General features: G+C 34.7%; 2 protein-coding genes, 1 long non-coding RNA gene and 1 other non-coding gene across 6 annotated transcripts; 1 reads left to right on the top strand and 3 right to left on the bottom strand.

Moving 5' to 3' along the window:
• The first annotated feature begins 22,149 nt into the window (after positions 1–22,149).
• TRNAQ-UUG (transfer RNA glutamine (anticodon UUG)) lies at positions 22,150–22,221 on the top strand. Its single transcript has one exon. It is a non-coding gene; the product is annotated as a tRNA-Gln (tRNA).
• A 13,961-nt stretch (positions 22,222–36,182) lies between these two features.
• On the bottom strand, positions 36,183–36,740 carry LOC130959447 (uncharacterized). Its single transcript, XR_009078530.1, has 2 exons — positions 36,500–36,740; positions 36,183–36,383 (listed from the first exon to the last, which is right to left on the bottom strand). It is a non-coding gene; the product is annotated as an uncharacterized LOC130959447 (long non-coding RNA).
• Positions 36,741–39,028: 2,288 nt separating this feature from the next.
• On the bottom strand, positions 39,029–46,203 carry LOC130962101 (U-box domain-containing protein 70). Its single transcript, XM_057888195.1, has 8 exons — positions 45,726–46,203; positions 44,611–44,704; positions 44,475–44,525; positions 44,207–44,380; positions 41,528–41,707; positions 41,192–41,311; positions 39,924–40,057; positions 39,029–39,284 (listed from the first exon to the last, which is right to left on the bottom strand). The coding sequence occupies exons 1-8, from the start codon at positions 45,869–45,871 to the stop codon at positions 39,209–39,211; spliced, it is 975 nt and encodes a 324-aa protein (XP_057744178.1). The 5' UTR covers positions 45,872–46,203; the 3' UTR covers positions 39,029–39,208.
• Positions 46,204–62,823: 16,620 nt separating this feature from the next.
• On the bottom strand, positions 62,824–69,654 carry LOC130957426 (calcium-dependent protein kinase 1-like). 3 transcript variants are annotated; one of them, XM_057884285.1, is made up of 8 exons: positions 69,528–69,654; positions 68,291–69,194; positions 67,636–67,779; positions 67,379–67,531; positions 66,787–66,902; positions 64,901–65,068; positions 64,351–64,575; positions 62,824–63,224 (listed from the first exon to the last, which is right to left on the bottom strand). In XM_057884285.1, exons 2-8 carry the CDS (start codon positions 69,114–69,116, stop codon positions 63,102–63,104), a joined length of 1,755 nt encoding a protein of 584 aa, XP_057740268.1. In that variant the 5' UTR covers positions 69,117–69,194; positions 69,528–69,654; the 3' UTR covers positions 62,824–63,101. The 3 variants fall into 3 exon arrangements, with proteins under 3 accessions (XP_057740268.1, XP_057740273.1, XP_057740279.1); XM_057884290.1 differs by having other exon boundaries at positions 68,291–69,179; positions 69,528–69,614; XM_057884296.1 differs by having other exon boundaries at positions 68,291–69,252; positions 69,528–69,547.
• Positions 69,655–72,089: the final 2,435 nt, after the last annotated feature.

The raw sequence follows: 72,089 nt of genomic DNA, 5'->3' as shown, positions 1-72,089 counted from the left end.
TTATTATTAATTTCTTGCAATTGGTAGTTGTAGATTTTACTATTCTTGCACTTTTACTATGCTTTCCCTTTTGCCTTCCAAGTGTTTGACAAAATACTTGGTAGGATGTCAGTGTAGCTTTTTGAGCATTCTTGGCTTGGAAAGAGTAATTAGGCAATCTTGAGTCATGGATACCCAACTCATGTTGGCGATCTAGATTTGTTAGCTAATGTTTTTTCTTTTGACGCTAATCTTTTGCCAATTCAATTAGTAAGTTGATTAGGACTTTTGGATTGAGATTAGCTAGTCTTATCAGACCTTCTTCGAGTGTGAAGATAATATTATACCTTCTTCCATCGTCAGGAATAACGTAATAAGATAAATTCTTGTTAATCATTGTTATGATTGAATGACTAGGATAGAAAGCCTATATTCTCAATCTTTGCCATGAATGTCTCTCTTTATTAATTGTCTACTTTAGTTGCTTGCTTGATTATTTACTTTTCTTGTCCAATTAATTTCTTGTCCCTTTTATAAATCAGATCCCCTTGCATCTTCATAGCCAATAATTGACCACTTCATTGCAATTCCTTGTGAGACAACCTGAGGTTTAAATACTTTGGTTAAATTTTCATTCGGGTTTGTACTCGTGACAAAACCAATTTAAATTTGATGTGAGAGTTGTTCGTTGGTTTGGAGCTATGCTTACAACGAAGTAATTCTTTTCTATAAGAAGAAAATCTAGATCAAACAACAATTCTTTATATTAGGAAGACACTACAGTTTGACTTGGAAAGAGTAAAGGAGATACTTTAGTTGCTTCCATCTAGAGATGACCCTCACTCTTACAATAGGAGAGTCCAAGATGATCCGAGGTTAGATAAAGTCCTCAAGGACATATGGCACCCTGGAGTACAAAGGAAGAAAGATGACAAGGGCCGGCCATTCCAACTGAGGAAGAATGATCTCAAGCCCGTTGCTAGAGAATGGCTGGAGTTTATTCAACGCTCAATCCTCCCCACCAGTAACCAATCTGAGGTCACTGTGAGGCGACCTGTGATGATCCATTACATTATGCTTGGAAATGAGGTGGAAGTTCATCAAGTGATACCTTTGGAGAAATACAATATTGCAGCAAAGACCTCGACCCTCTCTAGGTTAGCTTTCCCTCATCTTATCTCACGCTTATGTGAAGTGGCCAAGGTCCAGATTGACAGATATATACTTATTATAATGGGCAGCCCAATCACTAAGAAGAGCATGGAGTACACTCGGGAACCTGGGCAAGTGCCACCTCAGAAGCTAGTCTCCCATCCTCTGAGGAAGCAGCCTGAATGGCCTCAAGGGCAAGATCTCCCTCTGCGTGAGTACTTCAGGAAGTTGATATCCACTACGAACCAGCTAAAGCAGGAGCACAAGAGCCAGTCCACCATCCTTCATAAGCAGACAGAGGAGCAGAAGAAGTAGGAGCTGAAGCACAAAAGAGGACCCTCCAGAGAGAGCAGCAGCCACCATGACTGAGGTGGTTGAGTTTAACCCTCATCTCCCATATCTTATTCCTATTTTTCAGTATTTCATTTAATTTTCTATTTTCCATTTGGAGTTGCATGATCACTAGTAGGATTTTCTTGCTTTCTATTTAAGTTCTTTACTTTAGTATTTTATGTTTTTTTTTAAAAGATGTCTCATGTATTGCCCACTGAGCTTAAACAAAATTTTTAAAAGAAAAGAAATAATAAAATTTGTAAATCCGGTAAAATTAGCAAATAATTAATCAATAAATTAATTTTTAATAAAAGGAATTAGAAATGTTAATTTTATAGTTTAATAGGATATAGCTAATTAAGGGATAAGTATGATTTTGGTCCCTAACGTAGAGGCCGAAAATTTATTTTGTCCCCGGCCTTTTTTTCACTACAAAATGGTCCCCAAGGTTTCAGTTTATTTTAAAACCATCCTTCGGACCAAAATGCCCATATCCCTTCTTCCCCAAAATCATGTAAAACACCAGCAGAAATACAGGCATAAGCACCACCACCACCACCACCACCACACCCACCACCACCCACCACCACCATCATCATCATCATCATCATCATTATAATTATAAAAACTCAGAACCAGAACCACCACCACCACCCCCACCCACTGCCACTCCATCACCATCTGTATCACACCAACCAAAACTCAGAAAATCAACATCATCATCGTCATCCTCATCAGAACCCAGAACTCAGATCCAGAACTCAAACTCAGACAAACAAGAAATCAACTCAGAAAATCATCATAATCATCAAGAACCTAGAATCAACAACAACAATACTCCAAATTCAAATTTCAGCAACAACAACGTTCCACAACAAATTTCACAAAAAATCCATAAATTTCACAAAAAATCCAATTCACAGAATTCACAGAAGAAGAAGAAGAAGCAACGGGCGGCGGTGCGGCGGTAGGGTCGGCGGTAAGAAGAAGAAGAAGAAGAAGAAGAAGAAGAAGAAGAAGAAGAAGAAAAAAAGAAGAAGCGGCGGGTATGGCGGTGGTGAAGCAGGGGAGGGGAAGCAGGGATGCTCGCTGGCGGTGGTGAAGCAGGGGAGGCTGCGACGGGCAGTGGTGCGGTGGGTATGGCAGAAGAAGAAGAAGAAGAAGAAGAAGAAGAAGAAGAAGAAGAAGAAGAAGAAGAGGCGTCGGCGGGCGGTGGTGCGACGGGTATGGCGGAAGAAGAAGAAGAAGAAGAAGAGGCGGCGGCAGCGGGCGGATAGTGGCGGTGCGGCGGTGAGCTCGTCCCCCTTCTCTCCCCCCTCCTCCCCCCTTCTTGCGCCCCACCTCCCTTTCTTTATCTCCCCACCGCCGCTTCTCTGTACCCTTTCTTTCCTCTTTTTTTATTTATTTTATATTTATTTTATTTTATTTTATAATTTTTTAATGAGGGATAATTTGGTAATAAAAAATAAAATTAGTAAAAAGGACGATTTTCAAATAAATTGAAACCTTGGGGACCATTTTGTAGCGGAAAAAAGGCCAAGGACGAAATAAATTTTTGGTCTCTACGTTAAGGACCAAAATTGTACTTATCCCGCTAATTAAAATAAGAATTTTGACACTAATTTCAAAGAATTTGGTCCAAGATTGGGCCGAACGGGCCAAATACGAGAACCAGACCCATATTGGGCCCACGGCCCAAACCACACCTACCAACCAATGAGCTTCATCTCATTTCATTTCCTCCATTCATCATTCACCTTCCAAAACATAAGGGAGGAAGAAGGAGGAGAACAAAACCCTTCTAGCCGCCATATCTTGCAACTCCGAGCTTTGCTGTAAACTCGACATGCTGTCTTTCTGGCATATGTTGTGCTTGCAACGACTTTTTGATACCTTTGAACCAAGTATCAGTTTCTGTTGCAACAAGCATTCCCCTTAATCTTAGGCGGATTCACCTTCAGAAAAGTTGCTAGAGGCATAGGTTTTCCATGATTTCCAACATCTTCATCACTATTCCGATCTCTGTTACGTTCGTCGCTATGCTCACCATTATGTTTGACGTTTCTTTCTCATAAATGGCCAATTGCTCGAGTAGTAGCGGTTGTCATTTCACGCACAGCATTAGCCATCGTGTTTACCATAACTATAAAAGCATCCACCACTCCCATAGGGATATCCCCCAAACTCTCACTTTGTGTACCACGTCCTCGTCACCCGTGCAACCATCAAGATCCTATTCATACCCAACATTCAATATTAGGGTGATCAGCCTTAACATTTTTTCAGGTAAACTGTGAATAGTATCTAAAATGGATACACAATGACAGTCACGCAATCCATATCACAAAGATATTCCTAAATGCATGAGACATAACGCAGAGTATGCAATGAAGCGTGATTCAGTCCACTCTCCAGGCTCTACAGAGAACGAATTGCTCTGATACCACCAATACGTCATGATCATACTGAAAATCGAGTGTTACCAACTCACTTCTTAAATATAACTACTATTTAATATTAAACCTGTAACCTTGTTAGCATGTGATCGATTTTATTGGAAACATTTTTTAATACAAAAGGATACAAATAACTAAAAACAACACACATGAATATAAAAATAGAAGAATAAATAAAGCATAAGAAAACTAAACTTATAATAAACATTATACACATTATATACATAATAAAAATGTTATCCAAAAGAAGTCAGCACTATATCCTCTCATACACCCTTTACTCATAACTATATATATATATATATATATATATATATATATATATATATATATATATATATATATATATATATATATATATATATACACTCGAGGCTAGCAAGTCTAACAAACTCCTAATCTTTTTGTGGATCTAACCAAAAATCACATTTTTGGACTTTACTATGAGTTTATGTGTTTTTCTATAATTTCAGATATTTTCTGGCTGAAATTGAGGAACCTGAGCAAAAGTCTGATTCAGAGGCTGAGAAAGGACTGCAGATGCTGTTGGATTCTGACCCTCCTACACTTGAAGTGGATTTTCTAGAGCTACTAAAGCCCAATTGGCACGCTCTTAATTGCGTTAGAAAGTAGACATCTTGGACTTTCCAACAATGTATAATAATCCATACTTTGCCCGAGATTTGATGGCCCAAACTGGCGTCCAAACGCCCACCAAAGACCCTTTTCTGGCGTAAAATTCCAGAACTGGCACCAGAACTGGAGTTTAACTCTAGAAAAGGCCTATGCACGTGTAGAGCTCAATGCTCAGCCCAAGCACACACCAAGTAGGCTCCGGAAGTATATTTCTGCACTATCTGTACTTAGTTACTTATTTTCGGTAAGCCTAAGTTACTAGTTTAGTATAAATAGCACTTTTTTTCTATTGTATCTTCATCTTTAGACTGGGATATCTTTTGGATCATCTTTCGATCTTTTGATTAACTTTATGCTTGGCTGGCGTCACGGCCATGCCTAGGCTATTTTCTTTTATGTATTTTTCAACGGTGGAGTTTCTACACCTCATAGATTAAGGTGTGGAGCTCTGCTATTCTTCATGAATTAATGCAAGTACTATTGTTTCTCTTTCAATTCACACTTCTTCTCCAGGATATACTCTCGTACTTAATTCAGTTAAGTCAGAATGAAGGGGTGACCCGTGACAATCACCCACTATCTTCGTTACTCACTTAGCCAAGATCTGCGTGCCTGACAACCACAAGCGGTCTACATAATGTTCAACGTAGTCATTAGATGACAGCCAGAGTATAGTCTCTTGGGTCTCTGATCCACAGACCAAGTCTGTGAGGTTAGAACCTTCGTGGTATAGGCTAGAACCAATTGGCAGCATTCCTAAGATCCAGAAAGTCTAAACCTTGTCTATGGTATTCTGAGTAGGATCTGGGATGGGATGACTATGACGAGTTTCAAACTCGCAAATGTTGGGCGCAGTGACAGTGTGCAAAAGGATAGAGAGATCCTATTCCGACAAAAGTGAGAACCGACAGATGATTAGTCGTGCGGTAGCTGTGCCTGTTATTTTTCATCCGAGACGAGAAATCCGACAGTTGATTAGCCGTACAGAAACTATAGCCTGGACCATTTTCACTGAGAGGATCACACAGCTTGCCATGAAAGGGAGCGCGCGTGATTGGATGAAGACAATAGGAAAGCAGAGGTTCAGAAGCAACAAAGCATCTCCAAACGCTTATCAGAAATTCCCACCAATGAATTATATAAGTATCTTTATTTTAATTTACGTTTTATTTATCTTTCAATTATCAAAACTCATAACCAATTGAATCTGCCTGACTAAGATTTATAGGATGACCATAGCTTGCTTCAAGCTGGCAATCTCCGTGGGATCGACCCTTACTCACGTAAGGTTTTATTACTTGGACGATCCAGTGCACTTGCTGGTTAGTTGTACCGGAGTTGTAAAAAGTGTGATCACAATTTCGTGCACCAGTCACTCACAAATACAGGTTCATCCACTAGTATATAATCCAATTCTACTGCTGGAAGTTTTGACTGATCCCTTGAATGATTTCCCAACGAATATGATACCATCAGCTTGGAAAGAAGGTCCCAATTAGGATAAGGTGCAGGAACAAACTCCTTAACTAGGTCAGGCTCGGGAACTACCTGGTCCACTAGCTATGCTGGAATAGGATGTCCAGGTCTTTCCAAGAAAGAATGGTGGTGTGCATCTGGGAGAAGCCATGACAACAGAAACTCATACTGTGCATCTAGGTTGAAGTATGAAAAATCGATAAGGTGCTGAAAAAGATGGTCGCATAACACATATAGGCATACTCGAGGCTCTGCCACTACTATATAAAAACTATGGATTATCGAATCCTAGTAGATATAAGGATGTGGAAGCTCATAGAATAGAACTCCTGTCTCCATATGAAAGGGGGGAAAAGAAGGGATAAAAACTGGAAAGTTCTTAATAAGGTCGGGGTAGTTAGTTAGGTTCATTTTATGTTATACTTAGCCAATGGTAGCAACCACAGGATGCACATAAACTTTAACAACTAAAGGCAAAAAGAAACAATTAATCAAGAAACACATACACACGAATCACAAAAACATATATCAAAGAAATATGTGCAAACAAGTATGATGCATGTCTATTTCTAGTGCAGGTAATAATCACATCTGTCGGTTTCTACCCGCTCCCGACGCAACCCGACAACCTTTGTCTGGGTAAGGCTTCTAGTGGCATGACCTCTGTCAGCAACCTCTGTCTTATGGGCACTGCTCCTCCAGTTGAAACATGCCAAACATAACCTCTGTAAGTACTTACAGGTGCTGATTCTCTAGCTGAAGTATGTAAGATTTTACTTCTGGAAGCTTCTCTAGGTGCACTTACCACCATATCTCTACTACACCTCTAGCAGCAGAGAGACATTCAAAAAGTTCTTATTGTTTCTCTTTTCTCTTTTTAGCTGTTAAGCACTTTTAGTTATATTAAATATTTTATTATTATGATAATTATTTAAATAAAAAAATAATTGTAATATATTATAATATTTCAGTGTTAAAATTCAGTTAATAATATTTAGTTTCTCAAAAATTTTGAAATTTCATTTTAACCCCAAGCTTTTTAAAAATTTCACTTTAACCACTTAACTTTAAAAAATTTTGTTTTAACCCCAGAATTTTCTTTTAATTAACTTTTAGCCCCAAAACACTTTTTCAATTATAATTTGGGTACGAAATAATTAAAACATGAGGGTTTAGTATTCTTCAAGAAACCGAAGCAAACTCATCAAAAATTCATCAGATTTTACTTGATTTTGTACTAGTTTTTCAACTTTTTCAGTAACTGATTTTTTTAACATTAAAATCCAATTTTCAACCACCAAATCACATCATTTTCATCATGATTCTAGCTTACATTCACCAATAATCATGGTTGTTTAGTTTGATTTTCCAGCAGTGCATGGAACCAAATATTTCATGAACTTTTGACATAGTTCAAATATAATAACACCCAAATTCAAGCACAAATTCACAGCCAGCAATCACACAACATCAATGCATTTATTAAGCACAACTTTTACCAAACTCTATCTTTATATGATAGCCATCAAACCAAAATCCCAAGGAAACTTTTTGAACGAGAAATCGAAGAAGAAAACGTCAAAAATCGGCTACTCCACCAGTTCTGCCATTCGGCAAAGTTGAAACTTATCAAAGAAAAATCAAAACTTCAAAAAGCATTGTTTTATCACAAAAACATAGGGCGTTACATGGTTCACATGCTCTTTGGTCTGGTTGAACCGTTCTTGAACTGGTTTTGTATTTTTTGCTAAAAAAAGCCTTGATCTTTGACTTATTTTAGTCCAAAAATGTCTGAAAATACAATAATACTAAAACAACTCCAAATATTTTATTAGTGATAAAAATTCACTAGAAAACACACAAAATTTGATTAAAATCTAAGAAAACTTACGAAAATAAATAAAAAAGAATCCTAAAAGTAACTTAAGATGGTGTGTCATCACATCTCTGCCACCTACTTGTTTATCGCCTTTCTGTTCTCTTTTCTAACCACATCTCTAATCGTCTCTTTGCCCCATCGTTGCGCACCTTCTCCGACTCCACTATGGTTGTTGGTCTCCCTCGTCCTTGGTTAAGACTTACTGCTCTCTAAATTTTTGCATTGAATTTGCTAGGAAATTTGTAATGAATGGGAAAGATGAGACATTGGGATAATAAAAAAAATTGAGGATGAAGGATATTTTTGTTCAAAAGGATAATTTTAGAATAAAATTCAACGTTAAAAATAATTTTAAATACCGAAAAATTTTAGAGACAATTTTGATTTTTGGCCAAAACCATTAAAACTAAAATCATATTTAACCTAATAAATATAATATCAAGAATTTGCAATTCTTTATTAATTGTTAATAAAACAACAATTTCGCATTGAATTGTAATTGCATCTCTTTTTGGTTAAAGATGAGTGTGTGTTAGAATTTTACAAGCACTTCTCTTTCACTTTTTCTCTTTTATTCTTTTTTGTTGTTTTCTTCATTTATTTTACCTTTCTACTTTTTTTTATTTTATTGTATTGTCTTATATCTATGTTTCTGATGGTGTAAGTTAGCATATTTCGTACAATAAAGATTTTTTATTACAGGATTCTATTTTTATTTTTGTATATTATCTTGTAAATTTTGTTGTTGTTAAAAAATTATGTGATAATTGAATTTGTTATTTTTTATTCTTCGCAATAATTTGAGAACATATATTGTGATGAACAACAATGGTATTAAAATTCATAACTTAGAACAAAGTTATGATAAAATAGTGTTGTAGTTTGATTATATTTTATTTGTGTTTGAACTATGATTAGATTTTAATTTATTATTTTTATTTAATTAATTTTAATTAATTTTTATTATTTAAAAAAATGGTAATAAGTGGCCTATCCCATTAATCTGCCAATTCACTATAACTTTGGCCGAACTAGTATTTTAGATTTATTTATTTTGACAAGCCAAATTGATCTATATATCTAACTTTTTCTAGAATACGAACAAATGGATAAAATTATCAATCTTAAAGCATAACTCAATCTTATTTTTATATTATACTATTATTTACATTTTTTATTAATCTTGCTAACATGAATAACGTGTCAGAAAATTATTTTAATTTTTTAATTTGTTTGTCCGTAATACATATATTAATTATAATCACAAATTATGCTATTTTAAATTAAATGAATTATATAATGGTAATCTCATTTATTGTTATAAATGCTAAATTGAATAAGTTATAATTACTTTTAATTTAGAATTAAATGAGACTAAAATTAGATATTATCTTTGTTCATTAGATAATTATCTTTTGAATTTTAGATATATTATCTTTTAGACTTTAGATATTATTTTATTTAGGTTTTAGGGTTTAATGGGTGCCATGCTCAAATATAAATAGTGCCTTCAGGATTTCGGTTTCCAATATTCTAAAACCGTTTTTGTCGCTCTTTCCTATCAAAAGAGTTACAACTCAGCCTTAGGAATACAGAAAATTTTGGTTGAAAAAGATCGAAAGAACCACAAGACTGAGACAATCTTTCCATTAATTTCTAATTTCTATGAATAAGGTTACATTATCGCATTATGATATATTTTTGATGACTTCATATGAATGATCTGAGTTAATAAAATAATTTATTCCAATAAGTAGTATCAAAGCCATTCATAATTTAATTATCGAAAATATTCGATTTTATTTTATTGGATCAATATATATACATATGTGTTGCTTGCATTACATATAAAATTTTTGTAAGTTATATATATATATATATATATATATATATATATATATATATATATATAAACAAATTGTCATGTTATTATTTGACAATATATATGTGCTGCAAACCTCAAGATATTATTACAGCGAAAGATGAACAAAAATCGAAAGCTCTGATTCAAAATTCTCTGGATTCAGCCCCACGTGAGGAATTGCCAAACCATTTAACCCTTCATCCATTTCAATATAAAGAATTAGTAAATCAAATAATAGATAGTCAATGGGTTGGTTTGAAAATCAACGAATTGCTGATTATAATCAAGCATTTTAATTCTTCAAAATATTATAGAAGATGCATGATCCATGCCTAAAAAGAAAGGGGTAGGTAATACGTCATATAAAATCAATAGATTCATGATAAAACCCCAAAATATGTTTTTTTATTACAATTTTTTTTTGATAACGGAATCGAGGAGTTGGGATCAAATGGTATAGTTTTCTTTTGTTGGTAAATTGGAGGATTAGAAACATGACTATAGCTTTCCAATTGGCTGTTTTTGCATTAATTGCTACTTCATCAATTTTATTGATTAGTGTACCGGTTGTATTTGCTTCTCCTGATGGTTGGTCAAGTAACAAAAATGTTGTATTTTCCGGTACCTCATTATGGATTGTATTAGTTTTTTTAGTGGGTATTCTTAATTCTATCATCTCTTGAAGCTATTTGTTATAGATCGAAAAATGAACTGAAATGACCCCTCCCCACGAATTCTTTCGAATTGTGAGGCACATTAAAAAAATGGAATATATAAGCCCCCAAATAAAAATAAAGAAAACTAAGACATTATAGGGAGGGAGGGGTCAAACTTTTTTTTCTATTGGAAAAATCTTCTATACTTAATATTTATATCATCTTATTTTTGTTAGATCTATAACCCAAAAAAAAATTTATATTTGGCCAAGTTATGTATACACATTAATAATATTTGAGTGATAGAATTATAATGATTGATTTTAATTTTAACGGATCCCGAATTTTTTGGCACATGAATTTATTTTACAGTTATAACCATGTTTTTTTTCAAGGTGTGAAAAGACACCATTAAGATTTAATTCCTTGTACGATTTAAGGAATGTTTTTATTGTTGCAAAAGGAAACTAGTAACAATTTGGATTATTATACCCACCCATTTTTTAAAGATTTAGTTTTGAAATAAATTGATTGAACATTATGCTGCCAAAATAGCCTCTTCTATGAAAATTGATTTATTTAAAACATTAGGAATATGATGATATGTAATTCATGCGAATATTGGTCAGCCTAAAAGAGGGTCTATATTTGGCCGAATTACAAACACATATTGATGGTAAATACATGTTTGGGTAACTATTTAAGAATAAAGTAATACTTATTATTTATGCGGACAATAGTCGGCCCAAAGAAAGTTTATTGTTTGGCCAAATAATAAACATTGCACACTTTTGTTTATTTTCTATTAATTATGCGGTCAATAATCGGCCCAAAGGAAGGTTATTGTTTGGCCAATTAATAGAAAATATATGCGGTAATAAATAAGTTGCGAAGTTTAAGTTTTTATGTGCGCACTCAGTCGGTCCAATGAAAGGCTTATGTGTAACAAGAATTTTGAAAATATTTTATTACTACAATGCGAGTATCACTTATAGTTAATTTTCTATCCAAAGATTGAAAATTAATGTTGTTCTAGATATCTCAATATGAATTTTTCCCATTATTTAACTAATGTTTACTGCATGTTCTTTTTGTTCTAATCTAGAAACTATGGCTTTAGCCACTAAGATTTCTGCACAAATTAGCAGTATTCCTATGCTGAATGGTTCAAATTTTAAAGTTTGGAAAGATACCGTGGAGATTGTCCTCGGTTGTATGAATATGGATATAGCTCTTCGAGAGAAAAAATCCACTTCCACTTCAGAAAATCTCAATGAGGTTAAAATAGAGAAGTGGGAGAGATCTAATCGAATGAGCATTATGATCATGAAGCGCTCAATTCCTAAGGCATTTCGGAGCTCAATTACTGAGGATAAAAGATGCTAAACAATTCCTGAAAGATGTTGAAAAAATTCTTTACAAAGAATTAAAAGGCGAAGGTAAGTAGCCTTTTGGGCAAAATTGTCTCCATAAGGTATAAAGGTAAAGGGAACATAAGAGAATATATTATGGAAATGTTTCATCTTGTTTCAAAATTGAAAGTACTAAAGTTAGAGTTGTCTAAAGATTTACTCGTGCATTTCTTTTTAATCTCCCTTCCTGCACACTTTGGGCAAATTAAAGTGAGTTATAACACTCTGAAGGACACTTAGTCCTTAAATGAGCTTATATTTCACTGTGTGCAAGAAGAAGAGAGACTACAGCAAAATAAGACTGAAAGTGCTCACATGGTTTCATCTTCTCAATATAAAAGAAAGCGTCATACTACTACAGATGTGCCTTCTCAGCAGAAAAAGGCTAAAAAAACAAGATTAAGTTTCAACCTATTTTTTCTGTAAGAAGGTGGGACACATGAAGAAGGATTGTACCAAATATGCCACTTGGTATGTAAAGAAGGGTATAATTCTTACTTTCGTTTGTTTTGAGACTAGTTTAAGTTATGCGCCTGTTGATACTTGGTGGGTAGATTCTGCTGCTACTACTCATGTAAGTGTTACTATGCAGGGTTTCTTGTGGAGCCAACCGCCAAGTGATGTTGAAAGATACATCTATGTGGCAGACGGCAATATAGTTGCAGTCGAAGTAATAGGAACCTTTAGATTATGTTCCACGAGTGGATTTTACTTAGATTTATTAGGGACATTTTTATGTACCGTCATTTAGATGAAAGTTGGTTTCTGTTTCTCATTTGGACAAATCGGGTTATTTTTGCTCGTTCGGAAAAAATAAAGTCAATCTCTTTTATAATTCGAATAATATTTGCTCTGGTCGTTTGGTGGATAATCTATATAGGCTTGATTTGAATTTCTATAATAATAAAATACTGCAAACTGTAAGACCCAGAACTTTTGAAAAAGGGCTATCATTAGCTAACTTCAAATTCAGTGTTTCCATAGCTTTAATTTCAGAATTTTTTTATTAAAGAAAATTAGAGCAAGTTTTGATTAGTTAAATTTGAAATAAATTCGGATTTGTTATCCAATTTTACAATTATTGGATTATTTTCTGTATTTAAATTATAAAGTTGGTAGTTGTGAAATAATAAATATTTTATATGATTTGGACTAAATAATTAATATTTTTAATATATTAATACTGCTGTTTTGAAAAATAGAGAAATTAATTACATTATTTTTAATTTTTAGATTTGGGCATTTTATTGAAAATAATTTGTAAAATTGATAAGCAAATAGTATTTTTCTATATACAATTAGTGTTGCATTTAATTTGGGTTTCAATTACTATATTTTTTCTAATTTTATATGAAATTACTAAAATGCCCTTAACCCTAATTTTCAAAAAGAAAATAAAACCCTGAAACCCTAACCCAGTACCCGTTTTCCCCATGACCCAGTAGCCGCACCCTACCTATCTCCCTTTCCTCCTCTCATTGATGCAACAGATGCAGAAAATATGAAAGAAAGGAAGCTCCAGAAGGGAGATCTGAGAGATGAAAGGTTCAGAGAGGAGGGAGATGCAGTCACCCTTGATGCCGGAGCCGCGACAAGCGTCGCCGCTGAACCCGTGCCGTTCGTCCCTGCCCAGTCGCGGTTCTGCCACCAATCATCCCGTTCTGTCGCCAGAGGAGTATCACGAAAGCAAGAGAGAGCTCGTGCGTAAAAGGAGCGCACAAGAGAGAGGAAAGAGGCGTTGGTTGGCCGTCGCACCTTGCTGCCGTCGCTGGAGCACTGGGAGTCACCGTCGATTGCCATTGAGCCGCACCGGACCCAGAATTGCGAACGTGATGAATGCAATGCAGGAGCCCAATGCGAGAAAAAGGGAGCACGCGTGCGTGCATAGGGGAAGGGCGGCGCCGCTGTTACCGCCGTTGCTGAGCTGCCACCGCCGCTGTGAAGGCTCCGCCACTGCCTTGGTTGCTGTTGGGGAGAAGGAGACTGGAATGGGTAAATAGGAGGGGTTTCTACCACGGTTGGAACTCCATTGTTGTTGTTGTCATGGCCAACGCGCCTTTGGCTGCCTGGAGCGGTATTGTGGCCGCCAGAACCTGTCTTTCTTGGTAAGCATTTTGCTTCCGAAACCCCTTAAATTGAGTACTTTATTATAATTTGTTAGAAATTCTGAGATGTTGGTTACATAGGATTGAGTCTCGGTATTTGCGTGTCAAATTAAAGCTGCTGTTGGGCCACCAGAGCTTCTGGCTGCTAACGGATCTTTTGCCAGGTCGATTCGAAATCGCAGCTGCTTCGCTTGTTAGTGCAGTAAGTATTTTACGTTTCGAACAACCCTGCTTTAGCATTCGGTTATGCTTGGTTAAAGATCTTGAGGCTTGGTAATGTAGGTTTGAGTTCTGATGATTGCATGTCGCATAAGTGTTGCGGTGGTTGTTGTGCCATTCCTTTTATTTCAATAAGTGTTTTTATCTCGGAATCCTCGCCATTTGTTTTCAATGATGAGTTTTAAGATGTCCGCGATATTGATGTGTTAGAAAGTAGTAACTGAGCTTATACATGACGTTGAGGCTGTTTCTACTATTGAGAAAAACAAGCGGAGCCAGGATTTTGGTTGTTGATTTTGGGTTGAGACGAAAGGATTTCTGTGAGGCGCTCGGGTTATGGTTTTGCGTTTTGAGGTAGGGGCTCTTTCAGAAAACCATATTTTATGAATTAGAATTATTATATATGGATATTGACATGAGAAAATGTATCTGAGAGTGATTGAATAAGTCTTATGTGATTGTGGATTGTCTTGAACGAATATGAATGTTTGATTGGCTGGGTTATGGTTCGGTTTTGTGAAACGGACCGTTCTTGAAATGCTTCTTTAAAGTTAATTTTTAAAAGCTTGAAATTGGGTTTATTCTGTCAAGAATTGATTTGAAATTGATTTGGTGTTCTTGAAAGCTGAACACGATGTATCTTTGGAAACAACCTGATTTTGAATTGATTTGGTTTTGGACTCTTGAAGAGGGTTACGGAATGGTTTGGTTGGGATCCAAAAAGGGTGGCAAAGACCAAGTTTTAGGGGAGATGCTGCTGAAATTTCTATAAAGTTCGAGTCTTTATTTGAAATGTTATTTGGGAAAATTATGAGTTTAATGCCTTTCTTATTTTACTTGGAGGATTTTGAATTTAGGGCTTCTTTTATTATATTTACTTAGATCGATTATGAAAGCGATGAAGCTACGCTTTGAAATAATTATTGAAAAGAGAATTATAATATCCCCTTATTTCCCAAGAAAAATAGTATGTTTTTGGGTGCAAGACATTCGAAAGAGAATCTTGCTTTGAGGTTGTTTTAAAAGGTAAAAAAGGTTTATGTTTTTCTCTATTTAACATAAAGATTGTCACTTTAAGGAGTTTTCGTGACTTTAAAAGAATTTGGGTTTCGGTCGTTAAATCTCATTTTCTGACGTTTTAGATAAGCTTCAAAATATCCTTTGGATTCTGGTTTAGCAAAACAAAAATTATTTTTGAGTAGTCTAACACGCTTTAGATTTAATCGTGGAGTTGAAGCTGGTTTTGTTTAAGTAAAGAAAATGGCTTTGGAAGGAGTAACTGATCACATGACTCAGTTTGGCTTAGATCCTATTTTATTACTCAAATCAGGAAGCCAAGGTTTTAATGACTTTAAGTTAATTTGACGAAATGAGTTATGTTATTCTCCCCTAAAGACTTGAGACTCTGCCAAGAAACTTTTGATATAAAATCCCATCGTTGGATGAATGATTTTGAATATTTCAAAATAAATCTTTAATTTCCATGGTTTTGGAAGTTTTGGAAAGAGGATGCCGAGAGTGGCTTTGTTTTAAAAAAGGAACATACCTTGAGAAAAAAGGGCTTATGAGCCTGAGATGATTTGAGAAATGGAAACCTTAAAGCCAAGGCTGAAAAGAGTTGAAATTTGATTTCAAAGTAAAATAAATTGAGAAAAAGTGATTTGTGCCTTAAATGCCGATTTTATGAATTTGATGATGTTGAATGGTGGAAGTGCTATTTTGTTATGAGCCGGAATGGCTATATATAATAATGAATCATGGCTGATTGTGAAATATGTTATGAGCCGAATGGCTGACTATGAATTATGAATTTAAGCCGGATGGCTGAGATGAATGTAGATTCATGGCTGAGAATGAATGCATATATGCTAAAATATTGATAATTGTGATTTTTCACTTCCACTATCGGAGACACGAGTTTCCCTGGAAGAAAGCAGTGGCTAGCCACCACGTGCTCCAGGTGGAGACTCGAGACTCTACTGACCCTATGTTGTGAGTGTGGTCGGACATTATGAAAGTTTCGGATGAGCTCGCCCTTGTGAATATACCCCAATGAGGGTGTTGGATATGGATTATGATTATGATCACGATGATGATCGAGAATAACTCGAGTTGGGGATGCACGACAGAAGGACAGTCCAATGGTTAGCTACCAGGACTTGTCGAGTTGGCTATATAACCGATAGATGATATCATCAGCCACTAGGACAGGCATGCTTCATATGCATCTATGTGATATTATTTGGGTATGCATATTGTACTTGGTTTGCCTTTGTGATTACTTGTGATTATCTTCTAATTGTTCTACTTGCAGTAACTGTTTATTTGTGCTTGAACTTTCCTTCTTGTGTTTGTGCCTGGGATCCTATTGGACCGTGGTGATTAGTTGTTGGTTAGACTATTTGGGCCTGGGGCTATGGTTGATCATGATTTGGGCGGAAGGCCATGTTGGTTGGTGTTTCTGGTTTGAAAAAGTATGAAAGACTAATTTGGTTCAGCTTGGATAAATCTTTTGAAAGGCTTTTGAGTTTTTAATAATTGAGCAGTTCCTCTTTCAGAAAAGATTTTAGATTCTCTTTTATAATAAACCGTTGTTTTTGAAAAGATACATAAGGTGGTTATCAATTACTGTAACGATTTTATCTCTCGTATCCTATTATAGTAATTCTGCAACTCTACGGTGAGAACCCTTTCGAGGATGATATTTTCACCCTTCTACAAATTTCCTATTTCAGGATATGGACGCAGAAGTCACGAAGAGCTTATCTAGTTGTAGTCGTGATGTTTTGTATTGCTTTAGTTATTGTTTATTGTTCCCTCGCCTTTATCTTTATACATTCTGTAAGAGGGATAGGAATTGTATTAGTTAATGCTTGTAAAGTTATTATATATATATATATATATATATATATATATGTGTGTGTGTGTGTGTGTGTGTGTGTGTGTGTGTGTGTGTGTGTGTGTGTGTGTGTGTGTGTGTGTGTGTGTGTGTGTGTGTGTGTGTGTGTGTGTGTGTGTGTGTGTGTGTGTGTGTGTGTGTGTGTGTGTGTGTGTGTGTGTGTGTATGTACTCTTTGAGAATTTTTGTAAGCTGTATTGTATGTATGGAGGTACGTTTCATAACAAAGGTATTTTTGGAGCGGTATTGCGGTTTAAAGCTTTAAACAGGCTCATATTTTTAATATTAAATAGTATAAGAGTCGTCGTAATGTCCGATCTATCAGAGTAGCGCAGCCAGAAGCGTGAGCTTTGATAGTTAAGGTGTTACACAAACAGGTTCAAAACAAAAACTAAATGAGAATTTGACATCGTTATGGCACAAAAGCCTAGGTCACATCTCCAAACAGAGAATTCAGAGGCTCGTATCGGATGAAATTCATGGACCCCTAAATTTGACGGACTTTGAAATCTGCATTGAGTGCATAAAGGGGAAAAGGACAAACGAAAGAAAATTAGGTGTCGAGAGAGTTAAAAATATCTTAGAACTGATACATACCGATATATGTGGCACATTTCCTACTGTCTCTTGGAATGGACAACATTACTTTATTATGTTCATAAATGATTACTCTCGTTACGAGTATCTATATTTAATTCATGAAAAGTCCCCAACCTTGGATGTTTTCAAGTCTTTCAAAGCTGAAGTTAAACTTCAACTTGGAAAGAAAATTAAAGCTGTCAAATCTGATCGTGGTGGTGAATACTACAAAAGATATGACGGTTCACGTGAGCAACGTCCTGGGCCTTTTGCTCTTTTCCTAGAAGAGTGTGGAATTATTCTGCAATACACCAAGCCAGGCAAACCTAGCATGAATGGTGTTGCAGAGCGAATGAACTGAACTCTTAAAGACATGGTGAGAAGTATGATTAGTCATTCTTCCTTACCTGAATTACTCTGGGAAGAATCTTTAAAGACTACAGTGAACATCCTTGATAGGGTGCCAAGCAAAGTAGTTAACAAAATTCCTTATGAAATTTGGACTGGAGAAAGGCCCAGTATAAAGCATTTGCATATTTGGGGATGTCCGGCTGAGGCGCGCCCTTATAGACCTCATGAAAGAAAATTGGACTCAAGAAGAATTAGTTGCTACTTTGTTGGTTACGATGAGCATTCATGAGGGTACATGTTTTACAATCCTACATCAAGGTCTATTTTTTAAACGGGAAATGCGAGATTTCTTGAGGATGTTGAGTTTGGGGGGAAGGAAATATTAGGAATGTAGCTTTTGATGAGGATTCTATAACTGACAATGATCAGGTCTTTGTGCCTATTATTGTTCAAGATATAGTTATAGTACAAGAGTACAATGAGAATCCTACAGTAAATCCAGTTGCAGTACAAGAGAACAATGAGAATATTGTTGTTGCTCAAGATGTTACTACAGTATAGGAAAATAATGAGAATCCTCCTCAATCCCAACCCATACAACAAGCTCAACAACCTCAAGAAGTGTCATTAAGGAGATTCAATAGAGAAAGGAGAAAATTCATCTATGGTTTCAAACAAGCTTCCCGTCAATGGTATCACAGGTTTAATCAAGTCATTACCTCATATAATTTTGAGGTAAATATTATAGATGAATGTGTATACCGCAAGTTCAGTGGGAGTAAATACATACTTTTGGCCTTATATGTTGATGACATTCTACTTGCCAGGAACGACATAGGCTTCTTGCATGAAATTAAGAAATTTCTATCGAACAAATTCGACATGAAAGATCTTGCTAATGCCCTTTTTGTATTAGGAATCAAGATACTAAGAGATCGCTCTCAAGGTATTCTTGGATTATCACAAAAGAACTATATCGAAAAGATTTTAAGTAGACATGGCATGAAAACTTGTGGACCAATGGACACATCCGTAACTAAATGAAACCAGTTCAGTCTCAAGAAATGTCCTAAGAATGATCTTGAGAGGACAACAATGCATGATAAATCTTATGCATCAGCACTAGGGAGTTTAATGTATGCTCAAATCTGCACATGTCCCGATATACCATTTATAGTGGGAATGTTGGGTAGATACTTGAGTATTACGGGCATGGATCATTGGATAACTGTTAAATGCGTAATGCGTTATCTAAAGAGAACGGAAGATTTCATGATTACTTATCGGAGATTAGAAAAATTTAGAGATCATTAGGTATTCTGATTCCGATTTCATGGCAAAAGGTTGCGAAACTTTCTCACTAAGCTCATATAGTAGATGATATTGAAATGCCATTGAAGATATTTTGAGACAATAAGTCAGAAGTACTATACTCTAAAAAATAATAAGAGTTTGACAAAATTGAAGCATACAGATCTCAAGTTCTTAGTTGCAAGGAGAAAGGTTAAGAAAAAGGATTCCGATAGAACATATAGGAACAAAATATTTGCTAGCAGACCCATTAACCAAGGGATTGATCTCTAAAGTCTTTCATGAGCACACTGCTCGGATGGGTGTCAATATTTATGATACCTCGATTTAGTGGGAGTTTATTTTATAATATATGTCCTATGACAGATATTGAGTTATTTTTTCTACAGAATTAAGTTGATGGTTTATTTCATTTTATGTGAAATGTTCATTTTACAATATTTGTTTTGTGTTTTATCTCAATAAAATTTTAAAGTTGGACCAGTTGGAAATAGACATGCATGAGATCACTTGGCATGTAATTTTTATATTACTCATCCAAATTTGATCTATATCGTTAAGTATGTTAGGATGGTGATTGTCGTGGTTTAGTCACGATATTAATGTGATAAAAGTTGCGGTGATTCCATATCCAATATATGAGACGAACCAGATTGTTAAAGTAATGAGAGAAATAGCATTCAGATGCGCACATAAAGTTTATAAGATGTGATTATATCAAGAAAGAATATATGTATACAGGGGCGGATTTACGGGGGCCCTAAGGTGGCCATGGTCCCCCCGATTTTTTTTTTAAATATTATTATTAGTTTATTAATTTCTTATTATATAATTAATATATATATATATATTATAGATTAAACATATTTTTGTATATTACACACTAAAAAAATTTACATGTTAGTAATTTAATATGTATAAATTATAATGTGTATTATAATATATCAATAGCAATTAATAAATAGGTTTTAAAAATAATAAAAGCGTATAAATATATAAATAATTAAAAAATTATTGAAAAATATAGGTTTGAATTAATATAAAAAGTGATAATTATAAAAAAATTTTTTTTGACTCTTTCTATGACAACAGTAACAACTGAGTAGATTTTTTAAACAATAAAAATGATAAAAATAATATTTTAAAATAAGATGAAAGACGAACTTTTAACAGATTATATGATTGTATATGTTGAAAAAAAGAATACTTCAAAATTTATTTCATATGGTAAATTGATAACTTTAATTATATAAAATATCGCAGAATAAATTCAAAAATACCAAAATTTTTAAAGTATGTAGTTGAATATTAATTGTTATATAATATAATTATTAATTTTGACCTATATACTATAAATTATATTTTGTTGATTTTTTTACGTTATATTTAATTTATTTTATATTTTGGCCCCCTCTTATAAAACTTTTGGATCCGCCACTGTATGTATAGTTCAAGCGGGAGATTGTTAGGAAATCATTTTAGTTTTTTAATTTGTTTGTAGGCAATACATATATTAATTATAATCACCAATTATGCAATTTCAAATCAAATGACTTATATAATGGTGATCTCATTTATTGTTATAAATGCTAAATTGAATAAGTCATAATTAATTTTGAATTGGAATTAAATGAGAATAAAACCACATATTATCTTTTGTTCCTTAGATAATTATCTTTTGGATTTTAGATATATTATCTTTTGGACTTTAGATACTATTTTATTTGGACTTTAGGATTTAATGGGTGCCATACTCAAATATAAATAGTGCCTTTATGGTTTCGGTCCGTAATATACCAAAACCGTCTTTGTCGCTCTTTCCCATCAAAAGAGTTACAATTTAGCCCTATGGATACAGAAGGTTTTGGTTGAGAAAGATTGAAAGAACCACAAGATTGAAACAATTCTTCCATCAATTTCTAATTTTTATGAATAAAGTTACCCTTCTACATTATAATATATTTTTTATAACTCAATATGGATGATCCGGGTTAATAAAATAATTTATTCCAACATAACGTTCTAGTAAAAAGTAAAATTTTGATAAAAAATGAAAATTAGTTTATCTAATAAATAAAAAGCCTACCAAATAAAATTTATCATATATAATGCATATATTCTTTGTAAATTTAATAAGAATACTCACTCTTTATCCAATTTTACTCTCGGCCATGTAAATCTTCCGGCATTAATCGGTACAATTGAAGCGCACTTGTTAACCAAAAACTAATTTTATTATGCTTGGGGGTTGTGATAATTCTTTAACTATAGATATTGTTAGTTTTATACTTTTTTTTCAAGATGTTTACCAATTTTAAATGGGACGAAATACATATCATGAAGAATCCTTGACTTCAGGCCCAAAAACAAAATAAATAAGGAAAAAAAAAAGAAAAGGAAGAAAGTTAAGTAAGATTAGTTGACTTACACTTATTAATGTGTTATTAGCTAAAGTGATAAGTACTTTGCTTGTTCAATTAATAGTTTCGAATTTGGTGTTAAAAGTAAGGGGAAAATCGTAAAAAGACTTTTTGCCCTTTTCACAAAACTTCAATTAGGTCGACCCAAATTAATCATATTCAACATAATATAATTTAGATATATGTGATTCAATCTAGAAAAAAAAATGTAGATTATCAAGCTAAAAAAGACAAACTTGCATAGTACATATTAACACCTTAAGACCAATCGTACTTTATTTTGTACCATACAAATAATTTGCTATGGAATGTTTTCTATTTTGGCTTTTTAATTGCTTGTTTGGCAGGAAAGTGAAATGATCATGACATAAATACGTTTATAAATAAAATAAATTTGATTAGCCTGCCACGTACTAATGTCTTGGTTCTATGGTGTAGTGGTTAGCACTCTGGACTTTGAATCCAGCGACCTGGGTTCGACTCCCGGTAGGACCTTTTTAATCCAAAAATAAAAAATTTATTTTCCTTTGTGATTATTTGTTTGGCTCAAAAAAATAATATTTTCCTAAGGGACAATACCATTTTTCTTTTTTTAATTGTTAATACTTTATGTTAATTTCTTGTATAATGTTTTATACCTAATTCTGTAGCTCAAAATTCTTAAAGGACAATACCATTTTTCTTTTTTTAATTTTATAATGATTTATATTAATTTCTTGTATATTATTCATTTAAATTTTAAACCGAAAATGATTAGTTAAGAATAAATATATACTACTTTAATTGAGCATATGTTAGTGTTTTATTTAAAAGAAAAAAAAAAAGATCAAACATGTGTTGGTGTTAAAAGCGCAAAGATTAGATAATAAATGTTATTCCTTGATACGACCCAATGTATTTGTCAGTGTTGTTGTTTATATAATCTGTGTCAGCCAACAATCCCGACTTCTCCGAATTTTTAATTGTGTTTTTTGAATGGCTGTCTTGAAATCTGAAGTTAAGTGTAGATGTACCATGATGACTCCTTCTGATGTTTCTTTCATTCCTAGCCTCAAATTTGCAAAGGTTGAAATTAACTCGTCTTTTTTTATCATCATCTAAGAAATACTCAAACTCTTACGACTCAGAGTAATCGCAATGACGTTCGCCTTTCCCGGATGATAACCCAATTTGAAATCGTAATCTTTCAAAAATTTTATCCATCGCCGTTGTCTCATGTTAAGGACCTTCTTTTCAAATATGTACTTCAAACTTTTATGATCAAAGAAAACTTCCAACTAAGCCCCATATAAATAATGTCTCCATATCTTGAATGCAAACACCACTGCTGCCATTTCAAGATAATGAGTAGGATAATTCTTCTCATGGAGTCTCAACTGCCGTGATGCATATGCTACCACATTCTTGTGTTGCATCAGCACGCACCCCAATCCTTTCAAAGAAGTGTCACAGTATACCTCAAAAGATTTCCGGGAATCTAATAGTGTCAATACTAGTGCAATTGTTAGTTTTCTCTTCAGTGTTTCAAACCTTCTTTCACACTCTTCTGTCTATTCGAACAGTACTTCTTATCGAGTGAGGCGGGTGAGTGATAGGGCCATTTGAAAAAATCCCTTTATGAATCGTTAGTAATAACCAAGCAAACCTAGAAAACTTCAAACTTTCGTGACTGTCTTAGGCTTTTTCCACTGAACGACTGCTTCGATCTTTGAGGGATCTACTACTATTCCTTCTCGAGAAATTACGTGTCCTAAGAATGCCACTTTATTTGTTCAAATTTCACACTTCGACAACTTTGCATACAGCTTCCGTTCTCTCAGTATAAGCAACACCATCCTCAAGTGCGCTTCATGCTCTTCCTCGGTCTTGGAATAAACGAGGATATCATCTATGAACACTACCACGAATTGTTCTAGGTATGGTCAAAAAATAAGATTCATATAGTCTATGAATATCGTCGGAGCATTAGTTAGTCCAAATGTCATAACCGTATACTCATAATGATCGTATCGCATTCTGGTGTGCCAATTTGTGACTCGCATAACTGAACTGACAAGTGCACCAGGTTGTCCAAGTAATACCTCAGGTGAGTGAGGATTGAATCCCGCGAGGATTGTCGGATTGAGCAAGCTGTGGCTATCTTATAAATCTTAGTCAGGCGATATAAAGATAGTTGTTGTTTGTTGTAGGCGCATATACAAGCAATAATAATAAAACGTAGAACAGTAATGAGAGATCAGTTAAGACCTCGGAGATGCTTTTTCTTCGAGATTAACATGTCATATAAACTACTCCAACGATGAATGATGCCTTCAATGGCAAAGCTGTAAGTGATTAAGCAATTGGTCGTGGTCATTAATCTCCTCAGGTCCAAACCAAACACCCGCTCAAGCTAGATCAATCTGGGAGAAGGTGAAGCTCACGCAATTCAATTTCTGATGATCTTACTCAAAATGTCACAAACAAGGTCGGATCTTCGAAATCGGAGAATGACGTTCTATGATTCTAGCCCTTAGAGTCACAGGAACCTCAATTACCCCTGACTAATGAGATTTCATGTTATATATCCCAATTAGTCCAAGTAACTTATTGGAACCCATGATGCACTCTCAAGCTATAGCTCAATACTATCTGGGTCAGGACTTGTACAGAACTCATATAGAACAGGGGGTCTTACTTTCGTTCCACCCCAAATTCATAAAGATGAAGAGCGATAATACATCATAGAATAGAATCAAACATATATTGAAGTAGAAAAGTTATTGTATTAATCCATAGGAATCAGCAGAGCTCCTAACCTTAACCTAGGAAGTTTGGTTGCTCATAATGTATAGAAATAATGTGTATGTGCTTCTTCCTTCTTGAGAGGCATATTCGTCAGGAGGAAGGAAGTCTCTTATTTATAATAAAAACTCTAAAACTAAACCTAAAAGATATTGTTTTAATTAAAAATTACAAAAAAGGAAATAAAATAAGCTAAGAAGTGCTAAAATCTACTTTGGAGCCTATTTGGTGAGTGTTTGGGCTGATGCCTGGCATTCAAATCAAGTTCTGGGCATTTCTTACTCCCTAGCTGGCGTTGAATGCCAGTTTGGGCGTTCAACTTAGGAGGTTGGTCCTATTTGGGCGTTGAACGCCAGAAAGGGAGTAAGTTGGGCGTTCAATGCCCGTTTTGGACAGTTCTTTCCAAAAAAAGTATAGACTATATATTGCTGAAAACCCCTAGAAGTTAGCTTTCCAACGCCATTGAGAGCATGTCAATTGGAACTCGGTAGCTCCAAAAATTCTCGTTTGAATGCATGGAGGTCAAAATTTGACAACATCTGCTATCATTTCTTTGCCTCTGAATCAGACATTGCCAAACCTTGCCAAATTCACCCAAAAATCACGTAAAATCATACAAAAATCACAAAAACTCAAAATATCATCCAAAAAGTAAATTTTTCACAAAAACCTACTAAAACATAATAAAACTTAACAAAATATACTAGAAACACTAAGAAAATAGTGCCAAAAAGTGTATAAAATATCCTCTCATCACATTCTAAACGCCGTCTTTGGTATATCCAGTTCCTTTACCCGAATCTTATGATAATCCGGTCGCAAATCAATTTTTGAAAATACTACCACACCTTTCAGCTGATCCATTAGATCGTCTATCCAAGGAAGTGGGTACTTCTTCTTAATTGTAACCTTTTTCAGCTATCGGTAATCTACGCACAGTCTCATTTTTCCATCTTTTTTCTTTACTAGTAACACTTGGGCTCCCTAAGGTGACACACTCGGATCAAGAAAAACCTTTCTCTAATAGTTCTTCTAATTGTTTCTTCAGTGCTACCAGTTCCAATGGAGACATCTGGCAGGGTGCTACCGAAATCGGTCCAACTCCAATTACCAAGTCGATGCCAAACTCAATCTCTCTTTGAGGAAGAAACTCAGGTATGTCTTCCAAAAACTGGTCCGCAAAATTATAACTCGCACAACTGAACCGGAAAGTGCACTGGGTCGTCCAAGAAATACCTCAGGTGAGTAAGGATCGATCCCACGAGGATTGTCAAATTGAGCAATCAGTGGTTGTCCTGCAGACTTTAGTCAGGCGAATAGAAAGATGATTGTTGTTGTTGTTGGTGCATAAACAAAAAAAATAAAGAAAATACGTTGAAAAAATGGTAAGAAATATGTTAAGGCCTCGGAGATGCTTCTTCTTCTAGATTAACACTTCTTACTGACTACTTTAACAATGAGTGATTCATTCAATGGCAAGGCTGTAAGTGATTAAAGTCGGAGCTAGTGGTCATTAATCTCCTCTTATCCACATCAAACGCTGGTGATAATGGTCATCCAACGTGAATCAGGGTGAAGATTATGCAATTCAATCCCTCGTGATCCTACTAAAAACGCCACAGACAAGGTCAAATCTACCGGATCGGAGACTGATGCTCTTTATTCCAGCCTTAACGCCACAGAAACCTCAATTACCCATGACTAACGAGATATATGTCACATATCTCAATTAGCCCCAATAACTTGGTGGAATCTGTGATGTATTCTCAAGCTGTAACTCAATACTATTTGGCTAAGGCTTCGCAATAGCTCATGTAGAATAAGGGGTCATACTCTCATTCCACCCCAGATTCATAAAGATGAAGAACTACGATACATGATAAAATGAAATCAAACATGTATTAAAGTAGAAAAGTAATGATATTAATCCAAAGGAATGAGCAGAACTCCTATCCTTAACTTAGGAGGTTTAGCAGCTCATACTGTACAGAAATATTGTATGATAAGTTGGGAGAAGATGAAGATCTTTAATAAGAGTGATCTTCCTTCTATTTATACTAATAAATAGAACTAAAAAGATATTAATAATAATTAAAATTACAAAAATAAAATAAACTAAGCTAAAGATGTGAAAATCCACTTCTGGCCCCACTTGGTGATTGTTTGGACTGAGCTTGGTGTCCAACTTGGAGGAGTGGGCGTTGAACTCCCACTAGGGGGTGAATACACTGCCTTCAACGCTGACCTTGTTTCTTCCTGGGCGTTAAACACCAGAAAGGCGGTAAGTTGAGCGTTCAACACCCGTTTTGGGAGGTCCATTTCAAAGAAAAGTATAGACCATTATATATTTCTGAAAAGCCCTGGAAGTTAGCTCAGTTCCAAAAAATTGAATGGGGGTATTAGCTCTTTATTTCTGAACAGTTTTGGCATCTCACTTTGCCTTTGAAGCTCAGAAATATTGACATCTCTTGGAACTAGAATCCGGATGATATCATCAATTCCCTTCTTTTAGCTTTTCTTGATTCTTAAACACAGCTCTTGTTGGTGCTTTGCACCTTTGAGCCTAGCTGTGACTCTAAGCATTTTGTTTTCCCATATTACTACCGGATACATAAACGCCACATGCACTTAACTGGGGGAACCCTTTGGATTCGAATTTAGCTTTGCTTAAATTCCCAGACAGTAGTGCTGATGTGAAGGTTATCGTCGGTTAGGAATTTTCACAAAATAATTCTATTGCAAGTATAGTCCAAACCAACAAACAACCTTCAATCAGAGTTTAATTTTGTTTGTCACGAGTGCAAATCAATAATAATAACCGAGATTATTAGATCTCGAGTCGTCTCTCAAAGGAATTGCAGTGAGGTATGCACATTATTGGTTAGGAGTTTCAAGGGGTGGTATGCATATAATAAGACTAGAAATTAATTGACAAGAAAATAAATCAAACACTGAAGATAAGAAATACTAGAAAGAGGCATTCATGGCAAGGATTGATAATCTAGGATTTCTATCCTAGTCATTAATTATCATACAATACTTAACAAGAGCTAATCATATTTCATCATCTCCAACATTGTAAGAAGGTATAATGTTATCTTCATGTTGAGAGAAAGTCAAACAGGACTAGTTAATCCCAATCCATAAGTAATATTTTATCATACAATACATAACTAACTAATCACTCTAGATCACCAATCTAAATTGGGTATTAATAACTCAAGATTGCCCAATTTCTCTTTCCAATCCAAGAATGCTCAAAAACTACTCTAACATCCAACCAAGCATTTTATCAAATACTTGGAAGGCATAAAAGGAAAGCATGGAAAAAGGCAAGAATTAATAAATTCTACAACTACCCAATGCAAGAAATTAACAACAACAACGCAATTAAAACAACAACAACTCAATTAAACATCAAAAAATAAAGAAATATCAAATTGCATTAATAGAAAATCGAAGTTAACAAGAGTTCATAAAACATAAAAAGTGGTAAAATAAAGGAAATAACAAGAGAAACTAAGAAGATTGAAGCAAATTAACAAGGAAAAGTAAAGGAAACTAAATCAAAACAAGTAATTCAATCTAAATCTAAGAGAAAAACTAAACTAAGAACCCTAATTTCTAGAGAGAAGAGGGAGCTTCTCTCTCTAGAACTAACCTAAAGCATGTTTCCTACACTATCTAATTGCTCCCCCTTTGTTCACTCTTGAATTCTGCATGAAATAGCTTCGAAAATGAGTTGGATTTAGGTCTGGAAGGCTCAGAAATCTCCCTCAGCGTGTTGCCTATAATAAGGTCATGTGACCAACGTCACGTGTGCGCGTGGCTGACGCGTGCGCATCGCCTGGCAAATTGCCTCCTTACGCATACACGAGAATGACGCGTGCACATCGCTTGGAAATTGTCCTCCTCACGCGTACGCGTGAATGACGCATGCGCGTGGCCTTGAGTTCTCCAAATGCTCATTTCTTCATGAATTCTCCACTTTGCATGCTTTTTCTCTTCACTTCTTCCATCAAATCATTGCCTTATAAATCTGAAATAACTCAACAAATATATCAAGGCTTCGAATGGAATTAAAGTGAATTGAATTTAGCTAATTAAAGGTCCAAAAAGCATATTTTTAACCATTAGGCACAAATAAGAGAGAATTATAAAGCATGCTATTTCATTGAATAAATGTAGGAAAAGTTGATAAAATCCCTTAAATTCAGCACAAAATAAACCACAAAATTGAGGTTTATCAAACCTCCCCACACATAAACTAAGCATGTCCTCATGCTAAACTCAAGAAAGAGACAAAGGGTATTAACATTTATTCAATACAAATAAACTATCTGAATGCATGCAACTATCTAAATGCAATCTATCTATATGCATGCAACTACTTGGTCAAAATAAGTCGATTCCCAAGAATACATATATGAACACAAGGGCTAAAGCAATCATATCAATCAACTCCAAAATTGAATTGAGTTATTGAAAATATTTTACAAGTGCAAGAAAAGGGATGATCATAGGTGAAATCATGTAGTTGAGCAATCGAACCCTCACCGGATGTGTATCCGCTCTAGTCGCTCAAGTGTATAGGGTTGATCTAATCAATTATTTTAATCATGCTTTCAGATTTTTTTCATCTAACAATCAATAATTACTTAATGCATGCATACATTTTTTTTTTTTATTTTTATTTTATTTTTCTCATCATTTTTTTCTTTTCAAACTAATATATATATATATATATATATATATATATATATATATATATATAAGAGTATCAATGCATATGATTTAAACATTCAATACATGGGTATGTACCCAATTCCAAATATCCTCAATAAAATACAAAAATGCATTTTTATCCCAACTGATGTTCCCAAATTTTCCACAATTAAATGATAAACACTCTCACTAGCCTTAGGGGTAGTGATGTGCTAAAACTAAGAACAAAAGGGGTTTAACATAGGCTCAAAGTTGGTTAACAACGGTAGATAAAAGGTAAGGCTATTTGCGTAAGTGAGCTATTGAAATGACGACCTCAATCATATAAATGCATTTATACACAAAATAATGGACATAAAAAATCAAACAAATCAAAGACTACAATCATAGAAAGAGAATAATGCACACAAGAATGAAAATAGTGGTTATATGATGTAACCACATAATTAGGCTCAAAACTCACAGGATTGTGTGTTCTTAGATCAAAAACATGTTCTACAATATATAATTCAAGCAATTTATATGAATTTTTTTTCCTCAAATCAATTGGGGGTATCAAGAACAACTTGAAGATCATGAAGAACACCATGCATGATTTTTCGAAAAATGCATAATTTTTAAAAACATGTAATTGATACCCAACTTAAAAAATTGACACTAGACTCAAACAAGAAACACAAAAATATTTTTGATTTTTTTTTCGATTTTATAATTTTTTTTGGATTTTATTTTATATTTTTCGAAAACATATTTGTGAGAAAGGAAGTAGTGAATCCAAAGTCCTCAATCAGAATTCCAAGAATCATATAATGTTAGTCTAAAGCTCCGGTCCAGGAATTAGACATGGCCTTACAACCAACCAGGCTTCAACATGTTACCTGAAACTCTAGAATTCATTCTTAAAAACTCTGAAAATTTTCGAAAGCAGGTGATAAATTTTTGAAAGATTTTTGAAAAATTTTTGAAAATAAAACAAAAAAGAAAATTACCTAATCTGAGCAACAAGATGAACCGTCAGTTGTCCAAACTCGAACAATCCTCGACAACAGCGCCAAAAACTTGGTGTTGTTGTCGGACCAAAAACATGGCACTGTTGTTGCCAGATTAAAAACTTGGCACCATTGTGGTCTGGAAATAATTGTGAAATTGTTGCTCGAAATTGATGCCCCAGCAACAGCACCAAAAACTTGGTGCACGAAATTGTGATCTCTAACAATGGCTCTCAACTTGGTATGCGCATTTATAACTCAGCACTTTCTTCACAACTTCGCACAACTAACCAGCAAGTGCACTGGGTCGTCCAAGTAATAAACCTTACGTGAGTAAGGGTCGATCCCACGGAGATTATTTGTATGAAGCAAGCTATGGTCATCTTGTAAATCTCAGTTAGGCGGATAATAAATGGTTATGGAGTTTTCGAATAATAATAATAAATAAAAAGAAAATAAAGATAGAAATACTTATGTAAATCATTGGTGAGAATTTCAGATAAGTGTATGGAGATGCTTTGTCCCTGTTGGATCTCTGCTTTCCCACTGCCTTCCTTCAATCCTTCTTACTCCATTCCATGGCAAGCTGTATGTAGGGCATCACTGTTGTCAATGGCTACATCCCATCCTCTTAGTGAAAATGGTCCAAATGCTCTGTCACAGCACGGCTAATCGTCTATCGATTCTCGATCATGTCGGAATAGAATCCATTGATTCTTTTGCATTTGACATCATACCCAACAATCGCGAGTTTGAAGCTCATCACAGTCATTCAATCCCTGAATCCTACTCAGAATACCACAGACAAGGTTTAGACTTTCCGGATTCTCATGAATGCCGCCATCAATTCTAGCTTATACCACGAAGATTCTGATTAAGAAATCCAAGAGATATGCGCTCGGTCTAAGGTAGAACGAAGGTGGTTGTCTGTCACGCGTTCATAGGTGAGAATGATGATGAATGTCATGGATCATCACATTCATCAAGGTGAAGTGCAACGAATATCTTAGAACAGGAATAAGCTTAATTGAATAGAAAATAGTAGTAATTGCATTAAAACTTGAGGTACAGCAAAGCTCCACACCCTTAATCTATGGTGTGTAAAAACTCTACCGTTGAAAACACATAAGTGATAGTGGTCCAGGCATGGCCGAATGGCCAGCCCCCAAAAATGTGATATGAATTCAAAAATAGGGAGAAGGACCTGGTCTAAGGACTAGGCATCCAAAGATGTGGTCAAAAAGACCGAATGGTCAAAAGACGTCTAATACAATAATAAAATGTCCTATTTATACTAGACTAGCTACTAGGGTTTACAGAAGTAAGTAATTAATGCAGAAATCCACTTTCAGGGCCCACTTGGTGTGTGCTTAGGCTGAGCTTGAGCTTTACACGTGCAGAGACTTCTCTTGGAGTTGAACGCCAAGTTGTAACGTGTTTTTGGCGTTCAACTCTAGTTCGTGACGTGTTTTTGGCGTTTGACTCCAGAATGCAACATGGAACTGGCGTTGAGCGCCAGTTTATGTCGTCTAATCTCGAATAAAGTATAGACTATTATATATTTCTCGAAATCTCTGGATGTCTAATTTCCAACGTCGTTGAGAGCATGCCATTTGGAGTTCTGTAGCTCCAGAAAATCTATTTGGAGTGAAGGGAGGTCAGAATCCAATAACATTAGTAGTTCTTTGTCAGCCTTTTATCAGAGTTTTGCTCAGGTCCCTCAATTCCAGCCAGAAAATATCTGAAATCACAGAAAAACACACAAACTCATAGTAAAGTCCAGAAATGTGAATTTAGCATAAAAACTAATGCAAACATCCCTAAAAGTAGCTAGATCCTACTAAAAATTACCTAAAAATAATGCCAAAAAGCGTATAAATTATCCGCTCATCAGTGATCCTACTCAAAATGCCACAGACAAGGTCGAATCTTCTGGATCAGAGAATGCTACGCCTTGATTCTAGCATTTACCACAAAGACCCTAATTTCCTCATACCGCGGCTGAACTGATGTCTCAAGAAGTCCCCAATGAAGTCGTCGATTAGCTGTCTAAGAGACGCATGCTCAAGCTAGTGGTTCATTTATATCTGATGAAAGACGCTCGTTGAACCCATGTAGAATAGAGATAACTTTTGACGGTTCAACTCATTCATAAGGTTGAAGAACGAAGATACATCTTAGGAGAGAATCAAACATGAATTAAAATATTACAGTAGTGCTTTTATTAATCCAAAAAACTCAGCAGAGCTCCTAACCTTAACCTAGGAGATTTAGTGACTCATGCTGATAGAAGAAATACAAAATGAAACATAAAAGTGGGCAAGAGTCAAGAAAATTCCCCTAACATTGGTGAACTCTTGTCTATATATACTAATCTAATGACTATGGCTTATAGAAATAAGATAAACTAAGTTGATAGTGCAAAAATCTACTTCTGGGGCCCACTTGGTGAGTGTTTGGGCTAAGCTTTAGTGTCCCACGTGCTAGGAGGCTTCTTGGGCATTGAACGCCTGCTTGGGATACCTTTGTAGGCATTGGACGCCAGCTACTCCCTTTTGGGCATCCAACGCCATGAAGGGGGTAGGTGGCTGGCATTGAACGCCAGTTTTGGGCCTTCATCTCCAAAAACAAGTATAAACTATCATATAGTGCTGGAAAGCCCTGGATGTTAGCTTTCCATAGTCATTGAGAACGCTCCATTTGGATATCTGTAGCTCCAGAAATGCTTGTTTGAATGCACGAAGGTCATATCCTCACAACATCTGCTACGCTTTTCTTGCCTCTGAATCAGATTTTGTCAAAACTCTCAGATTTCAGCCAGAAAATACCTGAAATTACCATAAAACACAACAACTCATAGTAGAATCCAAAAATGTAAATTTTACACTAAAACCTATGAAAATATAATAAAACTTAAACAAAACATGCTAAAAACAATATGAAAATGATGCCAAAAAGCATATAAAATATCTGCTCATCAATTGGTTACGCGTACGTATCATCCATGCGTACGCATCGAGACCAACTTCTCATATCTTCAAATTCTTGTGTTCCTTCCACTTTTTCATGCTTCCTTTCCATCCTCTAAGTCATTCCTGCCCTATAACCCTGAGATCACTCAACGAACACATCACGGTATCGAATGGTAATAAGATAGAATTAAAAAGTAGTAATTTTAAGGCCTAGAAAACATGTTTTCAATCATAGCACAAAATTAGGAAGGAATCTTAAAAACATGCAATTTATATGAATAAGTGTGAGAATAGTTGACAAATCCACTTAATTCAATTCAAAATAAACCATAAAATAGTAGTTTATCAGGCACACTAAAGCAAGTCATACAAATACATATGATGAATGTCTAGCCTTAGTGCATGTCATGAGCTCATGTGTTGGTTGTTTGCCCGCTCCTGACATTACCCGGTCACAAGTCTCGGATATGATTTTCCAACAGGTGTGTAATATAATTTTAAACTACTCTACTGTGGTAGCTCTGCTCTACTGTGGCAGATATTTAGAGGCTGGAAAAGAGACTACTCCAATGTGGCAGTTCTGCTTTTCTATGGCAAATATCAAACAAACATTGCTCTGCTCTTCTGTGACAGGCATATATGTTCTTTTGTGGCATATTTTTAATTGATACTTTATCTTTTCTCAAAAGAATTATTTCTGATTACTTCCTCGCAGTAGATAACTAACATATAATTCTCAAAATATCTAGCATTAAAATTGAAATCTATTTCAATTCCTTTACAGCTTAAAAGTCACTTAAATCATATGAAAACCAACATGTTCCAAGCTTAGGTTCATTACTTCTAAGCTAAACGAATTTGGTTTTACATCCTTCGTCAAACATCAAACACAAATTAAGCATGTAACATTAAAATTCATCTTTTAACTCACGAACCAAGTTTGTCACCAAAACAGCATTGACAGTCTAACTTTCACTCTGTTTTTAAATAAACAAACAAACTTAGAATCACACAAACTTTATGTTCACGCGTCCATCTTGGACTAAGATTTATAACAAGCTAAAATCATAATTTTCAAATTATTCTAACTTCAGTAATAAGGGAAAAATCGTGATTGCATTGTAGCTTTAAAAATCAGAAAAACATCAGTAGTGTACAATTTTCAAATTTTCATATAAAATCCATATTAAATCCAATAACTCTCAAATTTAATATGGTTCAAATAGACTTATCTAGGTTTATTTTTCAATTAGTTCCAATTCCATACCATTTTTAATGAGGAAGTTATCTAGCTTGGAATTTGGGTAATCTTTTGCAAGATTCTGCAGACAGACTCTCTTCCAAGTTCCATAAATCACTCATTAAAATTAGGACAACCCTGAAATTTAATCCACACATACTAGACATACCCAGCTCTCACTTCCAATTGGTTGCAACTTATTATCCTTCCAGGTAATCAATTAATTGGTTTATTATTAATCTCAATTAATCCTTGGCAATGACGCCAAAAACTTGATGGACTTTTTTCAAACTTAGCAAGTGCACCAAATCGTATCAAGTAATACCACGGTAAGTAGGTTATCATTTTCACGAGGATTAATAGACTAAGAAAGCAGTTATTAACTGATTAATCTAGTTAGACAATTGAGAATTAGGTTTTAAGGTATTCAGTATCAAAAATAGAGAATTAAATGAAAGCTATTTGAAAATGATTAAGAAAGTAATATGAATAAAAGTGCTAAGGTTTTCGAGATGTTTAAACTTCAAGGCAAATGTTTTTCACTATGTACTTTGATTATGCAAAGATGTATCCATAGTAAATCATAGTTAATAAACCACAATCCCTTGCTAGTTCAATTTCTCTTAACTTAACAAAGTGTCCATTTCTTGATCAATTGATTATGATAAGAGATGAGACACGTTTAATGATTCAAAATCACACAATTCCTAAGAAATAAACCGAGTTGATTTTATGTCACTTATAAAACCAATTTTAAAACTCAAAGAATTAGGAGAAGAGGTTTTCAAGCTTAATTCCAATAACCAACTTTTCCAAGGTGATAATGTAATTCAATTCAGATTTGAATTATTTTTCAATACACTCAAATTCTTGTGATGAAGAACGAAAATTTGTTTCTTAAGAAAATATAAATGCATTAATCAAAAGTAAAAAAGCTATAACATTAATCAATTAGAATCAACAGAGCTCCTAACCTTAACTGAGGATATTAGTGACTCATAGTGCTTGGAAAACAAAAACTATCAATTGAAACGGCTGCCAGAAAAGAGTTCACATGTATATCTCTCACTCCTTGAAATGCTAACCCTAAACTTAAAATTCAGAATTCAAACTCAATCAAATAAAACAAAATCAAATCTAATCTAATTAATGCTTCTCATATAGTTTTCCCTCTCAAGTGAAGCAATCAAGGAAGAGATGACACCAAGTCACATTGGCAAGAATAAATATTATATGTCGAAATGAAATTAACCCTAAAACGTAACTTCTAACGTTTTCAAATCTCGTAATTTGCATTACCTATTACTTCTATTTCATCTATGATAATCCATTAATGTTCTTAAATACATAAACTATTAGTGTTAAGTTGGCTATACTTAATACCATGAGGTATCCAATGGTAGACTAACAACGTTAATTAACAGACAGTCATGCCTATAAAACTTAAACTATTGTCACTAGGACAAGTCACAAGGCATGACAAACACTCAGAGTATGCAGTAAAGCATAGTCATTCCACTTCTAAGGCTCTACAGGAAGGACTGCTCTGATACCATAATGTAATGTCCCTTCCAGCAAAATACCTTGCTTAAGTCATGGTATTTCTACTAAAAAGAACATTACGTAACCTTTTCTAATAATAATTACTTAACACTGAGCCTTTATGTCGATATCACATTCTAATTTTAAGAAATTCCATAAAATTTTGTCTTTATTTATTAAAATTATATATCAAAGATCTCCAAGTAATAATAATCACATAAATACTAATAATAATAAATGTTATACAAGTGAAATCAAATGAAACTCATGTACAACACCTACCCCTCTATATAAAATGGAATCTTATGCAACAAGAGTGAGGAGACTCTATGAAAGAAACTTGATTTCATATACAAGTTTCATTATTCGTCTGTAGCTTCATACTGAGTCCTCAAACCTGTGACACTGAAAGGGATGAAAATTTTGGGGTGAAAATTAACCACAAGTTCTCAGTAGAGGTTGAGAATGTCATAAAGTAAATAATAAAACGCAAATAGTTAATTTAGTCCAGCAATATTTACCTTCATTAATTCCATAAAACTCTTTAAAGTTACATTAGCGGCCTCCTCCTTCCCCTCTTTGCCACATCTCTTCCTCTCTCATTCGATCTCTCTCGCTTGCTCTCTTGAACTCCCTCCCCTGTTGTCTTCCTTTTCTTCATGTGTGTATTGTGTCTGTGTGGTGGGTGTTTGCTCTTGAAGGAGTGGTGATAAAAGAGTGAACATGGCCTAGTAAATGATAAACAAGTATGGGGTATGTATGTGTAAGTGATTGGTCAGCGGGTAACGTGTTAGATAATAATGGTACATATAAAATAAGAAATTTAGGATTAAGGTTAAAATAAAATATATACAAGTAACTTAGAAATTTTACAAAATATTCAAGATACAAGAATAACTTAAGATTTAAATATAATATTGTAGAAATTACTTTCGAAACATATATAATTTTATTTGTCAATATATCAATGAGATTAAATAATTATTTTTAATTTAAATTATAAAATAAACATATTGATCACATTTTATAAGGTACAATTTTTTTTTGGTGACTTTTATAAGGTACAATTTGAACCCAAATTATCAATTACCTAAATTAAATCATATAACCTTTTATTATTTTTCCATCACCGAAATTAAAATTTCAATTATACTAAATAACCAATTATAATAAAATTATACAATATTGTTAATTAACTTAACTCCAAATATTCATAAAATTAATTTAATTACCCTTAATAGATTAGTTTTTAAAAATAAAGTGTTCGAATTAATAAAATAAGTCATAACTTATTCATAATAGAAATTACCTAAATTAAACGATATAATTCTTTCTTATTTTTCAATTAATGAAATTATGTGAAATATTTAATTATAATAAAATTATCTTAAAATCCTAATTGATATATAATCAACTTATCTTATAACTAATTTAATTATTTTTAATAAAATAATTTTTAAAAATATAAAGTTAAAAGTTAATGAAACAAACTATAATTTATTCATATTTAGATTTTCAAAAATATAGAATGTTACACAGAAAGGTTATATTTGTTTCAATCATGAACATGAAAAACATTGTTTATTTAATTGTAATTTTTTGCCTTTTTTAGATGGATGTATTTGCAGTCCCTGTTTTTCCACCATGTGGGCAGATTTATAAGAATGGAAAAGCAGAGAGGTTTCTCGAATGGACTAGGATTTGGTCGATAAACGGGACTTGGAGATCTTGTATAAAGAATTGGGATACAAAGATTACATTGCCAGATTTGAAGCTGGGTTGCACCGTATTGAAGGAGATGCTGAGATTAACGACCTGCTCAATAACAAGCTTCAAAATAAGGGATCTGTTGAATTTTACATTTTCTTTGAGCATACTATGGAGGAGAATGATGGAGCAGGGTTGATGTAGAGGAAGTTGGTGATCTTGAGGAGTGTCAATGATGAGGGATACGAGAGTGCCAATGATCAATTGTACAAACCTCCACCAAAGGGTGTTGAAGATGAAGATTACAAGCATGAGGATAGCGATCAGAATAGATGATAATTGTGTTAAAGTAAATTCAGGTTCATCCAATTAGATAGCTAATCATGTAAAAAACTTGTGGTGTCACATATACATTGCAGTAACACTTGGAGGCAAAAACGGTGCTTTATCCCCTTTCCTTCCCACCGACACATGCACCGCACCAAGCTGAGCAATCTGTCGCCCCTCCTCTTCGCCGACTAAAATTAGCCTTCGTTGCTGCTCATGTTTTCCAATCATTCATCTGTCTGCCATGCAATTAGGATTAGGTTTAGAGATTTCATTATCATTTCATACGAAATCAACAATGTTTCTCTCCTTCCATAAGCGTTTACGTTTTGTTTAGTGAGCTCATCAAAACGATGTCATTTAACAGCCCTCAGTAAGGACTAACGGTATCCGACAAATGCCAACTCCAGGGACTAATTTGGTACTTTTGATTGCTTAGTAACTAATTTGTCTGATGCGAAATTTTTCATTGACTAAATAGTAAACTGACTCTCCTCAAAAAATAAAAATAAAAAAAAACTGCATTCACTATCTAATTCAATTTGAACGAATTAATATTTGAAGTGAACCTCTAATCCAATCCATATCTATTCGCACAAAAGACGTTGCAATTCCTGACAAAGAAAAAGACAATGCAGCCCCTAACCATGATTGCAGAGTGGGTAATTAAGTATCAGGTTGTTCTTGTAAGATAGGCTAGGTAATGACACAAGGTGCATGTGAAATCGGTTAGACTCATTAGTCCCTGATCACCAAATAAGTACGATGTTGTTCAATATAAATAGTCAAAAGAAAGCAATTAAATCAACTTTGCTGTAACAGGCTAACAGCCAACTACCATATTCATATCTCAACGACAAAGATACACATCAAACTTTCATAATAACCAGTTTTCTAGACTCAACCACAGACGTGTCCTTTCTAGAATGAAACAAACTAAAAGGCCAAAGTCCAGAGAACACCAATTCAATCATGCAATTAATAACTTGCACAGAACTAACGCAAGTACGCAACCCTTTTGAAGGTTTGGATAAAATAAATTAAAAATAAATCAAAATCGAAAGGGATGCATTTGTCACATTACAAGAAAACAAAACATGGCCAATAAACCTAGTCCTCCATATTTTGTTGGATACGAAAACTTTCCTATGAGCCTATCATTTATATCCAAGGAAATATAAGCTAAAACACTAGTTTTAAGAGCTGGGAAGATTTTCCTTGAATAACCGCGGAAGAATTTCATGAGCACCTATGTCCAAACCATCCGGATCCCTGAGAAATAAATAGCTAACACAAATTAGATTTTTCAATTTAAAAGGTTATATTATATAACCAAAAGCAAACTTTCAGGGCGCACTGCAAAGTTCCCATACTAATAATTCTAAGAAGAAATTAGATGAATAGAACCAGCCTAGCAAGTTCCCTGATCAAGTACGTGTTTGGATTCTTCGAAAAGGCAATAGACAAAATTTAGGTAATAAATCTTTAAGCATAACGCTATGATGAAAGCGAAACCAATTTATGTTATTTATCAGGAATCACTTGGAAGATTCTCAATGAGAAGGTTCCACAATTATTCAACATTTTTTACGAATACAGTTACCATTCAAAAAATAGGTACATTGGATGATCTTCCTTCTACAAGATTTGAAAAGTTAATTGATACTTCTCTACTTCATGCACATTGAAAGGTTAACAAAATTTATACTTCCTTTGGAGATGTAAGAAAGTAAATGGACTAGAAGGGGGAAAATGTCCAGAAGGGGTAAAAAATTTCAAATTTCGTTTTCTTTGGTACATAAATATTTTAATAGCTAATTAGCAAATGCTCCAGAAAATTGAATGCATATAGTGAATGAAGGTTAAAATACATTCCATCATTTGCATGTAAGAGAGTGGAGGAAGAGAAACCTGCACAACGTCTGTCCCTTTTCATTGGAACTTGGAATAAACCAGAGCTTTCGTAGAGAAGGTGTCTCAAATTGAACAAAGAAGCCATCATTTTGCGCATGTTTCCACTTCCTTGATCCTTGGCCTTTCCAGACCTGCTCACATAGTGACACATAATGTCATTAGCGGATTGACCATATTCAGACCCCATTATTCTAATTGAAAAGAAATCAATCATAATCACAAAAATTAATCAAACAAATTGAACTCAGTTTGAGATGATTTGTTGAAGAGGAATATTGGCCACATGAATTCCCTAAATGCTCAAAATAATATAATAAGATGGCAGTGACATGAATGCACCCCAGGCCACTAGTAAAAGGTCCGCATAGTCCGGGATTTTATCCGGACCTTGAACTTGAAAGACCACAAGCATTTTCTTTTCTGTTTTTCTTTTTCCGTTTATTTTAATGACATTTAAGGGAAACATTCATTAAGTTGAAACAAGTTGATTACAGTCTCTAATGACCAGATTTTTTATATCTCTTGGACGCACTTCCAACTAAATAAAACAAACATGAAAACAAGCTAAGAGGGCCTATTTGGTTGGCTCCTCTCGTTGTATGACTAAATCGAAGAATGAAGTCTGCTCGCTATCTCTTTGCAATCAATCACCAATAACACGTGCCAAAATGTTACGACTATCTGGTGTTGTGTTTTCATTCATTGAATTGAAAAATTATTCATAGCATGCTAGGAATATGAACATGACTAAGGTCCAGCGCAAACACATCCAATAAAGAGGCACCTGTATACTAAGGAAAACTAGCAAAAGCATTTTAAAAGAACATTTGGATGTAAATATCCTTTCCGAAAACTTAATTTTTAACAGAACATGATGGCATAGTTTAGTCTATGTAACTGGCCCCACTAAGAACGAAAGGATGTCCACTCTGTAGTTGCATTAATTGCACACTCAGCAATTTAAGCACTTAGATTGGAAGAATCAAATGAGAAGAAAGATGAGGAAGGAAAGGCAAGCATAAACTTAGTCCACAACCAAAATACTTTTTGTCTCAACCAACACGAGCAGTTTAAAGTTGGCCACATGCCCAAATAAATTATTTCCCTGAGATATCATTTCTATCTCAAATGTGATCTCCCTAAAAAGTAGGATATTTGATTCCAATAAAATTTTCCAATTAACAACAATTTATTAGCGTGTTACTTTTTCTGCCAAAGATAATTCACCCCCACCACATTTAGCGCCTTACTAAATCAAAATTTACCTGTGGATAAGCAATGATGCTTTTAGGAGTCACTAAGCAGGCTGCTTTGGAGAAAGACTCCTCAGCATACTGTCTAAGATACAAAAAGCAATTGCCATGAGTATGTGGTGATTCAAATGCCTGGCAAGTCACGTAAGACAAGAGTGAGATTAAAATCCTGAATATCATACTGAGAAGTTTATTAATTTCCTTTTAATGATCACTTGCCAATAAAAAGTGTATGCATCACATTAAGCCTATAGTCTATCAAAGAATACAACCAATAAATGAAAGCGAACCACCACAAAACCAAGTCAATCCAAAATAGAAACTCAATAAGATTCATAAAGATATAACCTTGTCAATATTCACAATTGGGGCATATTTATCTGTCTGTGTCTTTTCCTTATCAAGAAGAAAGTAAACTCTAGCATCCAGTTTAGAGGTCTCATGCCATGATTTTACAGCAGTTTCCATGGTCTCAACAAGGAATGTAAACATGTCCTTCCAGCACTCTTCAGATCCATATTTTCCAGACTGCATGGGAAATATCTCAATTCTCATTTGGGGAATTTAAAATTATGCAGATGTGTATGGGAAATAAATTTAACCACGTTATAAATATCAATATAATGGAATCAATATTAAAGCAAACAATACAGAACATCTCAGAAGAGAGAAGAAAAACTACCGATCAATAGAGTAAATGTGAGAATTAGAATTCTCATTGGAATTGAAATTATTAACTTTTGTTTGTTCCAAAACATGGAAAAGAATTCAATTCTTGAATGAATTCTGATTCTTAGCTTTCCACACAAGCTCTAAAACTTTCAAGTGGAATTAATAGCTGTGTCTACACATAAAACTAGAGCATAAAAAGGATGAAGAAAGTGAAGTTTTAGCCATGGAAGAAGATAATAGGGACAGGTGGAAGAGTTACTTTAGCTAGGTCTCAATGAAGGATAGAGACTCTCAATGGCTAAACGCTAGGGAAAGGGACCTAAAGTTATACCCTATAGTTTCTGGAATTTAGTGAGGAGGATGGATAAGCAGTGGAACACTGATGTATTGGATTGTCTAAGAGAAACATAGAGATTGGGTTGCACCAACGGTCAACATCTAGTCTCTATCTTTTAGGTTGAACTTAGATGTGCATATTGAACGTATCCAGGAATGAACGCCAAGGTGCATACCTGTTGTATATGATATCATGATATGCTCATTCTTAGAAAAGCAAGAGAGAAATTAAATTGGAAATTAGTGCTGTAGAAAAATATTTGAAGCACCTACTTTTTGTTAAAAGAGAAGTAAAATGGAGTATACAATATACAAGTTTAGCAAATGGTGCACTAATTCTATCTTAGAGATGAAAATTTGAAGACCGTAACAAACACAAATCAAACAGCTTAACTATCTTGAGTCTATCTACAAAATGATGAGGACATAACATAGAGAATTCAAGGTAGGCCTTTGAAATGGAGGAGTACTTTGGGTTTGTTTGTTATAGAAAATACCGTTCAATGTCAAGGAAAAATTTTAAAGCAGATCTACAATGTTGCGTGGGATTCAATTTCTGACACTAAAAAGCCAAAAGGTGAAATTCTTGCAGGGTAAGAATGTTATGTTGGATAAGTAGCAGTGTTTTTAAATTGTGGCCACGGCAGCACCATGGCATTATGGCATGGCGGTGTTTAGGCTAACCGCCATCTTAAGTGTGTGGTGTTGTGGAAATGCCATTGGACAAATGACGGCCAGATTGGCGGTGGCGCCGTTGTGATCCAATACAGATATGGCGGAGATGGCATGTCTTATTGGAATTTCTTTTAAATTAGAGGGTCTTTTGGTCATTTTAATACCCCTAAGCCTAACATTTGTAAGACAAACTCCTCTCTACTCTCTGTTGTTCACTCCCCTCCTCCTCCATTGCTTGACTAAGACAAAGAATTGGGATGCTGACAGCATCACCACCAACAGCATTGTCACCGTTCTGCAGAGGAAGTCCACGATGACGAAGCAATAGAACGTGACAGAGTCACAGAACATTGACAATGATGGCGCCATGGCCTGCAGAGGAACACAACAATGTTGAACGTTGTTCCTGAATCTGCTTCTCTATGGTGCTTCCTTTTTCTCTTTATATTTTGACCCTCAAGATTTTGTTTATCCATTCTAAACCCTTTTCTCTATTCTAAGCCCTCTATCATTTTTTCTGTTCCAAACACTCAAATTAGTTCTGCTGCAGCTTAGCTATATTAATATTTTGTCAATTTGATATTAGTTTTAATCTTTAATATTGATTATTATAACATGGATAAATAGTTTTACATTATGATAATAAACTATTAGTAGTTAGTGGTTTAGATATTATTTTTATCTTCTAGTAGTTTTATTTATATTTTCTAGATTATTTTAGTATTTATTTGCATACAGTTTATATATCTTTTTAATGTATCCGACATTTGCCAAAATAGTATCAGCTATAACCTCATGCCGGTATTTTACGCTTCCACCATGAGTAGCCATCAGCCATCAAAAACTATGATTAGTAGACGCATTAAATAAGATGCATTTAAAAAATAATGCAACATAGAAAGATGGGGTGGCATCTATGCCTAGTGTGAGCTTGGTTTTTTGTGGTTTCAAGGAATTTTGTTAATACTTTTCAGTGTTATTATGGTGTTTCAATCTTCAGGCTGTTTACAGATTTTAGCAATCTTGGATTACTTGGTTTGGCTATCAGACTGGGTTAAACTTAGCTACACTCATATTCTTAAGCTTGAATTAACAATAGAAGCTGGTCCAAAAGATCAGTTTTTTCCTCTTCAGTGCATTTGACATTTGTCTCATTATCTTCTCTCCTCTTCCCACCTGCCCCCTAAACCCCAACCTTAAAAACAAAACAGATGTTCCTTTTTCATTGTCCTTCCCTCATACCTTTTCTAAATCATATAAATTGATTAATGTAATAGACACACTAACAAACCACAGGACAATTGAAAACTCATACTAATAGTACAAGATTACATGGATACTAACCAATTCAGGTTTCAATGCTTGTAAATGTTTGGCCATGTCGACATTAGATCTCATGTTCTCCACTTCTTGAGCTCGCTTACCTTCCCTTACTAGTTGGTTTATCCTCTTTATCTTTTTTGTTACTTCTTGACTTTGCGGGTTATACTGCAAAGCTATCTCAAAGGCAGCCAATGCCTACAAATATGTAAAGAAGCAAAAGTATTAGTAACAACCAAAAAAAATGGTTTGGTTTATGAAATGGTAAGGGAAAAGGCAATCATAAGCTTACATCATCATATCGCTTCATGGCTTCTAATATACTCCCCTTCCTGAAATATCCCTGCATGTAGCATAGCTCGCAAACTTGTTACAATTTTACAAGGGTCAGACACTCTTAACATTAAGAAGATTAGCTAAAAGTTTACCTTTTCCCATTCTGGTTTTAATTTTATTGTCATCTCAGCATCATCAAGAGCTTTGTTGAGCTTATCCAATTGCAGCAATGCTGCAGCACGATTACTGGCAGACAATGTAAGACAACACATCGGACACAATATTTATGCATTAAGTTTGACATAAAATAATAAGAAAGAAGAGAACAGTATCTTCTACATATAGTCATATACACTTATAGAATGGCATATATTAGTAATTATCCCGAGCTATGTGCAATCTAGCAATAGGTATGAGCTGAAGCTAAAATTAGTTGTTTGCGCCGCTAAAGCACATCCCAAACATCTAATGAAGGTCAAGCAAGAAAAAGGATATTGGAGACTAGACCCATATTTTATGTCCCCATTTCAGGATGTACAGAAAAAGTCTTGCAACCTTTACAACCAAAAGAGTCTCTGTATGTACTATCTGGATTTCTGACATACTAACAACCAAAAATGGATCAACATCACTAGTCACACAACTGAGATGCACAGGGCAATGACTTAACCAACACAAAGGTCTCGCCTAACAGCTGCCAAAAGTGGAATTCAGAAACTCAGGTCACAAACTAACAGAATCACTTCAACCAAAAGTTCATAACTTACAACAATCGAAGAAACACAACTAACATAAGGGGAAGCCCTGTGCACAAGCATCTGCATTAACACAGAGTCAGGGAAGAGCCACACCCAAAGGGTGTAACATACGGGATACAGCCCAAAATTACATTGGGTGCTTCCACTGGATTGAACCCGTGACCTGAAGGGCTCACGCAGAGACATCTCAACAGTTACTATAAGGCTCCCATTCAGAAACACAACTAACAAAAAACACTAAATTAAATACAGAAAGAGAAGACGGAGAGAGAGAGAGAAGGGGGGGGGGGGGGGGGGGGGGGGAGCAAAACAGAAACTCACTTCCTATTCAGTTTTCATTTCTCAGAACAAGGGCACAGAGGAAACCAGAATATTTCATCACAATGCAAAGGCAGAATTTGAAATCCCAACGATTGAAATAAAAAGTAAACAAATAAAAAGGGCATCATTTTGAGAAATTAAGTAACAAAAAGTAGAGACTGTAGTAATAAGAGAAGGGAGGGGAGGACCTATAAAGAGTAGGGCTTGAAGGGTCTTGCTTAATGGCTTGAGTGTAGAGTGCGGCAGCTTTGAGGTACTTGCCTGACTTGAAGAACTCGTTGCCCTGATCCTTCAGAGACATCTCCGAACTCGATCCGCCTTCTCTTTCCGCCATTAGTGGATGGATGAACCCTTTCAACCTTTTTCACTCACTCACGCACTGTCTGCTGCCCCCCAATGCTTTGCGATTTTCCTTCCTTTTTCTCCTTTCCCTTTTCAAATTTTTTTCTCTTATTTTTCTCACCTACTTTTAACTCAAAATCAAAATTGCAATCCAGACTGCAAACATCGCTATGGGGTTTTACTAAGATGTTTGTTCCTTCCAGTTCCAGCCACCTCCTCTTGGTTCTTTTTTGGTGTATATATAGTAGCAAGAATTCTTTTAATTTTTTTTTTTTTTCTTTTTAGGTACACGATGACAAGATCTGTCTTAGACTCTTAGATGATGCTAATTCGATTTAGGGTTTAAAGTTTGGGAGCCACTCACATAGCATAATGATTAAATCTAGTTTAATATGGCCGGTTTTTTACCAAAATCAACGATCCGGAACGGTTTATATAAACTGAACCGGATCATGCTTAAATTTGTTTTTTTATTCGAAAACCAATCCTTTTTTTTTTTGTCCTTCTCTCACTTTTATTATGCTTGAGCTCTCATTTCTCTCATAGGGATTTGGTTAGCTGGCTCTGACACTCAAGTTCTCTCTTGCTCTCATCTCCAATCTCTTTCACTGTCTCTGATCTCGTATTCAAGTTCGTCGTCACTCTCTGGATCGTCAGTCGCCACCGTTTCGAACTCAGTCATGCTCGTCGTCACGGGCGACAGAAGCAGTAGATCCCAGAACTGGTCATCATTGTTGCTTCCTCACCTTCTATGTAATTTTTTTCTTTTTCGAATTTCTTTGTTTTTCAAAGAACTGAGACTTTGATATTTCTATGTTTTCATAAGGACATTGATATTTTTTGCGGTGTTCAAAGCATAGGTCTCTCTAATTTTCTTATAATTAGTCTATAGTCAATACATTATCAAAGTCACATTTTTTTACTATATGGTTTTTTTAAGATATGTTACTTGTTCGTCTGCTCGAACGTCAGGTGGGTCGGGTTGAACTAGTACTGCAGCAAAGCCTTGAAGGGGTTAGGGCCTGGGCGCGAAATGGGATGATGGTTGGATTCCGGAAGAGGTCGCTTGCCTGGATCAATGGAGTGACAATGTGGTGGGGCCACCTGCAAGGACTCCGATGCTCAAGTCAGTATACGTACAAAAGGCGGCGATTTAGGGTTAGAATAGGTGATGTACCTCTGGGGAGGGGTAGGTCCCTCCCCCTTTATAGTTCGTACTTGGGTAGGCCCTATATGGCCAGGCCCACCTGCCAGGAAGCTTCTGCTAGCTATCCAGGTTCCACGTGGAAGAGGAGGTGACGTGCGGGTCACCTCCTGGCTCAGGTCGATTGACCCATCGGGTCGACTATTCATGCCTGGACCCAGGCCGCTGGTGGGTTAGGCCGGAACAGTGCCCCAACGTGCAAGCTATGGGCATAAAAGCTCGTAGTTGGCGCATTTAATCTACTTGCTTCTGCCTCGATCAAGCTCTCCTGGGGTCGGGAGTCCGTGGTGGGGTCCATGCCCCCAACGCACGAGTTTCCCTCTTCTGTTACAGGAAGTGTCGCCTTGATTCCTGTGTCGAGCATTAAATTCTCATTATGGCTTATTTGAAATTTAGGGGAAAAGCCTATTTTGTCCCTGACTTTTTGCGCTTTCCACTGACAGTTACTATTCCGTATTCCCCCCGTTCGCTCCTTATTTCTTCATTCACTATATTCACTGATTCCGTCATTCTCCTCTTTCTTGATTCAATTGGCACAAGGCCTTCCTGCTGCATTTCCCTGGGGTTCATTTCTCTTCTTTCCTCAATTTTCTGGTAAGTTTTAATTAGCTTAATCTTTTTATGAACGATTATTGTTCTGCTTTTATTTTTGCCATCACCGCTGCATTCCTTTTTCATTGTTAATGGTTGCTCTTCTTTGGGTTGAGCATGCCATTGTTAGGTAGATTACAGGGGGTTACCATTAGGAAAATCGATTTTTACCTCTAATTGATCACAGATTAGTGTACAATAGAGACGTAGCAGAACGTAGCATTAGTCTTCGTCTCCTCTAATTTTCTGACCTCAGCTCCTGAGTTTAACTTTAAGTGGTGCCCTCACTGTAGGTATGACGCAGCGCCCCATCCCAAGAGCTCTCGTAGATCGTTATTCTTGGGTCACCTCCGACGTTAAGGATACAGCTTCCAAGATAACACTCAAGGAGCTCTAGGAATTCCATAACTCCGATCTACTGTGTGGAGGCAGTCCCGAGTAGGAACACTATGAGGCATTCGTTTCTGGAAATCAGGAACACATTTGTCATATAAACATGGATAATCCCCCAGTGGCCGATTGGATGTGGGTGTACAAGCCCATGTTCACCAACTTGGGGGTTCGGTTCCCTTTCTTTCCCTTTGTCATCTCTCTTCTGAACCGGTGTGATGTGGCCCTATTACAGTTGCACCCAAACAGCTGGGCATCCATCCGCTGTTTCGATATGGTGTGCGACTATTGATCACGAAATTAATGTATCACTACAAAAATTTCTTCGGCAAGTATAATGAATAGTCGTCAAGTTAAAACTCACAATAGAGAGAGGTCGAATCCCACAGAGATTAACGGATTAAACAAACAATAGTTGATTGATTATTCTAGTTAGACAAGCATAATTGGATGATGAGCAACAAGAAATGTAAATGACATAAAAGTAAAGAAAAGCAATAAAGTGCAAGAAAGTAAATGGCATAAATGTAAAGTACAAGAGAGTAAAGTGTTGGAAAGTAAATGACCATAAAGTAAATAAGATAGAAAGATAAAATAAACATTGGGATCAAGAGATACTGCATTCTCCGGATTAATTTATTTCATCTCATCTTCAATCATGCAACTCATTGACCTCTTGACAATCATGAGTGATTGAGTCCCAATTCCTTGATAACTCAATCTCCCCAATCTTGATCAATAGCCAATTTCTTGGTCTAGTTGCTCATGAAGAGAGATGAAACTTGTTCCCTGATTATATCACACATCTTCATGGATCCAAGTAATGGGTAGATCTAGCGTCAGTTATCTAATCCCAAAACCCAAATCCACTTAATGTGAGAAAAAATTTCAAGCATGGTTTTATAATTCCTCTTCCAAGGTTCACATAAAACCCAAGTTCATTCAATCTCTTTTCCAAGATGATTGAATGCTAGAATGAAGAATGAAATTTTTTCTAGTAAATCAAAGAAAGATGAATAGAAGAAGAATAATAAAAACAATCAATCCATCAAATGGAAATAGAGCTCTCTTTCCCAATAGAAAGAGCTAGTGATTCATAGATAAAATATTTACAAGTAAGAAAGTGGAAGAGGAGATAAGTGTGGGTGAGAAGAGGGAGTTCGAAGACCCCTCCTCCAATTGTGTCCAGAATAATTCCCTCAATGTGTGTGTGGTGGTCCTATTTATAGCTATCCTAAATTACAAACTCAAATGAAATTAAAAGCAAATTACAATGAAATGAAAATGAATTATTCTAGATGCTTCTTATGGTCTTGATTGGTTGGCAATTGTGGCTTGAATCAGAGTTGGAGTGGGCTTGGTTGAAAGTTTAAGGCTGCAAGGAGAAATTGGCATGCCACTCCTATTGGAAATTGCTCCTAAGAGTGAGACCCATCTTGCAACGCTAGAAGAATGGACATGTTTTGGCCCAAAAATGAATGTCAACTATAGAGTATTATATATTGCTAGAAATCCCTGGATGTCAGCTTTCTAACGCTGCTGGAATTATCTCATTTGGATCTCTATAGCTCAAGTTATGCTCATTTGAAGGTGAAGAGGTCAGTTTGTCAAATACCCCGGTGTGCCATACCCATTCTTGGCGTACCACACCCCTTGTGAAAGTAAAGCTGGCGTGTCATGCCCAAGTTTGGCGTGTCACGCCCAAGTTTGGCGTGCCACGCCCACTGGCACACCCATAGACACACCCAGATTGTGACGCTAAAAGAATGGTCTTTTTCACCTCCATATTTAACGTCCACTATAAAATGTTATATATCGTTAGAAAGCTCTAGATGTCACCTTTTCAACTCCACAAATAGCGCATCATTTAGACCTCTACAACTTAAGTTATGTTCCTTTGAAGATGAAGAGATCAGGCTGTATCTTTGCAGGGACGTGCTGTACTTCTTATGTTTTTGGGGTCAATATCTTCCTCAATTCTAGTGTCCACTATAAAGTGTTATATATGGTTGGAAAGTTCTGGATGTCTACTTTTTAATGGCACTAGAATCCTTTCATTTGGTGCTTTGTAGCTCAAAATATGTTCATTTGAATGGGAGGAGGTCAGGCTGGCATATGCCCCGGCATGCCACGCCCAATCCTTTCATTCAATCTTTTTTGCTGGAATGTTGGCCTGGCGTGCCACGCCCAAAACACCATGTGGCACGCCCTCTTTGAGATCTTAACTTCACAAGCTTGGCGTACCACACCCAGAGCACCAAGTGGCACGCCCATTGATGAGAGTTGGCTTCACAAGCTTGGCGTGCCACGCCCAAAGCACTAAGTGGCAGGCCCATAGTGATGCAACACACCCATAGTAATGCAACTTCCTACCTTCTCTGAAATTTAGATCTAGCGTGCCACGCCTTCTTTGGCACACCCAAAATTTCCTCTTTTCTTCTTTTGGGCTTGTTTTTGTGCTTTTTGCTTCTTTTTCCACCATTTTTACAAAGTTAAACAATTCAAAGAAATCAAAGAAATATACAACTTAAGCATAAAAATACTCAATAATTAAACATAATGAATTAAATTTTGATATGAAAAAGCATAGAAAAATATAACATGATGCGCAGTCATCACAACACCAAACTTAAACTTTGCTTCTCCTCAAGCAAACAAAGAATCATGCAATAAATTTTTGACAAACTAAAGTGAGAAGAGTAGCAATTTTTATGTTCATGGTTGGCTAGTTTCTTATGCATGCTACAATCACAAAAGAGATTCAAATGATTGATGCTTCTATCTAGCTCATTTCATGAAATTTTTTTCTTTATGTTCCTACCTTGAAACAAGTTTTTTATTTTTTTCTTAGCTTAGCTTTTTGGGTGCTTTGCACCATTTGTTGAAAGCAAAGCTACGACTCTAAATGCTTTGTTCTCAAGTATTATCACTTGATACATAAGCACCACAAGCATTTAATTAGAGGACTCTTTAAGCTCATTTTGTTTATTGTCTTTATTTCTCTAATCATTTATGCTTAGAGCCTTGAGCTTTGAGGGAGTGCTTTGCACCTGAGCCTAGCCTTGACTCTAAATGTTTTATTTTCATGCTTTTTGCTTGATACATAAACACCATAAGTACTTGACAAATGAATTGTCATTGGTACTCAGAGCCTTCAACTTTCTCATTCTTTCCCTTTTCTTTTCTTGCCTTATTTGCATTTGCTTCTTCAAATTCTTTATGATTTCAAAAATTTCATAAAATGTCCTAGATGAAAACTTCAATTAAAAAAATCAAAATGCAATTGAGCAACAATAGTCATGCTAGCTTCCCAATACTTATATGCTTGATGAGCGGATATTTTATACGGCATTCTCATTCCCTACTGAGAACGTGTGGTTTATTCTCACCCCAAAATCTTCCACCCTTTTAGTGATACAGGTTCGAATATTCAATAAGATGTTGCAGATGATTAGTAGATTTACTTGTGATTCCTGTTGTTTTTATAGAGTTCCCTCGCCCTTGTTGCTTTAGCTTTTATTTTATCCAGAGGGATATGTATTATATTCGAGTTTTTATATTGAATTTAATTGTATAGCATCTATTATTATTAATAATTATGTGATTATTATTGTTTGAAGATCTTTGATATATGATTTTAATTACTAAAAAACAATTTCTGGAATTTTCTTAAAAACTGAAATGCGATATCGACGTAAAGGCTCAATATTAAATAGATAATAAAAGAAAACAGGTTAGTAGCTCCTTACTTTTGGTACGATCATGACAACTAAAAGTTAGGGTGTTACATTATGGTATCAGAATAGTTTGTTCTTGTTAGAGCCTTGGAAATGGACTGACTATGTTTCATTGCATACTCTGAGTGTCTGTCATGCTTAGTGACTTGCTCTGATAATAAGAGTTTAGATTTTATATGTATGACTATCTGTTGAGTAATGCTGTTAGCTTACCATTGCATTCCTCTTGGTATTAAGTCTGGCCAACTTAATACTAATGATTTATGTATATGGGAACACTAATGGATTGTCATGGACAAAATAGAGGTAATAGGCAACACATGTTGCGGGATTTGGGAAATGTTAGAGGTTGCATCTCGAGGTTACTTGGTTGCGTATTTTGTTCTTTCATGGTTTACTTTGAAATTCTTGTTTCAGATTTCTTTCTTGAAAAATAACTTGATTCCTCTCCAACCCTGTCTTTTATTCATATGCATTCCCGATGATCTTAACTGCATATGCCAGCTTAGATTCTTTGTTCTTCTACCTTTCTTGAATGTGATTGTTTCTCTTATTTCAAGTCCTACCTCTAAAGCGTATCCTTACTTGATTGTGTTCTTCGATGTTTGCTTGTATCCTTTTGGGTAAATTCGAGAATAGTATAGTACCACGTGCAATCTTTAGGTATAGCGAGCGATGTGTTAGTTCTTTGGTATGCGTTTTGTGGATGCGGAAAGTAAAGGCTATGAGTTTGCGACGTCATAGGAAAATGTGGAGTTTGATTCACGCAAAAGAGTTTGCGGATGTTGGACATGTTACCATATTAGGTTGTGAGGTGATGGATGATGTTGAAAATTCTCGGAAGATTTATTTGACAAAGTGTGGATGGGAATAGTGAGGTTACGTCATGTTGAAGTTTAGGGAATTTAATATCTGGAGTCAGTACGAAATCAGTGTTGTGAACATTAACCACGTTGTTTTAACGCCAGCCTGTTTTGTAATCGTTTACATTGAGCTACAAGCCTCACACTTATACCCTTATATCTCTATAATGAGAATCCTATTATTTGAAACTGTATGTATGTATATCTATATGTTAAGACTTTTTGCTTTTCCATCAAATGTTTAAAAAGTAAAGGGTTGAAACTAGGTACTATTTTGTGTATTACGTTAAATTTTCGAGGACGAAAATTTTTATAAGTGGAGTAAGATGTAAGACCCCAAATTTTTAAAAATTAAATAATAAATTAATTATGACTTATTTTATTTATTCAGGATATTATTTTCAGAAACTTTTATATTAATTGGATATTTTCTTATTAATGATTTGAAAGCTTGAATAATAATAATAATAATAATAATAATAATAATAATAATAATAATAATAATAATAATAATAATAATAATAATAATAATAATAATAATAATGAGGATTTTAGATATATGGTTTAATTTGAATAATTAGACTTTGAACTCTATTTTATGATTTTAAGAGAAATTAAGTTGACTATCTCTATTTATTTGAAAATTAATAATTAAATAGTAATTTTCATAAATGAGTGCTGGACTAAAAAAAAGGATTTTCAATTACTATATACCCCAAATTTTTATTAAAATCACCAAATTACTCTAAACCTAACTACACAAAACCCTAACCCTAATTTTTATCCTAAATCTAGCCGGCTTACCCCCTTCCCTTTCTTCCGTAACACACACAAGACATACATGCAGCCACAATAAGGAAAGAAATAAACGGAAAGAGAGAGATATCTAAGTGAGGGGAGGGAAAGAAGGAGAAAGGAAGGAGAGGGGGGAGAAGGAAGGGGACCGCGCTAGCGCCGCTAGGCCTCGTCGCCGCCGTCGTGCCATTAGCCCTTGTCGCCGCCATCGCGCCACCACTAAGCAGATTCATTCCATCGCTTCTGCCACTGTCTTCTCTACGCGCGGTCGTCGAAGTCACTGGAGGTGAGAGAGAGAGAATCGCAAAGAGAGAGAAGGATGTGCTACCGCCGCTAGAAGGGAGGGTCTTCGTCTACGCCGATGACGTTGCTGTTGTTGGAGGACGTCGCCGAGGAGCGGAGCTACCGCTGAAGACCCGCCGCCGTTCAGCTTCGTCCTGCCCACGTTTGGTCCGCCGTAGGGGGATGAAGGCCGACCGAGACAGTATGTCGTTAAGGAAGGGAAGACGTTATCGTCGTGTTTCTTGGTCGCCGGTGATGGAGTTGCGTCACCGTCAACCCTATGGGCTGTTTTGACCGCTGCTGATAGAATCCACTAGAGTTGTTCGGGGGGTTGATGCCGTTCAGTTATCTCGATTCTTTTTTAGTGCAGTAAGTTGTTCTCCTTCGAAACTCTTATAGTCTCTATTCAGCTATATGTTACTGAGGATTTTGCGGCGTTATTTGCCATAGGGTTGAGTATTGGTGCTTGCATGTCATGTTTGAAGTCGCTATTGTTGCTTTAGAAATGGTCAAATGTTGTGGCTGTTGCAGGACGCAAGGAAAAACGGGTTTTAACACGTTTAGGTTTTGTGAGTTTCGACGAGCTGAGGCATGGGATTTATTTTAAAAATTAACTGTTTTAATTTATGAATGCCATTGAAGTTTAGTAAGTAACTGCAAATAATTTATAATTGTCTTGTTTAATTAATTGATAAAAATTGGCCAAATTGAGATTGTTGGTGATTGTGAATATGATTGAATGTGATGAAATTATGTTGAGATGGATTTGTGGCTGTGTTTAAGGATGATGATTGTTATGGATTTTCTGATTATTTTAGAATTGCTGAAAATTCTGATTTTAGTTAATTATGTCAAATTGGTTGCTATTGAATTGTTCATTTGATGACACTATGATGGTTGTTAATATTGGTTTATAACTAATTAGGTTTGGGTTTGAAAAGGGTTAAAGGATTTAAAGTTTGATTACTAAATCAATTTTCTTGAAACCGGAATTTTAAATATAAAAATAGTAGTTTTGAAAACGAACTAGTAATTTAATAGTGAACGAAATTGTGTGAGGTTAAAGGCTGATTTTTAGGAAATTAATTATAACTTTTGACGTTATACTGGGCTACTTTCAAAGAATGGTCGATGGAAATTCTGAATGTTATCTGATGAAAAAATGATAGTCGTTAAACTAGTTTATGATGAGTTGTTTATTGAGAATCTATTGTTATGATAACTACTGATGAAAAGAGCTGATGATTTGTTGAGAAAGAGGGAACCTGTAAGGGTGGTTAAGCCCGAATTTTAGAGGAAATACTGCCAAATTTATATAAAATTGTAAGACTTTATTTAAAGTATTATTTAAAAGTGAATTTGATTTAAGAATATTATTTGATTTTGATTTATTACAAAAAGAATTTTGTTTTCAATTCGATTTATTAAGAAAAGTATAATGCTTTAAACTCAATCTTTTGAGAAGGGATTTTGCTTTAAGTTATGTTTTGAGTTGGTTTGATAAGAAAGAAAAGAAGAACGAAAAATAAAGAAAAAAGAGATAATTAAAGGAATCTCTGCCACATGAGAGCAAAGAACAAAGATTAAATGAATATATTAAGTAAAGGAATGTCTGTCACAAAAGAGCAGATGTGAATTTGTTTGGGCCTTAGTGCCAAATGTATAGTGGGAACACCCACACACTGAGAACTGTTTTCCAGATGTAAGCACATTGAAAGTCACATTATATGCGGCTTAACTGTAAGACTTATATAAGCACACTGTATGCATCTGAAAAACCATATCTGGAACTCGTGCCTGGGTAATATCGGGAGCGGGTAGGCAACCGATACATGAGCTCATGGCCTGCGTTAGGGATAGACATGCATCATGTTATTTGTACATTTTCTTTTAATTGCGCTTGCTTGTCTTATTTCTTTGTGATTATGTTGTTTGTCTTGTTGTGACTTGCTTGTATATTGAATTGAATCTCTTGCTTGTACTATTAGTTTGTGAATGTATTAAAGTGATTACGAATTGACATTTTGACTAAGAATTAATTATGTGGCTCATAGATGGGTAATATGACTAGTTTTATATTTAAAATTTGTTTTGAGTTTAATGATTTTATAAAGAGGTAATTAGTTAGCTAAAGTAAAACCAAGAGTATTTTCAAAGAGTTTGGTAAAAATATAGTTTTATTGAGTAAAGTTAATTATTTGCATTTTATTTCATTACTTTTACGGTATTTTCATTCCCTACTGAGAATGTGTGGTTTGTTCTCATTCCAAAATCTTTCACTCTTTCAGTGATACAGGTTCGAAGATTCAATAAGATGCTGCGGACAATTAGTAGATTTACTTGTGATTCTTGTTGTTTTTATAGAGTTCCCTTCCCCTTGTTGCTTTAGATTTTATTTTATCCAGAGGGATATGTATTGTATTCGAGTTTTATATTGAATTTAATTGTATAACATCTATTATTATTAATAATTATGTGATTATTATTGTTTGAAGATCTTTGATATATGATTTTAATTACTAAAAAACAATTTTCTGGAATTTTCTAAAAAACTGAAACGCGATATCGACGTAAAGGCTCAATATTAAACAGATAATAAAAGAAAACAGGTTAGTAACTCCTTACTTTTGGTACGATCATGATATGCTAAAAGTTAGGGTGTTACATATTAGGTGAGTATAGAGCCTAGGCTAGCCTGGGTACCAGCTTAGGGACTTTTTGAACAGGTCAAGGACTGGGATGTTGTATGTATATATGTATATAGTTATTACGTAGTTACTTATAGGGGTGTCCTAATTAAGATCTATGTTCTAATAAAGGTTGAATGACTGAATGTTGTCAAATGCTTGAGATGTATGTATATATATAAATGTGTGTTTACTTTTAACTACTTATCTTGTTGTTACTTATGATATCATCAGTGTATGTTCATGATTGTCAACTTAAACGTTTAAAAAAAAGTACCTCGTAAAATAACTACGCTTTTAACAACGAATCATGCTCATATATAAAGTAATAGATAATAATTAGGACGATAAGTTGGTAGCACTCAGTTTCCAGTATGATCTAGACATACTGAAAATTGGATCGTTATAGTGGACATAGAGTTGAGTGTGCGTACGCAAACATTGTCTGTGTACGCACGCATTTGAGCGTGTGCCTCATTTAATGCAACACGTGATCAGCGATTTCTAGTCCATTTTAGACCCAATCTAACTCATTTCTGATACTATTAAACCAAGGATTGAAGGAGAATGAACTAAGTAGTCATAGTTGTAGGCTTTTATCATGTTTTGGGTGATTCTAGAGAGAGAAGCTCAACATTTCTCTAGAATTTTAGGATTTTATCTTAGTTTTCTCTCTAGTTTGAGGTTTTGATCTTACTTTAGTTTAATTTGCTTTATATTATCTTGTTCTAGCATCTTAAGTCTTACTTGTTAATTTCCTCTATTTTGTTGCTTTTATGTTCATGAACTCTTGTTAATTTTAATTACATTTAATGCAATTTGATGTTTTGTGTTTTCTTAATGCTTGATTGAGTTATTATTACTATTTTCGTTCAATTGGTAGTTTAGATTCTATTATTATTGTAATTTACCATTTTTTTTTCTTTCATGCATTGCAAGTGTTTGATAAAATGTATCTTTTTGTTTTTTGAGTAGAATTTTGTATTTTTAGCTTAGGTTCGTAATTTGGGTGACCTTGAGTTATTAATGTCTAAGTTGATTGATAATTTAGTGATTTTAATTAATCTTGTTTCAATTGACGCTAATTTTTTACTAATTCAGTTAGTAAGTTGATTAGTTTTTAAATTATTAACCAAAAAATTAAAATACTAAAATAATAATTTAAAAAATAATATAAAAATTAAATTTCATTTTTTTAGGTTTTATATTTTGAAAAGATTAAATAATTTTTTCATTGTCAATACAATCAAATGTCTCTCTTTTTATATATATATTGTTAAATAATTATTTAAAAATTTATCTCTCATGATTACGAAATCGATTCTTTATAATATTTATATTTAAAAAAAATTTTTCAACTGATGTTATCTCAGAAAAAACTAAAATTAACTTAAATAAAAAACACTAGTAATAAATAGTATTATTTTGATTTCTTATTTTATTATTATTATTTATTTAACCATTTTTTATTTAATAGTCAATATAAAAAAGTTGCAAAGAACTAGATATATATTAAAAAAAAGACCCAAAAAACTAGATATATATATTAAATATATATATTCTAAAAAAAATTTTAAATGTCATATTTTGATGTAATATTTTGCAAGTAATACTAAAATAATAAGATCTTTTCATTCTTAAAAAATTATAATTTGATGTCAAGTGAATTTTTTTAAAATTTTTTAATTGTGAATGACTAAATGTTTTTAAAAAATAAAAAAGAAAAATTTAGAGATCAAATTTTGCTCTAAATATTTTTTTGCATATTTTAAACATTTATTCAAAGGTTGACAAAATAATTTAGATTAAATGGATATGTTTTTTGTTAAATATGATTTTTTTCATTTTTAATAAATATAATATTTATTAGTTATTCTTATTGCAATTTTCAAATCATTCCAGAATTATTTTGTCTTTGCTTGAATCTTTTGGATACTAAATTAGTAGTTACATCTATTTTGAACAAATAATTATATATATATATATATATATATATATATATATATATATATATATATATATATATATATATGGCACAATAGTGATATTCACTAAGTATATAAACAGATTTTTTCAAATTTTATATTTATTTATTAGTTGCAATTATAAAATAACAAATCTATAATTATTTCACTCCTTCTTTTTAAATGTTATTGTAACAAATTCATTTAAATTTTGAATTACCATTTATTTTTACATAATTGAAGTTGATGAGTGAAATTTAATTATAGTTGAGTCAAATTTAATTATATAGTGGGGACAAATAAATTTTGTTACTATATATTAGTTAAAAAATTTTAAACTTCACTGGGGGCACTTACCCCCACATTCATCAACATAAATCTGCCCCTGACGAAGTGAGATTGCTCTTTATGACTATCATGTTGTGGTTAGTAACAAGGATAGTGATCCTTGACCATCAACCCTTGACAAGAGCTTTCTTAATTAATTTCTTTTATTGCCATAGTTTAATTACTTTTGATATTTAGTTATTGTTTGTTTCTTTAATTCCTTATTATTTACATTCCTTGTTATTGCTATCAATTCCTGATTTTTCTCAAAGCCAATAATTGAGCACTTGATTACAATTTCTATAGAGAACGACTCGGAATTCTACTCCTAATTATTTTTGTTTGTATTGTGACAATCTTTTTAAAAATTGATTGAGGGTTATTCTTCGGTTTGGACTATGCTTTTAATGAAGTTTTTTTTTCTATTGAGAAATTCTAAACCGGCATTAATCTCTACATCACATTCATACGCGACTTTGTCCCATTTTAACCCATGCGTATGCGGACAGGGGGCATGCGTACGCATGACCCCTGTTTTGTTGAAAACTTATTTTTTTGAAAGTTCAACAGTTCCTCTAACTTTCTAAACTTCTTTAATTACTATTTAAGACTCTTAGCTAGTAATTAGGCTTTGAGAGTAGTAAGGATGGGTTAAGTAACTCAATTAGATATTTTCTCTTAATGAGTTTAGAATACGGTGGCTTACACTTAGAAAGTTCAGTGGATGGAATGACTTTAGTAGATTGGCGGAGTTTTGAGATGATAATTTATCGAGACAAATGAATGATTGAGGTTGTTGGAAATTGATGAGATGAGTATTAAAGAAATTGTGCTATATGAGCAGTGATCACTGAGTCTGATTATATACTATTGATATGCTGAGATTTGGTAAGTTGCTATGCGACTGACAAAGATGGTGGTTAATCCTGCTTGTCGATATTACGGCGCCGGCATGAGAATGGCGGTTAATCTCACTTATGTTGAAATGTGAGGTTTGAGGTTGAGGATCCCGCTCGCATCCTTTCGAGTCGCAAGAGTGGGCTGGGAACTATATCCCTGGGGTACCAATTATTCGTGACCAAAAGGCGACATTCCAAGGGGATGTGTCGAGTTGGCAGTTGAACCAACAAGTGATATCACGCCCAATAGGACAGGCATTCATCATATGCATCTTCTATGTGTTTGCTTGTTTTTCTTACTTGCATCCATTGCCTCCTAAGTATATAACATGCTTACTTGCTAATTGTGTTTCCTGTTGTATATGTATATTACTTGTGTTTTACTTACTTGTATTTATATGTGGTTTCTACTGGGATTGGAGAGGTTCGGTAGGTGATGGTGATGGGATCGCATGGAGGATAGGTTGGCAAAGGCTGTGGGACAGCGGTGTTTTTGTTAGTTAGAAAATCCTTAAGAATAGATAACCCTTTTATGAATTTTTATTAAAATACTGCAAAGTTTGAATCTTATGCATGTGGAAAGTTCTAGGATTGCCTTTGGCTCCCCAAAACCTTATATATTATCTATTGGGCAATGTTACCATACTGAGAACCTCCGGTTCTCATACCATATATTGTTGTTGTTTTCAAATGCAAGTCGCAACCCACCTCGGTGAGTTTGCGGATGGTGACAGAGCGGAGGATGGCTCTCTTTTGTATTGTGTTCATTTTGATGTAGCTCTCACTTTTGTATATTGTATCGTGATACCTTAGAGGCGTAACTTTGAGCGACAGGATGTAACTGTTTTAACTTTTAGAAACTCTGCTGTATTTCTATTTTGGCTAGTCGGCCTAAACTCCGCAGGCTGTGACTAGTCCTCTTTTGTATACTGTATATATATATATATATATACTTGTTTATTCTATTTATCCTGTTTATCTTTTGTACCTATGCGTTTAGTTGTCACGTGTGAACGCTTCACGCTTTTGTATCTCTGTGTTTTTGCGTCTTTGAGCTTTTATTCCTTCATTGGGCTTCTAGTATATTACATTCTTTGATTATATATTATTGTATGAGTTTTAGAACTGTTGTGGCGCTTTGTCGCCCTTTGCCAGCTCGAGGTAAAACTTAGGGTGATAGGGTGTTACAATGCATACACATGGATGATGCGTATGCACGATTGGCAGCTTTGCACAATCTTCATTTCTTCATGAATTCTCTACTTTTGTATGCTCTTCTTCTATCTTTTCAAGCCATCCTTGCCTTCGAAATCTTAAATCATTCAAACAAACATTTCACGGTATCGAATGGGATAAAAAATAGAATTAATTTGACACTTTTAAAGCATAAAAAGCATGTTTTAATCAATTAAGTACAAGTAGGAGAAAATTCACAAAATCATGCATTTACAATGAATAAGTGCAAGTTAAATTGATAAATTATACTCTTTTTAACCGAAAAATTCATCATAAAATATAGGTTTATCACTCCTTGAATTATATGTTATAATATATAGATTGCTTTGAAGTTTTGATGTTTCCTCCTAGGATTGCACAACAAAGACATTATTTCTGAGTTAGCTATCAAATATGTTGAGTTCTTGGTGATAATTGACACATGAGCTCATAACCAAGATTGAAAATATATATGCATCATACCACATTTATTTGCTTATTACTTGAAGTTATTTGTCTGTATGTTTGTACTTGAATAATTAGAATATGTGTGATTGTTTAGGAATAGTTGGTTCTAGTAAAGGTAGGGGAATGGGCTGTAATGTTTCAAGGAAGGGAGTTACCAGATGATGGATTTGAAAAGGACAAGAACGTGAATATTATGTTCCATGATCGGAAAAAAAAAAAGTAAACAGTAGTAGAATTAAATTGGTTAATTATGAGAAAAAGGTAATTTAGAGAAGAAAATGGTATTGAAGAGGATGAGTTATAAGAGAATAGCAATTGAATTCTAAAAGTTTAGAAGAACAAAAAGAATTTACAAGAAAAAGATTCATAAAACAAGCATTAATCAGGTCCTATAAAGCAATTTATATTTTATATCTTTTTATGATAATTCTGAAACTTCTATTGAGATCGCATGGTTTAGTTCTCAACTCCTTATATCCTTACATTTTTCATGAAATGAATAAGAAAGCTTTTGAGGGGTCGATAAGCCCTGGAAGTACAGTACAGTAGTTAAATTTAGAATATACTTGTATTTAGTTATTTTTATGTATTATACGTTAAATATATAAGTATATGTATAGAAGTATAGTTGATGTATTTTTATTTATGACAATGAATGTAGTTGTTTGAATTGTAGTATTTGTTCATTTTCTTATTATGTTATGGGGGTTCAGCTATATTTTTATATTAGTTGCCAAAGACCTAACACAACCTTCCTCCTTTATCCGGGCTTGGGACCGACTATGTACCGCAAGTGTAACATAGACGGAATTATGGTTGAATTTTTGGAATGTATGGATAAAAAACTTTACTCTATTTTAAGTTTCGTTTTTAAAAGCTCCTATAATATGTAAATAAATAATATAATAAATACATATAATATACTGTAACTTAAGCGTAATATTTTGGTAATAAAAATATTATATTTTACATTATCAACCGTTAATGAAAATTATTAATAGTGTGACAAAAGAACAAATATAATTAATTTATAATCTTTGAAAAACAAATTTAATTGATAAAATTTTTTAGAGATGAAATTTAAATAACTTATTTTTTTTGGAGATTAATTTGACTATTATCCCAAATTCTATAGTTCAAAATAGTTTGATATATTATAAAACCAAAAGAATATAACATCTTAATAATCGGGCATTTGTAAAATTTTTTATATTTGATTGCTAGAAAAATAAGATTAAGTTTTAAAGGATAAGTTATTAGTGTTATTGTTGTTTTAAAATTAAAATTGTAATGCAGCTATTACTATTGGAATAGACTTTGGGACCACTTATACTATTGGAATAGACTTCGGGACCACTGGGCTTAGCTCAATTTATCCCTAATTACATTTTATAACTAGTGAGTAGTCACATTGTAGACGTTTTCTTTGCAAGTTAAATAAATAGTTTTATGTTTTCAGGCTGCGTTAATATTTCCGAAAAAAAACATGGTTAGTATGTTTGCACTCTATCAACGGAATCAGTTAAAAATAATCAATTCTCTGTACAGCACTAAAGTAAACCAAGATCATTCTGTTCATTACATTCTTTTAATTACAAAAATCGATTATCCATAACTAAATAAACAAATAGGAAATAGCCGTCGTAATTCAAGAGTCAACTGGCCCCAATACGATCAACCATTACTTGTGCATTAAAACATTGAACCTTCAAAGGAAAACGGTGGGATGAGAGTGGTAACGAGGAACTTGATAAAAAAAACGAAGAAATAAATGAACGAAATCGCAATACTGAATGAAATTTATAGTTTTAATGTCTCCCTGAAACCAATGCTGAAGCTATGTTCTACGCCCTTTCTACCAACCATGGGAAGGCTTCCATTCTGCATCATGGCCACAAACTCATTATAATCTATGCGCCCATCCTGCATTCCATTAACCAGAGTTGATATCAGCCACAACTTGATAGAAGCATATTCTTCAGGTGTCGATGTGTTCAACTTCTAAGAAAAAACTGGATAGACCAATGAATGCTTCATCTAAGGAGTACATTTGATGTTTACTCCGAAAATTTAGGGACTATAATAATAATAACAAGGCCTAAAGTCCCTGGTATATGCATTAAATGAGCTGCAATATTGTGCAAGTATTTCTCTTCGTTCTCTAAGGGAAGAGAGAAATGATGGGTATCAAGTTTACCAGCCTTATTGATGGTGAAGATAAGTTGAGTTAAATAAAAACCGGAGCCTCACTTTGTATAATCTAAGCCAAATTATATGAAGGAAAAAAAAATCTCAAATGCAATGAATTTCTCTGTTCTCATAGAATGTAAATAAAGGGCACATTAGCCTACTAGCATTCCAAAACTGTAAAGGATCAGATAATAGATGCAAGCCAAGTATCTTCTTAATCAGAAATGTAAATTGGTAAAGTATGGGAGTAATCACTTTTGGATTGATTCTGTGAACTCATTTAAAATAAAATTATCGATCTAGGGACAGTTCGCTCCCTCGCTTTGGAGGATCCAAACTGGTAGAAAGCTCTACGACATGTTTTCTGCTCCAAATTTTAACACTGAAAAGATTTCACAGGTACTACAATAGTTATTAGTGCCCTATAAGAAAATGCTTAAGTTTTTTATATGGGCTAAACCAAAGATATATGGTTTTGATTCCTCTAAAATTTTTGTTGTGGTTTTGATCCAAAAATTATTTAAAGAAAAAGTAGTCCCTAACGTTATCTCATATACACATAAACTTGGAGATGCGTGTTTCTGTAGGATGGCAATAGGAAGTGCCAAAACCACAAGATAAATTTCAAAGATAAAAAACAAAGCCACAGATTGCTAATGTTAGACACATAAAAAATTTAACCCAAAAACTTATCTGCATTCCTATTAATCTAGTGGCAGGGGTAGGAGAACTCTTGAATGTAGACATGAAAGATGTAGAAACAAAATGGACAAGAAAGTCAAGTAGCACGTTTCTCATAATCAAACCAAAACAAAGACGAACTATGATATATATAATTGGAAACTGATTAGTTACTTACATTATCTTGATCGATTTCTTTGATTATCTCTTCCAAGCGGGCATCTTCAATGCCAAACTCATCACAAGCCTGTTGAAGTTCATCTTGGGTAATATAACCACTTCCATCTTTATCAAAGTATGTAAAGGCTGCAAATAAATGATCTTCTCTTTCAATCTTATTAAGATGCAAGGTTGCAGCAATGAACTCGCCGTAATCAATTGTTCCACTGTTATCTATATCAGCCTGCAATTGAGTTAGACATTTAAGTTAGCCTATTAGACAAAAGGAATGACATAAATGCACCAAGATAATTTAATGGTGTAGATCTAAAAGAGATTATTGATATACAATTACGCTAAAATCTATTCCATTGGATTGTCTTGATACCAAAAGAAAAGGTCAGTTGGTCACGTATTTGTTATTTGTTATTTGATATATATATATATCATGCTTGCAATTGTAAGCAGATATTCAATCTCAATTCCTCCTAATTACGCTTATTCCATGTATAATTTTTTGGATTTAATTTACTGCTATCGATTTTATGAAAGCAAGAATAAATACTTACTGCTTGCATTAAATCATAGATCTCAGATTCCTTAAGATTAGCATCAAATCTTTTCAAGCCAGCTTTAAGTTCTTCGAAAGTTATTTGACCACTGTTGTCTGTATCTATCATCTTGAACATTTCCTTTAAGCCAGCTATTTCTTCTTCAGATAAGCTCTCTGCAATAACCTGAGAAAACAAAATTAATAGAAACATAATACATGTTTTCACCATGCAACCATGAAAGCACACTGAAAGTGATTGGATCTGGCAGAAATTAGGGGATTATATTGATGAACTAGGGATTGTAAATCACAATCCTTTATTGGAGTACACTGTTGGATCAAACCAACTGTGGTGAGAATTTTCCTCTCCTGAACTATCACACTTTAACAGAATTTTCTAACTGAATTGAAAACTAACCTACCACTAGTATTTATAGGCAGCCACTAGGACTAGCACTAATACCCCTAAACCTGATAAACTAGCTCAAAAAGAACAAACAAACCTGTTTCTATCATCACTCCCCCCCTGCACAACCACCTTGTCCCCAAGGTGGAACTCAGGAAAGGAGCTCCATTTACTCCACTGCCAACCAGCAATTTGAATTCCTTGTTTTTACAGAGTATGGTTCGTCGCATAAAAAGCATTCGCCTCGTGCATGTTTAACTTTGTACTCCTTATTGCAAAGGCGCCGCACTCCTTGCCGGTTCGGACGCTCCACCCCTAACCCCACACCCATGCTTGCCAGACCCGTTGCAGCCAATGCGAGTACCGGCTTGTTAGTAACGAAGTTCTATGTAATTGACGTACCCACACTACGGCCATGAGCAGTCCGCAGTGCTGGTTCTCCACTTTCTGCGCCAGCTCCATCAGTTCATCCACTGTCTGAAATGTAAATATCCTGCATTCCTCACTCACTTCCAGCTTCAATCCATTCAAGAACAAGTCAATCAATAATTCTGGAGCCAGAGCTCGCAGCGGGCGTGCGTGCATCACAAACTGGTCAATGTAGTAGTCCTGCACGGTGCTGGTTTGTCGCAGCTTCAGCAGCGATTGATAGGGACTATACAACCTCTCAGGCCAGAAGTGACGCAGTAACGCCACCGAAAGGGACTGCCACTACAGCATTGGCACGCCCACCACTGGAACCACGTGAACGTGGCCTTCCACGGCGGACATCGCCACCGCAAGCCACTCCTCTTCTGGCACACGCTTTGAACAAGAACTGCTCCATACGCTCGATCCAAGTCATCGTGTCCTAACCACGAAATATCAGGAGTTCCAGTTTTCTCCACTGCTTCAGCGCAGTTCTACTCCCTTGCAAGCCGCCGACAGCATGGTGCGATGCCGACGAATACCGTTCGTGACGGATCAGAGCGCCTGATCCATGGAATCCACTCATGCATCAATCCTCTGTAGCATCTCTTGCAGTGCGCGGCACAGGTCTTCAAATCACGATTCCATCGCATCCAATCTCCCTTCCATTTTCCGCGATCGCGGTTGTACCATTCACCCCTTCCAGGATCCATGGACTTCTAATACCAGTGATAGGATCTAGTAGAAATTAGGGGATTTTATTGATGAACTAATTACAATCTCTTATTGTACACTGTTGGATCTAACCAACTCTAAGAGAATTTTCCTCTCTTGAACTAACACACTTTAACAGAATTTTCTAACTGAATTGAAAACTAACTAACCACTAGTATTTATAGGCAACCACTAGGACTAGCACTACTACCCCTAAACCTGCTAAAGTAGCTCAAAAAGAACAAACAAACCTGTTTCTATCAGAAAGACTTCCAAAACTAATGCAATTGTTGTAACTATTCACACATTTCAAGCATCAATATCAAGCTCTAATCACATGTCAAACAGCTTAGTTAGTGCATAAAGATACTTACTATAAGAGCCATTTTCTTAAGTTTATTCATAGCAGAAAATTGTTTCAGGCGACTTAGTACAGCAGAATCAAGTGGCTTGTCCGGAGCAACACCATCAACTTGAATCCATGGATGACCTGAAGGGAATTTGAACACAAAAAAAAGATATTCTCTTTTAGATAAAAGAGAGTTTCCTGTGATGTCACAAGTAAAATTCAGAATTAACAGTTGTTCAATTATCTGGATTGGGCTTTTATTGTGCAGAATGAATATGCTTCCCTCATTATTAAGGCAGATCAATCATATGGTATATAGTTCAAGCACAAACATCACATAAGTATTCTGGGAATTCCAACAACGTATGATAGTACAGATATTCAGGCCTTCAATCTTAATATCTATCATAAAATTGAATGGACATAACCATTTACCATTTTCTAATACAATCCTGTTAGCTACTTTCACATATCCTTTTACTAAAGTGAGAATCGAGCATGGAACATATGATCTTTTTGCTTAAATGAGTACAGCTAACTATTCATATTAGGCTAACTCATATAGTCATATATAATACCAATATCATATTATCATGAATGAATGGAAATATATTTACATAGTACTTGATGGGCAGTCATCCGCCTTCTAGGATCCCGAACAAGCATTTTCCTTACTAAATCTTTAGCACTTTCTGAAATTGCAGGCCAGGGATCTGACGAGAAATCAAGATCACCACGCAGAACCTGTTCAAATATTCCTTGTTCATTTTCTGCACCACATATATGAGAAAGCAATTATTCAGTCAGATATGTTAAGGTATATTATAAGACGACTTCAAAATTGCATTTTCCAGCAAAATCCTAAGTATGTGACCTGCCCAAAATGGAGGAACTCCACTCAAAAGAATATACAGGATAACTCCAGCACTCCAAACATCTGCTTCAGGACCGTACCTCTTTCGCAGAACTTCTGGGGCAACATAATATGGGCTGCCAACCACATCATTAAATATATCACCTGAAAGAAAAGATGATCAGATTATCGCACAGAATCATTCTACTATGGAGAATCATTTTATAATATACTGGATAATAAAGTATTAAACCAATATAAAATTTGCAGCATGATAAAGTACATAATCAGAACAAGTCTAAATTAACATGTACGATGTATCTGCAATGTCCCAGGTTTCAAAATACAACTCACAGATTTATAGATATCCCTAATTCAGAAATTTCGAACATTAAACAATATAAATATAATTCAGAGCTGCTAACATCTGTTCTCCAGATCCAGACTTTTTGCAGATCCTAGGAAAAGAGAAAAATCCTTAACTCCAAAGACCTAAACAAAGCTCGCAAAAATTAAATTCATCCAATCTTGCACAATAAATGTTTAAATCACGAGTCATTGCCAAATTGACATGAACAAAACTTTTAATTAGTCAATTGAAAGAACCAAAATTGCAGTTTTATCTTACATTTGATTAATCACAACACAATTATACATATAGACCATGAGAAAATACCTGGCTTAAAGAACACGGATAATCCAAAGTCAATGGTTTTGAGAAGTGCATCCTCAAGCTGATTCACAAAAAGAAAATTCTCAGGTTTAAGGTCTCTATGCATCACACCAAGAGAATGACAAGCTTCCACAACCCCAACTATGGTCCGAATAAGATCGGCAGCCTTTCTTTCAGTATAATGTCCACGCTGAATAATCCTATCGAAAAGCTCACCACCTGCACATAATTCCATCACAACATAAACCGCTATCGCATCCTCATAAGCACCTTTAATGGAAATAACATTTGGATGGCCAGACAAGTGGTGCATTATCTGAATTTCTCTCCTCACATCCTCGACATCCTCGTCAGTTACCAGCTTCCTCTTTGCAATGGATTTACAGGCAAATTCTTGTCCTGTTGCCTTCTCAACACATAAAAATGTTGTCCCAAACTGTCCCTGTCCAAGTTTTCTTCCCAAACTGAAGAACTCCTTGAAATTACCAGTCTCTCTTTGTAAAACAGAATCAACACGAAGCCCTGCACTCGAAACTCTCTTCACAGAAGCTGGTTTCCTGTGTTTACTCTTCTCCTGTTCCGGTTCCATTTCCACTTTTGACTTTGATTCTGGTTTTAATTTTTCTTTTGCCTCATGTTTTGGCATAGTTAACTGCTCAGGAGGTTTGTTCTGGACAGGCAACCCAGATTCAGGTTCATTGGTTGCTTCCTCCTTTACACTTTCTCGATTGGATGCCAATTCATCTGGCGATTGCGACCTCCACATTGCCGCAGAAACCGACTGAAGAAACCCATTTTTAATGCTAGGACCAACACAAGTGTTCCCCATAGTGCTTTACACTGGATTTTCTGGTGGTAATATTTGCGAAGCTTTCATAACTTGGATCTAGGCCTACACCATTTGACTCTGTTAAACACAAGATACAAGATCTGATTGTGATCTTCAAGTCTTTAATAGTGTTGATCTAAGTCAAACCCCATAGTAGTGCACAAGAAATTTGGTGTAAAAGAACAAATCCAAAGATTCAAGATCATCCAACAAAAAGATTGATTTGTTAGGCAGATAAAAACATAAAAAAGTTTTATGCATTAAAGAACCTCAGCCAATAATAAGAAAAAAAAAAGACAACAAAAATAAGAGAAGAGAGAAGCTCAGAAAATTGTTAGAATCAATTTGAAACAATACAAAGAAGAGTTGAACAAACGAAGCATAAGAGTGTAGCAAGAGGTTTAGGCCGACCTTGACTTGGCTAGGTCAGTTGTTCAGGAACGACATGAAAAATGTGTTGAAAATGTGCTGTGTATGTTTTCCGTGTGTTGAGCAAGCTATTTCTTGGTTTATATTTTATATCATCGAAGTTTCCCAGTAATTATTACTAGCGGCTCAACAGGGTGGCTGTTCAGCTGGTTTTTTATTTTTTTTATTTTGTTTTGTAAGAAATTAATTTTTATATTAAAAAAAAATTAATTACTATATTAATTCTTATAATTTCATCAAATTTTAATTAGATTTTTATATTTTTTTAATTCAGTTCTTATACTATTTTTAATTTTATAATTAAGTCCTTTTTAGTATAAAAAATATTAGAATGATTTGAATATTTTTTGTAAATTAAAAATTTAACTAAATCTTTGACCATATATATTTCAGGAAAAATATTCTATTAATTTTAACATTTTTTTATATAAAAATAACTTAATTACAAAATTAAAAGTATAGGAATTGTTCCTGTGATCTAAAACATAAAACTAGGCCAAATAAAGATGAAAGGCCCAACTTTAAAAGGAGGCCTCAATCCCATGCTCAACCTCTTCTAAGATGTCGGACACCAACAGAGGAGCCCAGCTCTACTTGCCCAAACAAGTAACTGCCTCCGGATATCCTTCTGTTACATCTAGAAGGGAGGTCCTAACAGACTCCCAAGATAATGGAACAGTTATCCATCAATAAAGATAGAACTACTCTAATAAAGGTGGTTATCTACTCTACTATAAATATACTGACACTCCTTAGGTATATTCACGTTCTAATCTACTAAAAGCCTGCCAAAAGTCCTTACTAATATAAATATCAGAGTCTCTTGCAGGCACCACCCCCACCTTTTCATGAGAAACTCGGACAAGTGGCACCTCAGCACATAGAGTCGGGCATACAAAAGGATCCGGACCTCACGTCCAGGCCCAAATCAATGTTTCATGTAACCCTCGAAACATTGGCGCCGTTGTCGGGGATTTAGAATTCACCTTTTGATAATGGCGGACCACTAGCGTGAAGACGGCCACACGGCTTATGAATCTGAAGTTGAGCCCCAACTAGAAGGCAATGCCCTTATATTGCCTCCATCGCACCAAACGCGTGAACCCGTGAAGAAGGGCCATATGGAAATCCACGTTCCAATAGGGACTGAATCGGCAAGTGCACCGGGTCGTATTAAGTAATACCTCAGGTGTGTGAGGGTCGATACCACGAGAATTGATTGACTAAACAACAATGGTTGAATGGCTCTTTAGTTAGGCAAGCAGAAAGTGATGTTTTGGAGTTCAAAAGCATTAAACAGTACTTCAGAAAGTAGGAAAGCAAATAGTAGAATTGGTGTGAAATATATATGAGAGAAGATTTAAGATATCGGAGATGTTTATTCTTCCATATTAAGTTTTCTTACCAACTAATTTAATCATGCAAGATTCATCTCATGGCAAACTGTCAATGACTAAACCCTAATGTCTTAGTGATTTAGTCTCCTCTAATCTAGTTAACCGCCAATGTCTTGGTCACTTAATTTTGATTAGACGGTTAGGTTCAATTCTAGTTTATTGGCCTCAAAAATCGTAACTACCCATATATAAAAAGATTATATGTCATGTATCCTGTTAAGTCCAAGTAATTAGTCATTTAAGAGGAATTTACTTTCAAGCTAGTGTTCAAGTGAGATAACTCTTCCAAGAATCACAAGAACGTATATAAAATAAGGATTATTCTTCCCATCTCCCCAGATTCATAAGATAAAGAACAAAAGTAATCTTTGAAACTGACTTAATACATTAATTAAAATAGAACAATAATAGTCTTAATCCATAGAAATAAATAGAACTCCTAACCTTAACTAAGGAGGTTTAGTAGCTCATGCTTCAGAGAGAAAACTAGGGTTTAGAAAATGTGAAAGTGCGGAAATGAGAAGATCCCCCTAATGGTAGAATCTTTTCCCTTTTATATCTAACCTAATTTGATTTGAAACTAAAATAAAATAATAAATCCTAAACCTAAAATGTTTTTTCGTAATTAAGAATAACAAAAATAAAATAAAATAATTAAAAGCTAAATCCAACTAAAGATGCTTCATTAAAGAGAATTTGGTCCGGATTACTGGCGCTAAACGCCAGTTGTAGCATTTAGCGCCTTTGTGGGCAGAAAGCTCTTATTCTTCTCTGGCTTGTTGGCGTTAAACACCAGACTTGGTGTTTAGCATCCTAATAGGAAGAAAGCTTCCTTGTGCTGCTGAGTTGCTGGTGCTAAATGCCTAAGTCCGCATTTAACGCTAGCTTGGCAGATTTGAATTCTTCTCTTTTCTTGCACCAAAAATTTTGCCAAACTGATCTGAACTTCACCTAAAATAATTAAAACATTAAAGCAACTTAAAGTAGCATCCAAAGAGGTTTCAAACACTAAAATAAGACTAAAATTCACTTAATTTGTATCTAAAATAAATAGAAAATATAGATAAGATGCTCACGCATCAAAATTCACCATCCCGAAGATAAGAATCTCCCTCATACAACCAAGATCCTGGACCTAGTTCATGGC

The sequence above is a fragment of the Arachis stenosperma genome, chromosome 2 (assembly GCF_014773155.1).
Source record: "Arachis stenosperma cultivar V10309 chromosome 2, arast.V10309.gnm1.PFL2, whole genome shotgun sequence".
Lineage (NCBI taxonomy): Eukaryota > Viridiplantae > Streptophyta > Magnoliopsida > Fabales > Fabaceae > Arachis > Arachis stenosperma.
This window is presented reverse-complemented; position numbering and strand designations above follow the sequence as displayed.

Excerpts from the sequence above, each read along its gene's own strand:
- LOC130962101 (XM_057888195.1), bottom strand. The coding sequence starts at position 45,871 with ATGGCGGAAAGAGAAGGCGGATCGAGTTCGGAGATGTCTCTGAAGGAT. Across the intron at positions 41,708-44,206 it reads AAGCATTGAAACCTGAATTG|TCTGGAAAATATGGATCTGA; the intron begins GTTAGTATCCAT and ends TTTCCCATGCAG. Across the intron at positions 41,312-41,527 it reads CAATTGTGAATATTGACAAG|GCATTTGAATCACCACATAC; the intron begins GTTATATCTTTA and ends GTGACTTGCCAG.
- LOC130957426 (XM_057884285.1), bottom strand. The coding sequence starts at position 69,116 with ATGGGGAACACTTGTGTTGGTCCTAGCATTAAAAATGGGTTTCTTCAG. Across the intron at positions 66,903-67,378 it reads GACTGCCCATCAAGTACTAT|GTCATCCATGGATTCAAGTT; the intron begins GTAAATATATTT and ends AATTCCCTTCAG. Across the intron at positions 65,069-66,786 it reads TTAAGAAAATGGCTCTTATA|GTTATTGCAGAGAGCTTATC; the intron begins GTAAGTATCTTT and ends TTGTTTTCTCAG.